The sequence below is a fragment of the Physcomitrium patens genome, chromosome 14 (assembly GCF_059467195.1).
Source record: "Physcomitrium patens ecotype Gransden chromosome 14, ASM5946719v1, whole genome shotgun sequence".
In the NCBI taxonomy this organism is placed as follows: domain Eukaryota; kingdom Viridiplantae; phylum Streptophyta; class Bryopsida; order Funariales; family Funariaceae; genus Physcomitrium; species Physcomitrium patens.
Window position 1 is genome coordinate 8,195,622 of NC_143423.1, and position 72,089 is coordinate 8,267,710.

The 72,089-nt window shown below is 32.1% G+C and overlaps 2 protein-coding genes, 1 long non-coding RNA gene and 1 pseudogene across 12 annotated transcripts in view; 1 reads left to right on the forward strand and 3 right to left on the reverse strand.

The window, feature by feature from the left end:
* The window catches only part of LOC112291828 (kinesin-like protein KIN-4A), an 8,111-nt pseudogene extending 1,042 nt beyond the window's left edge, over positions 1 to 7,069 (forward strand). Inside the window, exons 3-19 of the transcript XR_016506177.1 lie at positions 1,517 to 1,597; positions 1,932 to 1,982; positions 2,209 to 2,298; positions 2,523 to 2,631; positions 2,782 to 2,818; positions 2,911 to 3,002; positions 3,194 to 3,307; positions 3,438 to 3,551; positions 3,884 to 4,082; positions 4,245 to 4,360; positions 4,541 to 4,639; positions 4,846 to 4,959; positions 5,073 to 5,168; positions 5,559 to 5,630; positions 6,171 to 6,199; positions 6,382 to 6,454; positions 6,751 to 7,069. The product of XR_016506177.1 is annotated as a kinesin-like protein KIN-4A (transcript). The remainder of the gene's footprint in view (positions 1 to 1,516; positions 1,598 to 1,931; positions 1,983 to 2,208; positions 2,299 to 2,522; positions 2,632 to 2,781; positions 2,819 to 2,910; positions 3,003 to 3,193; positions 3,308 to 3,437; positions 3,552 to 3,883; positions 4,083 to 4,244; positions 4,361 to 4,540; positions 4,640 to 4,845; positions 4,960 to 5,072; positions 5,169 to 5,558; positions 5,631 to 6,170; positions 6,200 to 6,381; positions 6,455 to 6,750) is intronic.
* Positions 7,070 to 23,879: 16,810 nt separating this feature from the next.
* LOC112291066 (cyclin-dependent kinase B1-1) lies at positions 23,880 to 28,820 on the reverse strand. Its single transcript, XM_024538028.3, has 8 exons — positions 27,019 to 28,820; positions 26,408 to 26,549; positions 26,077 to 26,138; positions 25,864 to 25,975; positions 25,613 to 25,706; positions 25,434 to 25,503; positions 25,059 to 25,197; positions 23,880 to 24,910 (listed from the first exon to the last, which is right to left on the reverse strand). The coding sequence occupies exons 1-8, from the start codon at positions 27,213 to 27,215 to the stop codon at positions 24,818 to 24,820; spliced, it is 909 nt and encodes a 302-aa protein (XP_024393796.1). The 5' UTR covers positions 27,216 to 28,820; the 3' UTR covers positions 23,880 to 24,817.
* Positions 28,821 to 30,585: 1,765 nt separating this feature from the next.
* LOC149987834 (uncharacterized) lies at positions 30,586 to 31,591 on the reverse strand. Its single transcript, XR_016506313.1, has 3 exons — positions 31,462 to 31,591; positions 31,060 to 31,183; positions 30,586 to 30,707 (listed from the first exon to the last, which is right to left on the reverse strand). It is a non-coding gene; the product is annotated as an uncharacterized LOC149987834 (long non-coding RNA).
* Positions 31,592 to 31,727: 136 nt separating this feature from the next.
* LOC112291065 (uncharacterized) lies at positions 31,728 to 37,453 on the reverse strand. 9 transcript variants are annotated; one of them, XR_012218857.2, is made up of 13 exons: positions 37,271 to 37,453; positions 36,125 to 36,250; positions 35,838 to 35,903; positions 35,315 to 35,632; positions 34,965 to 35,081; positions 34,643 to 34,714; positions 34,302 to 34,385; positions 33,861 to 33,961; positions 33,622 to 33,703; positions 32,844 to 33,181; positions 32,660 to 32,700; positions 32,342 to 32,423; positions 31,728 to 31,895 (listed from the first exon to the last, which is right to left on the reverse strand). XR_012218857.2 is itself a non-coding variant. In XM_090255788.1 (11 exons), exons 1-10 carry the CDS (start codon positions 37,346 to 37,348, stop codon positions 32,861 to 32,863), a joined length of 1,362 nt encoding a protein of 453 aa, XP_090111914.1. In that variant the 5' UTR covers positions 37,349 to 37,453; the 3' UTR covers positions 31,728 to 32,423; positions 32,844 to 32,860. The 9 variants fall into 9 exon arrangements, 5 of the variants coding, with proteins under 5 accessions (XP_090111914.1, XP_024393791.1, XP_024393793.1 ...); XR_016506312.1 differs by having other exon boundaries at positions 31,728 to 32,423; positions 34,965 to 35,078; XR_002972333.3 differs by lacking the exon at positions 32,660 to 32,700.
* Positions 37,454 to 72,089: the final 34,636 nt, after the last annotated feature.

Sequence of the window (72,089 nt, forward strand, 5' to 3'; positions counted from 1 at the left end):
TGAGTATTAGTTTTGGATGATTTGGATTTGTGTTGACTTTGTAAGAGCTTTGCATAGTCAAGGTTTATTTTGGATGATTCTAAATTTGTAAAATAAAATGAAAGTTACTTTTTGAAAAATTTCGTAAGTTTAACGATAGATCTATAAGTGAAATTTTGAGAGTTTGTGGATTTATATGTGTTTAATATATTTTGTGAATTTGAGCTGGATCAAAAGGTTGGATTGAGGGTTATTAAGGTTTAAGTGGGTGGGGATCTCGAAAAGTAGAGTTTTAGGCTTAGTGAGGGTTTTTAAGATTTCTTGGAATCTATCAGTTGGATTAGAATAAAAATTATGAATATGGATAGTAGACTTATTTTTCTATATGTATGAGAAATTTGAGATCAATTAAACGGTTTGATAAGGAGATATTACTACTAAAAATTCAACATTTAGATTAGAGAAGGAGGTTGGCCAACATCTAAGTAAATATTAGGATCGATCTTCTTTTTAGTGAGTTCGATCTTCTTCAAAAAAATTGTACTTATTTTCAACTTAATTGTTAAGAGATATGTAAATTTTGAGTTAAAATCAATAGTTCATTCATTAGTTATTGAGGTTTAAATTCATTGTAAGAATTATTTGGGATTATTTAAGATTTGGTTAGGGTATGGTTACAATTTGGTTAGGATTTATTTAGGATTTGTTTTAGATTTGTTTAGGATTTGGTTAAGATTTGGTTAAGATTTGTTTATGGTTTGTTTAAGGTTTGGTTAAGATTTGTTTAAGATTTATTTAGAATTTGATTATGATTTATTTAGGATTTGTTTAGAATTTGATTATTATTTTTTTAGGATTTGTTTAGGATTTTTTTAGGGTCTGTTTAGGATTTATTTAGGATTTATTTAGGATTTGATTAAGATTTATTAAGGATTTAGTTAAGATTTGTCTAGGATTTGCCTAGGATTTATTTATGGTTTGATTAGAATTTGACTAGGATTTGATTAGATTTTGATTAGGATTTAATTAAGATTTCTATTTTAATATTTTATTAAGGTTTCTATTTTAATATATTTTTTAATTTCTATGTTATTTTTTTATGATTCTTTAAAGGATCTCTATGAATACTTTGTGTTTCTTACATAATTCCTTTGAAATTTTGATTAAATTTGATTGATGTTTGATTATATTTGTTAATCTTTAATTGTAATTTTTTTAAGAATCTATTAGAGTTGTTAGGACTTGTTGCAATTTTCTTTTTATCTTCCACACAGACAGGTACTCAGTGCATTCTCAAGCCAAACGCCAAGTAATATGATACCATATGCACAGATTTTCAAAGAAGAAATCCACAATCTTCTGAACCCAAATCCTCCATCAACAGAGTACATTTTTGAAGGAGGATAAAAGGCATTAGCTCGGACAAGCCACCTATTCAAATTCGAGAGACTACCACTAGGGAAATTACCTTAATGAGGGAAATTACCTTAATGAGGGAAATTACCTTAATGGGTGTTACGAAGGCTGGTGTAAATAGTCTAGAGGAAATGGCGACTTACTTGGAACATGGTTATCTTTCTAATACAACTGGAAGCACCAACATGAATTCTCACTCTAGGTTATCACTTGCTATTTTAGTTGTGTAAAGAAGAGTCGTCTATTGCATGGTGTTTTTCTCTGTCATTGTCTAGTAGTCTCTTCGTACCAACAATCCAAGGTTTTGAGCTGCACTATGAAAATACGAAGTGCCTTAATGTTGAGTTATTGTGCATAATAAATATGCTGTCCTTCTTGTCCTGTTGTGCCGCTTTCAAACTCGTGACAAAGAGAGCTGGGAGCTGTGCGGGTTTCTCGATTCTGAGGATCTTGTTTATTTGGATGGCATGTTAACACACTTGGAACTGACCTTTAGAAAATTACGTTCAAAGATGGATATCACATATTTCGTGCAGGTGTAAGGCTTGTGAGCGGGAGAGAGAGAGAGAGAGAGAGAGAAAGTCCAAGTGATGGTTATCACTTCTAAAGCTGTAATGGCCAGTTTTAACACTTGTAGCTGGACCAGGCAGATTTAATGGCATTTATTAATTTTTGGCCTCGCTTCACTTTGCTTTTCTCATTACTTGATGTGCAGTCGATCACATGCAATATTCACCATTACACTTGAGCAGCGTCGCAAATGGGATCCAATTCCTGATAGTGGAAGCCCCTTGTCTGAGGACTGTAGTGAAGACTATTTGTGTGCGAAGTTGCATCTTGTGGATTTAGCTGGATCAGAAAGGGCAAAGCGAACAGGAGCTGGTGGTCTCCGATTCAAAGAAGGTCCTTACAAACGTTTTCCCAGCCGATGTCGGCTTCGTTTGATGTCCCTGTAGTGTCTTTCGGTATCCTCTGCAAAGTGTGTGATGGCTATCAAACCAGTGACATTTAACTTAAGAATCATGTACTGAGTGTTTTTGAGACGAATGCGTCCTTGTATTAATGCATGAGATTCTGAAGATGCCGTATATTGTGGGATAACCTTGTTCACGTGTGCACATAAATAGAGGCCTACTAGCACTTGGAAATGTGATCAGTGCACTAGGTGATGAAAAGAAGCGTAAAGAAGGAGGTCACGTTCCTTACCGAGACAGCAAGTTAACACGATTACTACAAGTGAGTTTGCCTACCTTTGGTTAGGATGGTACGCTTCAGAACCTCTGTTGTACTGAGTTGGTTTTGAATTTTTAACTTCATCTTACCTCCTCCTCTCCTTCTTTTCCTTCTTCCAACCAAGGTAATCTTATTTGTTTATATCGGTTGCAGGATTCTCTTGGAGGCAATAGCAGAACAGTTATGATTGGTAAGTGTGCAATGTATCTGACTTGTGTTGATACTCCTGTTGATTTAGTACGCTTTAAACCAAATCTTACTTGTGGTTTTTGTGGCTTTCAGCTTGTGTGAGTCCAGCTGATGTAAACGTTGAAGAATCCATCAATAACCTCAAGTATGCTAATAGGGCTCGCAACATTAGAAATAAGCCTACAGTGAGTACCTTTGTTATATGACTTGCTAATTTTTCGAAACTTGTATGATTGTCAGTAATATCAATTGCCTTAGTATTGATAAATCAACAAATAGCAAATCTGGTCTTTATCTTTTCATTAAACGGCTTCATTCAGAATAATGCTTTTGTGTGAGGATCTTCTAACAAAGAGCGTGTTTTTTATATGAATAGGACAATCGTGATCCACTTGCAGCAGAAATGCAGCGAATGAAACAGCAAATTGAGCTTATGCAGGCAGAGATTTTATGCGCAAGGGCAGGAGGTCCTTCAAATAATGAACTTCAGGTGTTCTAAACTTGCCTGCTCCTAAATTGAAGCTCTTTGTGTGCTTCGCTTCTTAGTACCAGTTGGTTTTCTGCACCAAGTCTTTGTGGACTGAAAGAGTGGCGTTGTCGAATGTCTCTAAATTTTACAGGCGTTAAAGCAAAGGATTTCCTGGCTTGAAGCTAGCAACATGGACTTGCGTCGTGAACTGGATGAGGCGCGTGATCGTATTGAAGCAGTTTCTCAATGTGCTTTAGAAGCACAGGTATGCTATTTGTTGATTTATCAGATTATTGACCAGTCGTGAGAGGTCTTGTACCATTAGTTTTTTGAAGCTATATTTGATGAGTTAGCATGGCAATAAGACTTGCTATTTTGATGCATAGGTGGAGCGTGATAAGCTGAGAATAAAGCTTGATGAATTTCGAAGTGGGAAAACTTTTGAGGAGCTTGGTAATGGACTTGATATTTAGGTATAACATTTTTCATTTAAGTTTGTGTGGTTGAAGGCACTGTAAAGTTTGTAGTTTAGTTTGATTCAATTTCAGTATTTTCATGTGGGTTGTCTTACCAATCGACTTTGATTCATTGATGCAGGTGGATAATATGCTAAAAAAGTATGTAATTTGGATTCAGGAGTTAGAATACGAACTACAGCTCATGCAGCACGTTAGAATCCCATTAGATACTCCTCCAGGGTCTTCCTCCTCTTCATCATCCCGAAACATTGGGGAGAGCATAGTTGGACCTGGCTTTGGTGTTGCAGGCATTGATGGAGATATTTATTTACGCACTGGTACGAGATTCCAAGTCTGTCGTGATGCTGATGGTCAAAGAATTCTTTCATGCTGAAGTTATATGTGCTTCCTTTGATGCCGGTGCTTTAGATACGCAAGGCTATGTTCAAAATCATTTTACTTACTGGTACCGTCTATTCAACGTATATTGTAATGCGTAGGTGAATTTTCTAGAGTTGATTCTGAATCGCTGTTGAGTGAGTTCAAACGCACATCGTTGCCAGAAATTCTTGACGAAGAGTTATGGGAGATAGATAAATGTCTTGAGCGGAAAGAGGTGATGCTACTGCCTACTGATAGAGTTACTCTTTGTCACTACGCCTCTTGAGATTGCAACTCTTCGCTACCGTATAATCTTCGCGGAGAATGCATATCTAACTGCTACAGATGTCCTGGTTAGGATGGAGTCTTGAAGCATCGAATTCTCTAATTTTTTCCGTACTTGTTGGTTTTGCAGGCAGAGATCAAGTTGTTTGTGCGGCCTGATGGAATACTTTCGAAGTAACTTGTTGAAAAGAAACAGATAGAACTAGAAGACGATAAGAGGTATCTGCAGGTGTGAATCGGTTTCTAATCCTGTGAGATTTTGTGCATTAAGTGCAAAGGATGGACATCGTGCGGTGAAGAGTAATTGCCAATTAAATGGTTCATTTGTATTATTTATTTTTGGTTCACATATCATTAGTTATGTGGAGCCGAAAATTGAGGGAAAACAACAAACGTAAACATTTATTCGGCTGAATGCAATCTTTGATATTGTAGATGGAGAGGAATAATTTGATGTCGGAGCTTGAAAGTAATGTGCATGCCCCCGACAAGAATATACAGAAATTTCAAGAGACTCGTTTGCAGAATTTGAAATTGCTCAAGGCTCAGGTACGACGTGACCCCACAAAATCCTTTTGTCGAGGCGCCCCTGCAGGTCTTTTTTTCGGCATGGCCACATGTTTCAGTTGCATTGAGTTCAGCTTTGTTGCTGGTGGGAGCAGATTGCAGCCTTGAAAACTAAGCAGGGAGTCTGTTCTCAGTACCTTCATCAACAGCAATGCAGTGATGGGGGTGACAAGATGAAATCAGAAGAGGTAGTAGTATTGAATATCATATAATTTTCTGTACAAGAAAGTTCATTACACTATTTGTTGGTAGTTTTGTTCCTATTTGGAACACTCAAACCTAGTTCAATTGATTAAGAACGTCTTTTTCAACTACTTAACTGAAATCACCGTTTGCGGTCTTGACAACAATACTCGTGCTACCTATTGGTGACTAAATGAACTGCTGCAACCATGTTATTGAGCTTAATTCGATAGTAGGATGAACTTTTAGCAATGGCCAGGCATCTCCTGTGACTTTTCACTCACATAAATTTATTTTGACAAATATGGTATTTTTTTTTTCTCTTTTGTGCAGTTGCATTTGCATGTGCACAGTCCTCGTATTTAACTCCCAAACCTGTTAATTTGTATCATGCGTAGGTGGACATGGAGGATAAACCTCAGGAGTTGCAAATGTGGAGGCTAACCACTGGACTGAAGGACTTTTTCCAGGTCAGTGTTGTAACCTGCACAACTATGATGTTTATGGAAGTTGGACCTTTCTTTGTAGTGTACGCTTTGGAGACACACGGGAAGCATAAGATGAACTCAGTAGAATGTGTAAGATAAGTATTCAGCGCAGAAGCAACCTATTTACAAGCTATGCTTTCTTTCCGATGGTCCTACCTCTCGCTTAGCTTGTTTTGTTCAAGCCGCTATAATGACTTGAGAACTGAACCGTAAGACAAACCTGTTCTGCTTCCGAAAACAATAGAGAGGCCGGGAGTGAACTGATCAATTTGAAATTAGGTTTGATTCTTCAGCGATTATGTTATTTATGTAGTAAATATGTGAAGTGGTTATGTGGAATTCTGTACCCATCTTCGATTCGATGATCACTTTTGGTGTATCATGTATACATCACGTTGCAGAATTTTTCTTTTCAGCTATTACTTGACTTACATGGTCACTTTTTATAGATATGCTCCTATATCTCTGTACTTCTTCACTTCATGTGATTACTAAGCGTGTTAATACCTGTTGCATGTGCAGGAATTCATGCCTAGGAATCTTCTGTATAGGTACTTCTTACTTCACTGTCAAATCTATTTCCAATTTAGTTGGATGCACTTTTTTGAAAGCGAAATATGAGCTGATTGTGGGATGTTATATAGCTGTTTAGGCGGTCAGCTTGTATTGATTTGACTTTCGAGCATTTCCGCTTAAAGTCTACTTAAGCTGTTTGAGCTTATTTATAATCCAGCAGGTAATTATGACAGACAGTAGGTGCGGCTTTGCAGACCAGCTGAACGCATTAGCTGAATCAGAGATTGAAGGTACCAAGTGGTTTCTTGTGTTCAGTCTCCTGTAAGATAGATCATGCGAGTGTAAGCTCCAGATTCTAAAAGTTTTATTTGTGATGTGATACATATGATATGTTGTGGTTGTGACATCGTTCGATTAGCTCAGGTACTTCTATATTTCTTTTTAGGTTCACTTTCCATGCTCTGTTTTGTACAAGTCAGTGTGACTCTTGTACATACAGTTGTGAAATACCAAATAGTTACGACATTAAATGGAAAATTGTATTCTGGGCGTATTTCAAGTAAAATGACATGTTGAAATGGTGCAGGAAGAATCTCGCAGCTTGCGAAGGCGAGTCTTCATCAAGGCTGTATCTTCCTGATGCGGAATTCATACCATGTGGGCATTAGACTTGTTGTCTGCGTTTCGTCCCCAAGTTATGGTTGCTTCAAACATCTAGTATAATTTAGTTGAGTTCAATGCCATTCCTCCTTGGTCGTGATTTTCTGAAACTGTTTTCTTTTAAAAGATACTTGTTTTTCTTTGCAGCTAATTGGTTCTAGCATCATTTTGTTGGACAAGGGGAGTTCAATTCGGATGTTGAATTATGACCATTTTCTGGTAAATATTGATAAGACATTATTAAATTGTTGTCCAATCCAATGTACAATATCTTTCTGTCAGCAAGAAAAACTGCTTCTGGGAGTCGCATCTCCATGCCTCAGAAGGCTGCTAGTACGGTAGCGATCTAAGTATTAACATGTGTTCTACATGAGGAGATCTAGGTTGCCAGTTTACCAACCACTAGTAATGTGGCTTAGGGTTTTCAACTTTTGTTAGTAGTGTTACTGTATTGTGGTAGGAAGGCCATTCATGCTCTCCATGAAGGTGCCTCCTATGGTTGAATATAGGGTTTTTGATGGTTGAACAAAATTATTTTTATATTGGCTATAAATTCTAATTAAATTTTATTAATAAATATGTAATGGTATTAATAAATTTTATATTAATTATATCTATATAATAATTTTATTTATTATTCATGCAATTTTCTTGTAAGAGATGTCTTTTCTAAATAGAAAATTATTGGAAAATATTTCATACATATTATAAGAGGTAAGCAATTGTCTAAGTATATAGTAGGTAGAAGAGTTATTATTTACCTTTCTTCTTCAATAAATTTATAAGGATATCTATTAAAAGAAGATGTCTACTATGAAAGGATTTTAAGAAAGATCTTGCCTTACTTTTAAAAATAATACAAGTATCAATAAAAATCAATAACTTTCACAAATATAACCAATATCGTTACAAACAATCCTCCAACTAGTTCCCTATTTCCTAGTTGAAAAGGAAACTAAGCCATACTACTTTAGTATCTACTTACTTAGACTTGGTACCTAAGATTGTCTTGTCTTTTGATCCAAGGTAATTTTGTCTTCTTAAGACTTGAGGCGGAAGCAATTCCTCCTTCAATATTTAAATTTAAGATTGAAGTTGTTTCTTGGATGCTATATGAGGCCCTTATCACCTCTACTTGCTTAAGTTGCCTATTTTATTCTACCATATTCTCATCTTCTAACTCAACATTAGACGAGTATACAAACAAAAGATGGACTTTTGCAAACTGAAGTAAGTACTTGAATAGCCTCTTTTAATCTTCATTATAGGCCACAATCTCAACTAATAGCTCTTTTTTGAATGTGGCCATTAAGTGCTTGACCAATTCTCTATCTATTGTTGAAAAACTTCTCTATGCAATCTCCAGTCAATATCTCAAACTGTCATGGACATATACATTTACTTCAATAATTACTTATATGATTAGGTAGAAATAGATAAATATAGATTAATTTCATAAAATCTTTTAATATAGCTTCCTAGAAGCTTCATAGATATGATTTTGACTTTAGATGTGTTTGTAGGTTGGAAACTTAGCCAACAAGTTAACTCCGTATAATAGCTTGTAGAACAAACTAATCATGTGGTGTATACATAGATAACTTGCCTTACAAGTTAAAACATGTTGCTAATAAAGTCAACATGTTTTGAAGGTCTTGTAGGACATTACCACAAAGCTCCTAGTTAAGAGTATATATGGAGGCAAGAGGGAAGCCTTATCTACTCTTGTCAATGTCGTTCTAGTCCTTAGTCTTGTTTCAAGACTTTCAGGTCTTTTTATTTTTGGCAATAGTCATTCTAGTTAATATTACATTACCTTTGGAGTGACTTTCTAGTTCTTTTTAGTGACACAAGAGTGTATTAAGGATTTTCTTTCTTTGAGATTCATACCCTTGACAATTTGACAAGAATGCTAGCATATTATTTCTATCTTATTTTAGAAGTGAGTGGATTATCCCACTTCTATTATTGTATTTTAAAAGTTGTTGACTATCCACCTTTTAAACAAAAAAAATCTTTTTTTTTAACATTGATCTTTCTTTACAGAGAGTAGAGTTTCCCTCTTTGTGGAAATTTTTATTAAAGGTTGTGGATTACCCTACTCTAATTTAATTTTTTTGGATTTTTTTGAGTTGCCTATGGATGGAAAGTTTATGGATGCTACTCCTAGTAGAAGTGAAAATAGATTTGCAACTATTACAGATCTTCATGAGCTTGTAAATACTCTTAGAGTGGAAATCTCATGTATTTCTAATGTGAATCATGGAGGTACTATGCATATGCCTATGGAAGAAGTTCAAAGTCTGCAATAAGAAGTTGTGTAATTAAAAGAAGCAAGTATATCAACATGATAACCAAATCTAAGGAATTTTGCTTCTACAAGTATGATGGGAGTAAGGATTAGTATGCCTAAGAAGTTTGATGGAACAAGATCAAAATTTCAAGGATTTTTGTAATAAATTAAGCTCTATCTAAACTTGCATCATTTCTAATATCATAATGGATTTATTCAAGTTGAATTCATAAGCATTTTTCTATCAAAAAGTACTTTTTCTTCATTTGTACCTTTAATGAAAAAAGATTTTTGACTCCTTTATGATTTGAATTCATTTCTAAAAGTATTTACAGCCACATTTAGAGAAAGTGATCAAAAACGAATAGTAGAGACCAAACTCTTATCTTTACGACAAGGATTACAACCAGCCACCACATATGCTGTTGAATTCCAAAACCTAGCTTGCAATGTGGACTAGAATAAAAAAGCACTTATCAATCAATTTCAATATGGATTGAAGGATAATGTCAAAGATTTGTTATTAACAATGCCAAAAGTAAAATCTTTAGAATAATTTATCGTTCAATCCATTGTATGTGATAATTGATTATTTGAAAGGCATCAAGAACAAAGACTTGGTTCGAGAAGAACAAGTCAAGTAATGGTGGTAACCTCCAAGTTTTTTGAAATATATTCATCAAGACCAAAATCAATCCAAATTGTTACGATATATTTTAAACCTTTCATAGAGTAGGAAAAGATTCAATATTGTAAAGAGAATTTATATTTATATTATGGAGAAGTTAAGCACACTGCTCAAAATTATCCAAAGAAGCGACGCAATTACAAAATGAAGAGCACAATTACGAAAGAAGATAATGTGTTGAAAAATGAGTTTCTTCAGCTATAATAGGAACCATACGGCTAGAATCATGTGCAACACCTAGTAAAGGCCCTATTCTCTTCTTAGGCCCCTCACCTTATTTTATAATAGATGTGTATTTAGGACCTAAAAATCACAAAGTCTTGGCCTTATTAGATTCAAGAGCCTCAGCTTGTTTTATAGATGAAGATTTTTTTATAAATCAAAAAATACCTTTAGTTAAGAAAACTAAATTCGTATATATAGAAGTCATAGATAGTCGTTCATTGTCTTTTAGAAATGTTATCCATGAAACTATTCTTTTAGATGTGACAATTAAAGATCATAACATAGTAGTATTTAATATAATAAGATCTCCCTCTAATCTAATTATTTTAGGATTATTATGGCTAGGAAAATACAACCCTCAAATAGATTGGATTTCTCGTAATCTTAACTTTTTTGGTAGTATAATCTAAGATCAAGTTAGTAAAGTAGAAGTACAAAAATCTAGTACATCTAAACCGTTATTGGTATGTGCGAGAGCTTTTATGCATGGTGCAAAAGAAGGATCATCTTTTGCTATATATGCTACGTCTATTTTTAATGGTAAAAAAACATCAAGTGGTATTCTTAGCCAATATCAAGAATTTCAAGACATTTTTGAAAAGAAGAATACAGATGTTCTTCTAGAGCATCGACCTTATGATTGTTTAATTGATTTACAAGGAGCTCAACTAATATTCAAATCAATCTATAACTTATCGTAGAATGAATTGGTTGCATTAAAGGAGTACATTGATGATAACTTTGCAAAGAACTTCATACGCCACTCTAAATCTTCAGCCAAGACTCTTATCTTATTTGTGAAGAAGAAAGACAGATCTCTGCTGATGTATGTAGATTATCAAGAATTGAATATGATCACCATCAAAAATAGGTATCTCTTGCCTTTGATCAAGCAAAGATCTATACCAAAATAGATCTATGAGGAACATACAACTTAATTTGTATCAAAGAAAGAAATAAATGGAAGACTTCTTTTCGAACTAGGTATGAACATTTTGAATATAATGTCATATCTTTTAGACTCACGAATGCATCAATCGCTTTTCAATATCTTATGAATAATATTTTTTGTGAGTTCTTAGATGATTTCATTGTTTGTTATTTAGATGATATTCTAATCTACTCTAAGAATACAGAAGAATATAAACTTCATGTTTGTCTTGTATTACAGAAACTTAGAGATGCAAGATTATATGCCAAGTTGAAAAAGTGTGTATTCTACACTACTCAAGTTGACTTTTTAGGATACATCATTTCCAACCAAGGTCTTATGATGGATCCCAAGAAGGTCCAAACTATAATAGATTAGAAGATTCTAAGAACAGTACGAGATGTATAATGCTTTTTAGGCTTTGTAATTACTACTGAATCTTTATCAAGAACTTTTTTCAAGTTGTAGCTCTACTTATATGTTTGACTTGTAAAGACAAACTCAAGCGGAATAGAGAAGCAGAAGCATCATTTGATGCTTTAAAAGAGGAATTTATTTTTGCACCAATTTTGTATTATATTGATTTTTCTATGACATTTTTTGTGGACACAAATGCATCAAACTTTGCTATGAGTGTCATGTTGTTAAAAATGGAAACAAATGAAAACTCTATTTAGTAGCTTTTCATTTCAAGAAATTTTTAGTAGCCGAGATTAATTATGAGATCTATGATAAAGAGCTCTTTGCAATTGTGGATTCATTTCAAGAATAGAATCATTATTTAGAAGGCAACTCAAGTCTAGTCATCATGTATATGAATCATAAGAACCTTGATAACTTCATGTCAGTACGTGTTTTGAATCATCATCAAGCTAATTGGAACATGTTTTTATCCAGATTCAATTTTAAGATCACTTATCAATCCAAAAAACAACAAGGTCTATCAGATGCCCTTTTTAGATGTTCTTATCTTGCACCAAAAGAAGGAGATGTATCTTTTGATCAATAAAGAATGATCCTCTTGAAGTTCGAGCATTTCATCTTCAAGCAATAAAATCAACATTGACTATTGATTCAACGTTTGTCAAGCAAATTCAATCAAAAATATCCTTTGATCCTCTTATTCATAATATCAAGAATATTTCATGTAAATCCTATAATATTTCAAAGTTTGAATTCAAGAATAAACTTCCAAAATTTCAAAGATCGCCTATATATTTTAGAAGGCGAGGTATGATTACATGTCTTTCAAGCTCATCATGATTTTTTAGTAACTAGACATTTTGGATACAATAAGACTTTGGAGCTAATATCAAAAGATTTTAGGTAACCTCAACTGTAGAGGGCAGTCAAAGACTTTGTACAATCATGCGATATTTGTTCAAGATCCAAAACTCCTCGCCATCAACCTTATGGACTGCTTCAACCATTACCTATTTCAGAACAACTATGGTCTTTTGTTTCTATGGATTTTATCATGGATCTTCCATTTTTTAAGTTCATATGATTCTATATTTGTAATTGTAGATCACTTCATCAAAATTTCACATTTTGTATCATGTACAAAATCTATTTCAAGTGAAGAAATAACTAAGTATTTTATCAATAATATCTATTGCTATCATAGATTGCCAAAAGATATTATATTAAATACAGGGACTCAATTTGTATCAATATTTTCAAGAACATTATTCAATATTTTAAAGATGGATATAAAGCTTTTTTTTACTTTTCATCTTCAAACTGATGGACAAATGGAACAAATGAATCAAATTTTCAAATAGTATTTGAGGTATACTATCAACTATCATCAAGATGATTAAACAATTTTTTTGCCATTAGTAGAATTTGCATACAATAAGTCAATACATTCTTCTACTCAACAAATATCTTTTTTTATTAATTATAGTTATTATCTATAATTTGATACTTTTGACTTTTCAAAAGTTGATAATTTTATAGCAAAAGATTTAGTAAATCATTTGTCACAGCTACATGCAACAATAAAGATACAATTAAGAGAAGCTCAAGGACAGCAAAAGATCAATGCGGATGCCTATCGCAAGGAGTAATCACAATTCAATGTAGGAGACAAGGTATCATTACTTTATCGTAATATCAAGACTACTTGTCCTTATGATAAGTTGGACTATTATAAGCTGGGACCTTTTTCTATTTATGAACAAATCAATCCTATTGCTTATTGATTACATCTACTAGAGTCTATGAAGATCCACACTATATTTCACCTATCCTTTCTTCAGCCATGTAAGACATTGAATATTTAAGGAAGATAAATGCCACCTCTTTCTATAGAAGTGAATAATAATCAAGAATTCAAGGTAGAAGAAGTCTTAGACTCAAGGTGGCATTTAAATAGGTTGGAATATCTTGTTCATTGGCACAAATATGATATTAGTGAATGTACATGGGAGCCATCAAAGAATCTTGTAAATGCAACAAAGAAAGTTAAAGCTTTTCATCAATAAAATCCTTCAAAATCAAGATGAAGAATAGCAAATCTTTGCTATAAAAGAGACAAGATCAAAGAAAGATAACATTCTACCTTCTAACTTTTTTTATAGCTTATATGTATTTGTGACACTAAGAAGATGGAGAATCAACAACCAACATATTCAATTCAAGAACTTTCATTTGTAGACTTATCATATGAGACATTGCGATTGTCACAACCTTCGAGAGAATGAAATTGAGATGAAGATCCTCAAGAATGACATATCCTTCCTCAATTAGATGGCGAGATACAATGTATTTGGTATCATGACCTTGGAAGAGGCTCTCACTATTTGGTAATTTTATTAGAAGTAGGAACAACTCCTAACGATGATCCAAATGTTTTATTTGAAGGAAGTTACGAAGGCCTCTACAATGATCAAATAACATAGTGGTCTTTTTATCCTGGTATGGAATACTATAGATGGCTGAAAAGACCTATCAACCATCTTCAAAGAAAGCAAAGATTGGAGTTTGTGGCAAATACAATTCATCGCATTTTGGACTTCTTCAACATATGAAGACTACTCTTCATGGAACTTGTTCCTAAAAGAGGAGGTAATATCATAGACATGTATATTTATTTCAATAATTATTTACATGATTAAGTAGAAGTAGGTAAGTATATATTAATTTCATGAAGTCTTTTAGTAAAGCTTTCTAGAAGCTTTATAGATGTAGTTTTGACTTTAGATGTATTTATAGGTTAAAAACTTGGCCAACAAGTTAAGCACATGTTAGTAGCTTGAAGAGCAAGTTAATTCCATATAATAGCTTGTGAAATAAGCTAATCATGTAGCACATATATAGATAACTTGCCTTGCAAGTTAAGACATGTGGCTAATAAAGTCAACATGTTTTCAAGGTCCTATAGAACATTGCCACGTAGCTCCTAGTTAAGACTATATATGGAGGTAAGAGTGAAGCCTTCTTCACTCTTGTCAATGCTATTCTAATTTTTAGTCTTATTTTAAGACTTTCTAGTTTTTTTATTTTTGGCAATAGCCATTCTAGTTAATATTATATTACTTTTGAAGTGACTTTCTAATTCTCTTTAGTGACACAAGAGCATATCGAAGATTTTCTTTCTTCGAGATTCATGTCTTTGATACAAATGCAGGTTCTCCGCTGCTGATCGATTAAAGTCTTTGAACTAAGTAATGGTCATGTTCTCTAATTCTATACATTAAATCTTTACTTCCTCCAGATTAGTCAATATTAAGAGTTAATTCTACTCCTTCAATTCTTGCTTAGTCTTAAATTGGTCCAAGGTATTGATTTAGACCTTCTTTACTCTCTCATGGTCATATAGCTAAATTTAGAATTGAGCCTTTAATCAATTAGCTTGGTCATCTAAATATTATTTCTCACAAGTCATTTCCTCTTAGTTAGATCAGTGGTCTTTTGTGAAAGTGCAATTTTATACTTTCTTATATTATAGTAACAACCACTTATTCATCAATCCTTTAAAAAAATGAAATATTGTCTTTGAACTTGACATTATTTTTTATTCTAAATCCTTAAAATTCAAATCTATGACTAGATCTAATTCATGTACTTAAATCTAATACAGATCTATATATACAATTACCTAATCAATAATATCCACATATAAGATTGATCTTAAACTACACATACAACAAAAGAACTAAAAAAATATGATTTTACTCCCTCAATATTAAAGTTCTCAATACTTATCATATAATGTTATAAAATTATGTACATTAGCTCAAAATTGGCTTCTTCAGTCGTCTTCTTAATCTTTTTAGTCTTACTTCTAATTTCCAATATCTTCCTATCATTTTCTAGCCACAATCATAATACAAACAATATCAACAATACATACTAGAGAGTGAGTAGAGAGTTGGCTAAAAGCTCTTACTACCTTTCAAATCCTAGTAGCTATTCTAATTCCAATCTTTGATTTAATTAGATTTCATCCATTATAATCTTCAACTATCTTATTCAAAAATCATCCTATTTTGGTCATCATTTGACTAATTAAAGATAATTATTGCAAATAAGATAGTAATTATCTAATATTTATTCAAAAATAATGAGACTTATTAGCCTAAATTATTAGTCTATTAAATATCTAGTTAATATTATCTCCCTTTTAATTTATATTTTAAAGTTATTTATGGATTTTGATGAATAATTTAAAGAATAAAAAAAGATTAAAAACTTTAAAAATCAAAAAATATATTGATATTTATTTGGCAAGTTCTATTCTAAATATAACTCTTATCTATTAGTTATTAAAGTAATTATGGTAGAAAGTTTGGATATTCCAATTACTCTACCATCTCTTCATCCTCCTTCTTTTTATTAGACTAATACACTGAAGAGAGATGGACTTCAATAAACCAAAGCAAGTACTTGAACTACCTCCTTTGATCCTCATTATAGGCCAAAATTTCACAACAGCTTTTTTTTTTTTTTTTTTTTTTTTTTTTGTGGCTAGTAGATACTTGTCACCTCCTATATTGGTAGCTAAAAAACTAGCCTCTACAATCTTCACTCAATGCCTTAAGTATTGATTCTCTTCTACTACTTGATCAAAAGCCTTAACTCAAGTGGTGGTCATGATTTCTAATTTTAAGTAAATAATTTCTACTTTTTAATCCACTCTAATTATTCTTATTCTTCTTGAGCCTTAATTTGGACCTTAATTTGGACCTTAATTTGGTCCAATGTATTGGCTCAGACCTTCTTCATCCTTTCATGCTCTTGCAATTCAATTTCAAGTTGAACTTCTAGCTTCATAATATGATCTTTCAAGTGCTCTTCTTCCTAAGTCATTTCTTCTTAGTTAGACTTATAATGTCATAAGGTAACATGATTATATGGTGAAGAATAAAAAAATATGGATGTTATTATAGAAGAGCCTAATAAAAATATGTAGTAGAAAAATAATAACAAATTATAGAAAGATAATAAAAAATTTAATCTTAATACTATTTTAAAAGAAAGAACTTCTATTTACTTTATAGAGGCATAAATATACCAAAATTAAAATAAATGAGATAATAAATTAATATAGGCATATTTAAGAAATAATTGATAATAGATTAATACAAAACTTATGTCAAATTACTAAAAAATAATATTCGGAGAGGACCAATTATCAACTTGGATTGAAATCAGACCTCAGAGCACAAAACCATGCACCTATGGCGACTTTGAGATTCTTTTGCAAATCAAAAAGCAAGATTTGAGAAAAAACTTTAAAAAAGATTTTTGAGTATTTGTTTTATATCATTTGAATTCATAGAGATTTTGAAGGATTTTTAAAGCTAATGATGTACTTGGTGGATTTAGATTTTGAAAAATAAAAATAAGTTTATAAATTTCAATTTTTTGTGAATTTTGTAATATGTGTATAAATCAAAATTAGAAAGTTTATTTTTGTGCTTGTTATAAATATGTATGAGGAATTTGAGATCAATCAAGCAATTAATTTAAAGCATATGAAGATTTTGTGGTTTATGGTCTTAAAAATTGGTATTTAAAAGATTGGTGAGAATTTAGGATTTAAGATTTAGTTAGGATTTTATTAGGATTTAGGATTTTTTTTGGATTTGATTGTGGTTTGATTAGAATTTGATTAGACTTGTTCTAGAATTTAAGATTTCAGTAGGATTTTATTAAAATTTGATCTAGGATTTCAATAAGAATTAAATTAGGATTTATTTAGGATTTATTTAGAATTTATTTAAAGTTTTTATTTTTATTATTTCAAAGGATTTTTTAATTATTTTTAAAAAAAAATTATGATTAGTATTTTTTAAGATTATTATTTCTTTGAAATTATTATTTCTTTAAAGATTTATTTTTTATTTCTTTAAGATTTCTTTGTTGTTTTTTTTTAAATTAATTTATGACTTCTTTGTGTTTTTTTTTTAATTTCTTTTAAATTTACTTGGATTAATTAAAGTTTGATTAAAATTGATAAAGATTACTTAAAGTTTATTTAAGCTTCTATTAGACTTGTTAGGATTATTATTGCATTTCTACTTACCTTCTATACCTAGGTGCCAAGTGCATTCTTTAGCAAGAATACATGAAATAAATCAATAGTCCTCTATTTTTTTAGTATAATTACTATATTTAGGTAATTTATTTCAATATGGCCTTGAAGTGGTGAACTAATTATTTTAATTTCCTACTTACTACTATTGTTATTTTTTTTATCTTCTAAAATGACCCTCCTAGATTCTAAGATTTAAGGTCGCCAAATTAATTGAAGTAGATGGTAATATTTATTCCACTATTTACAACAAGGATCGAAGATGCATCTAAAGAGCCAACTATCCCAAGTTATATTGCCCAGTCTAATCTTCACCAATCATAAGGTTGTACATCCATCAAATTTCTTCTAAATATCTTAAAAGAACTTCATATTAATATGGATGACTATTACAAGGAATAACAAAAATTCAACATGAGTGATAAGGTATGGTTATTTTGTCACAATATTAAGTCTAGATTTGGATAACATCCATCAAAAAAAAAAAAAAAAAAAAAAAAAAAAAAAAAAAAATCTATAAAAGATGATGACCACTCTTTCTGAAACTCATTTCTAGAAGGGAGGTAATATCACAAACATATATATTTACTTCAATAATTACCTATATGTTTAGATAGAAGTAGATAAATGTAGATTAATTTCATAATATCTTCTAAAAAAGCTTCTTAAAAGCTTCATAGACACAAGTTTGTAGTTAATTGACAAGTTAAAAAACTTAGTTAAGAAATTAATCACATGCTACACATGCTAGTAGCTTGTAGAACAAGCTAATTATATAGCACACATATAAAAAAAACTTACCTTGCAAATTAAGACATATGTCTACCAAAGTCAATATATGTTCGAGGTCTTATAGAACATTGTTATATAGCTCTGAGTTAGATAGTATATATAGAAGCAAGAATGAAGTCTTCTTCACTTTTATCAATATCTTTTAAGTCTTTAATCTTCTTTTAAAACTTTCTAATCTTCTTATCTTTTACAATAGCCATTCTAGTTCAATATAGTACCATCTTTAAGTGACTTTTTAATCTTTTGAGAGACACAAGAATATATTGAATTTTCTTTCATTGAAATTGAAATCTTTAATACTATACCATTATTTGGAATCCTCTATCATCATCTATAAGAATTATTCTTATGTCATTATATCTTATAATTAGTCTCCATCCACTTTTTTTATCTAACTTTCTTTTTTATATATATATTTTATTTTTTATCTTCTTTTTTTTTGTATTTTTTTTTTAACATCTAATTAGAATCTATTCTAATTCTCTTAGTCTTCAAGATCTACTTGGTTTCTTTGGCCACTATCCTTATTTTACTTTTTAAATAATTCTTTGATCAACTTCTTAACTATGATTATTATAAGTCAGTCCAACAACAAAAGTCATACTCTTAGAGCAATATTAAATATCTAAAAATCCAACTAGACATTTGGAATTTATTGATTAAATAGACTTATGCTATGTGATCAATATAAAAAACAAACTTAATACTCAATAAATAATATCTATATTTATTCAAAGCATTCATCATTATAAGAGTTTTTTAGTAGTATAATTTTTTTCATAGAATTCAAAAGAATGGAGGCATAAGAAATTGATTGGTCACATTTCTTTCTTAGATTTTGAGCCAGAGTAAGCTCTAATACTATATTTGAAGTATTAGTATGTATGTAGAATTTCATGTCTCTCCTACAAGAAATAAAAATGAAAGCATTATGATATTGCTCTTTAATCTCCTTTCAAGCTATTGCACATTTCTTTAATCAAGTGAATTTTTTAGCCTTCTTCATTAAGATGGTGATTAATTCTATACCATTTGCATTAAATTAGATGTAGCACTTATTAAATTAGGAAAACATATTATACATTTAAACATCATTTAACTTTTTAGGCTTAGGCATTTTTTCTATTACCTTGATCTTTTTTGGATCAAAAACTTATCCTCTTTAGATACCACATGGCCTAATATCATAATTAAATAAATCAATAATAAATATTTTTTTAATTTAGGCTTTTATCATGCTCTTGATACTTTTCAAATTATAACTATATCACTATAGATATTAAAATAATTTTAGAATAGTTTCATTAAATTACCAATAAAATCACAAAAATTCTAAATAGTTGCTCTTTGGTAGGTTGATAGAATATTCTTTAGTCCAAATGACATGACTACCTAAACAAATGTATCCTAGCCTACTACAAAATCAATCTTGTATCAATCTTTTAGTACAATATAGATTTGGTAATATTCAAAATACATGTTGTAGAAAGAATATATCTCATGCTCTATCATTATATCTAATATGTTTTTTTATAAATGGCAATAAATATAGGGTTTTTTTGTAGCAACATTTAATAATTGAAAATTAATGAAAATATGCTATTTTTTATTTTTTTAAGATACTATGACAATAGGTGAGAGCCAAGTGGCATCTTCTACTAATATTATGAACTTGACTTGTAATTGTTTTTCCAAGTCATACTTCACAATATTGGCATAATTTGGATTTATCAAATATTAGGTCTGATGTGTTAGTATTATATCTTTCTCGAACTCGATCCAATGTTATGCAACTATAGAGAGAATCTCCTTAACATCTATATATATATATATATATATGCAAATACATCTTTATACTCCCAAAAGAATAGTTATACTTCCTTTGTCAACTCTTTATTAATTTTAGCATTGATCTTCAAGTATTAAGAATCTTTATCCATCTCCAAGTTCATCTTCCTAAATTGCTCTTATTTTCATAAGAATTAGGTAGCATTCTTGAATTTCTCTACTTTTATTTAAATAAGAGTCTTCTCTACTTCAATGTTGTTTTTTATAAAAGTATAGAATTGGTCTACAAAGGCTTGGTCTACTTTCACCATCAACTCTTGGTCTCCATCCATCTGGGGCAATGTCACTATTTCAATGATAAGTACATCCTACTTAATGGCCAGCCAACATTCCTCATTTTTATCTGTAAATCCTTCAACAAAGTTTGTAGCAAACTACTATCTTTAAGAATATTAAATTAAGACTAGAATATAAAAAATATATTATTAAGACCAATTATTGCATTCTTCTTGTTTCTACAAATATTAGTTGATAAGAATATCATGTGAAAAATTCTTAAAGACAACAAGGTTTATATGTCAAATTTTGAAGTTGTAGGATACTTCTATAATAGTATTTTAGGAACAAAAAATGTCTAATATATATATATATATATATATATATAGCTACATTACATACATCTAGATTTTATTCACATTTAAGAAAAAAAATTTCTTTAATTTATATTTGATCATTTAAAAAGATATCATCTATATTATAAATTCTAAGTTTCTATTACTTAAGTACTACAAGTATTTATAACACAAGTTAAAAATCAATCCTAATTTTCTAATAGTATAATATAGAATCTTATTCAAATCTGATTAATTTAACCTTAAGATTGATGTATACTGAAAAGTGATTATTAAAAGACAAGAAAATAATTCCTAAGAAAAGTGATTATCAAAAGATCTTCCTTGTCTCTTTGATAGAACTGTCTTACTTTCAAGTTTATATCTCATTCTTCTTTAATCTTATCTTTGATTCTTTTTATTTTCATGCAAAATAGTAAAATTTTAAAAAATCACTATTATATAGTAAATCTTAAAATTTTATTTTTTTTATTGATATGGATTAAAAATATATATATATATAGAATCAATTTCAAAAATATACTATTAAAAATAAATATAAAAAATATATAATTTATTTATTTATATATTTACTTAATAAAATAAAATTTAAATAAAATAATTTTTAACATGATGATACTCAATTAATTTTATTTTGAATTTTTAAAGTTCTAAAATTAAACAAAAATAATAAATCATAACAACTAACTAATGATATATATATATATATATATATAGATATAAACGAAATTACAATCTTATATTATGTTTCAAGACTAAATTATTGTGAATATATGAAAGAAATTTTATAAGTATAAAAATAAATATAATGGCATTAATATTACAGATTATGCTAAAAAAATTACAAATTTTAAGTAATAAATTTTTTACTAATAAGAAATGCTAACACAAAGCTTTAAAATTTATTTATTATTTTAATATTGATAATATATAAAAAAATCATTAAAAAATTAATATTATTTGATATAAAAAATATTTTATTTTTGTACATATTTCTTATATTTGATAATCATATTAATATGGAAATGTATAATATCTAAATAGAATTTAGAATCATGCTTATATATATATATATATATATATATATATACACATACACACAAATCCACACAATTTCTATACAAAAAAAACATTAACATCAATTATGTAGAAATTTTTTATTTTCTACATATTTTTTATTCTACATATTTAATGTTTCAATATATTTTACTATCCTTGAAGAAAATTTTATTTTTATTTTATTTCAAAAAATAATTTAGTATGCATATAAAATATCTTCTTTAGAACTAAACTATGATTGTAGATTTAAGTTTATATTTATTAAAACTCAAATACATTTATTTGAAGATATTATGTTATACATGATTAATCAAAGAAAATTCAGAAAATATATTTTTAGCTCATTTCCATAAATTTATAACAAAATTTTATGAAAATTATTTTTTATTCTTTAAAATAAAAATTTAAAAATAAAATAAATAAAAATAACTTTTTTTGTTTTAATCCTTACCATGAAATCTACATCATAAGTAGTACAATAAATAAATAAATACATACATATATATATATATATATATATATATGTATATCAAAAAAATTAAAGATACTTTTGATGTTTTAGAAATTAAATTACCATTTTTGTATCATTACATAAAAAGCAGATACCTCCACGTGAAAATATTTTGATGTTTAGAGGATGTCAAACCTTTCAATGTCTAATGAATATGAATAACAAATTCATTAAACTATAATAGAGGATTAAATATATACATATATATATATATATATATATATAGGGTTCTTCTACAACTTATATTTGCAATTGACTCAAATATCTTTGAAGATGTAACTAAACATGGTCCTTCATTGCTTACAAATTCGTCCAACAACATTCTAGTTTTCTATTGAAGTTTAAGTCCTCAAACTTTACAATTCTAATTCTTCAAGTTGTTGGACCTCCCTTCAAGATCCCTTTGCCATACAACCACTCCAGATTTCTCTCAAAATCTTTACACATGTGGCTCATCTTATCAGATGATAATGCTGCAGTTTCCTTAACATTCTAGGTGCTATCTGAATCTTTTTTAAATTTCTGTTGAATTGGGCGAACACCATGACGTAGCTTGTCCCAGAAAGGTGCTTATCAAAATGACTTAAAGATCAAGACTTTAGTTATGAAGTTTTGAAACCGTATGGCACCTTTTAGGGTTGTTTCGACCATCACCTTGAAGTCTGAGTTACATTTTTTCAAGATATGATTAGGTATGATGGAACATTTCAGGATAGAATCAGGGTTGCTCCGTTACGAAGAAGAGAGGTGAGTATTTGCCAAACTTGCATTTGACGGTGCTCGCAAGCAATTTTCTGCAAGTTAATCATGCTTTTGGTGGGGAAGATTGCTGATCTTGCATAGTGTTCAATTCTTGTCGCTCCTTGCAGACCCTGTGCTGTTCCTTTGCAAAGCTTGTGTCCCTGTACATACAGAGCTGCAGGCATTGCAAAAGGTTACTCATGGAAGCCATCCATTTGGTCCACTACCGCATTCAAAATTGACCTGACTGGAGTCTAGACTGGTCCCTATTCAAACGTCATTCGGACCAGACAGGCATGGTCTCTGCGCGTTTGATACTTGCTTCCAACGCATGCCTGCCACACTGCCGTTTTAAACAAGTTTGCCAGAGGTTTTGCAGCCAGAGTATTCCAGCAAAATTGATCAGTCAGACTAAACTTGCACATATATTTTTCATTTACCAGCACATCTAAAGCAACTCAATTCCTCCATTACAATTTATCTAGATAGTTCTTGGCCAAGTATTCCTCATCAGAGAACATTGTGTGCCATTTGATCCAGATTCTCTTACGCAGACAAAAACTATCTAAATGGCGTTCAGCTGATGTTTCACACTGTCTACCAATCCTCGTAAATCCCTTTCAGAGGTGATAAACAAGGCGAGCACATGTCATCTAGTGAATGATACGAGGGCCTCTCTTGTACGAACCACAGAATGAAGTTGAGATGCCAACTGGAGGAGGACACGGTCAGCTGCAGAAACAGGCAAGATTGTTTAATTTTGACACCTTACAGTCTTAATAAGTCTTCTTGAAGTCTTTTGAATGAAACACGAACATGCAATTGTAAACAATATGGCCACTACACCAGAATTTATGTCGAAAACAACTTTTAAACCCATAACATACTAATAATTTTTTGTGAGCATCGATTAGATGCTTTTGCAACATTCTCATGAGATCACTCCAGAAAATGTACCAGGAATGCCATACACCAGGTTCTCAAAATCCAACTCCTAATTCGTCCTGTAAACCTCGGGATCTAGGAATTAAACGGAAGAAATCTAACATACTCATAGCATGGTCAGTAGCATTCTTGTTGGGCAGTGAGTCTGCCTTCCAAAAGACTCCTGCTTGAGTTCAACAGGCCAGATAGAAATGTCCACTACGCTGGAGGAGCGGCTACTATGTGGCGGAAACATAATTTGGGTAAACGCACCCCTCACGACCCACATTGACTTATCACAATGTTCTATGCTACTTTTTTTCATTTTTCCTTTTCAGGGGTCTAAGAACAGCACTGGCGTTTGGTTTCAACAGCACGCCTCACTGTTCAGGGATAAATATTGAGCTAAACCAGGAAATGTAGCTTCGAGTGGGCTGACTACACACCTTGGAGCCTACTAGCAATCAAGGAGTCAGCTCAATCTTTGGAAGGGTACACATGTCTAAGTTCAACACTTTGCCGTCTTGTCCAATCATAGTTGGTTCAGTCAAAGATGCTCGGTTGAGAACAGCCGCGCTTGCCCCAGGTCTTTTTATAAAAAAAAGACTTGGACACATAAAGGATCAAATTTGGGATGAGAACTGATTGAATACACTCTGCTTATAGACATGCAAATTGCGTGGTGAATGCCACCCTCGCTTTGAGAAGGGAAACGGTAATTTCAACATGTGCCACATATGTACCTATGTTTTTGGGGATAACCATAGCAAAGGACACCTGTACCCGCTCGGATCGATGCATTGAATAAGGCTACGCTTGTACTGCCAACGGGAAGGTGTTTCCAAAGGTTGCTAGCGTCTACAGATCAAAATTGAGACTTGTCCAGATCATCAAAGAAAGGATGGTTCAAGGCTGCCTTGGCTGAGACACGCTTTGCAGGATCGAACATCAACATTCTCTGCAAGGACCCAACCACATGGAAGATTCCTTAACTTCAAACCAAAGGGAACTTAGGTCTAACGAACTCAGAAACATGTTCACAAGCAACTCAACCGCCAACGAAAACAAGAACATTTGCAGAGGAAAGTTTACACAACACTGCTTACAGTTAGAAGGTCTAGAGCTTCAGGGCCCATATCCGGCACAGCTCGTGACAGGTTTTGAGGTTGCCATTGAGGATACTCATGCCAGTCCCGCAGCTTTTTCACACCAGGCCATGATTCCTCCGTTGGAGTACCAAGCAGCCTGCACCAAAACTCATGATGAATATGTCATCTGGAAGACTTGATCTGCATAAGTAAAGTTTCTATAAGAAGATAACACTAAACGCAGGAGTAATTAGCCATTATTTTGATTTCAGTTTTGAGATATTGATGAGCAGGACGGGACCTCAATTCAATAGACACAAGTTTTCAACAGTAGTAGTACTAATTCTTAAGGTTGATTACAGGCTGTCATCAAAAATAAATAGAACAGCGCACCTGAATATATGCAGGAGTTGCTGTAATTCCGAATCCCCTGGGAAGAGAGGAGCTTTGCGAGATAGTTCAGCTAGACACAACATAAAACAGCATTGCAAGAGCTTAAGTAATCGATACAATCTTCTGTATCAGAAACACAGTATTTTTCTTAAATTACAGGGCCATCGACAGGAACATACCAAATATGCACCCCACAGACCACATATCCACGGATGTGGAGTACTGACTGGAACCAAGCAAAACCTCCGGAGCACGGTACCAGAGAGTAACAATCTGCTCAACAGGACGACAAAACAGATGGAATCAGATATTAGAAGAAAAAAAAAAAAAAAAAAAAAAAATGATATTGACAGGTGCTATGAAAATTTGTAAACATCACTCAGTTGACAGTTATGGGCAACAATGGAAAGAATCGTTGACGGTTATAAACCTCGTGAGTGTAGCTCTTTAAAGGAATAGTGAACGCTCTTCCCAGACCCAAATCAGCAATTTTAAGCAAACCCTTTTCTTTGTCCACAAGCAAGTTCTGTGGCTTCAGATCCCTGATAATGAATCCAACAATGGCAACTTAGATATTAAACATTAAACAGGAGGGTATGAGATGAAGTGAATAAGATGAACTAGAAGAGTTTAGTGGAAGTACCGATGCATAACACCATGACCATGGCAGTGCGCAACGCCTTTCAGAAGTTGATACATAAAGCTCTAAATTAAACAAACAAAAATTTGGTTGAGGAAAGCTTCCATTTTGAGCGTCACGGGCAGAAGATAGTTAGACAGAATCAATTCTCTGCTTTAAAAACCACTCCAGAGAGGAGACACAATAATCGTTCTACGCTCAATTACATTGGACTATCCACAACAAAATCAACACCTCATCAGCGGAACAATATAAACAGTCTGAAACCCCGCAGAGAAGAACCGACACTTGCTGGCTAAAATGAGAGGATTTCATCCTGATCAGTGTAGGGTACCTGAATAGTTTTCGCGGGAATAGGATTGCCACTACCTCGGCCGTACGAATCGATGAATTTCTTGAGATCACTGTCAAGGTACTCAAAAACCAAATACAGTTGAGGTTTCCCATTCTCATCTACGCTTTCCACAGATAACAACCTGCAAGCGGAGAGAAAATGTCAGATTTCGTTCAAGAACGTGATGATACCCGTTGCAAGAGCAAGTGGGACGTAAATCTCGAACAGGTGACGATACTGCATGGCAAAAATTATCCAAAGTTTAGGGCAGAGAGATTTAATTTTCAAATTTTAGATTCAAAAATTAATAAAATGAGGTAGCCCGCACTGCTTTCTCTGTAATAAGAAAAGTAATTCTATATCATTCCGGCTGGTAGGTTATCTTAAAAGAATCGTTCAGCTGCTACATGGCATAATGTAAGGACTCCGGCGAAGGTCATTTCAGATGGTGTGGCTTCAAGAAGAAAAGTTGTCACAGCTAGGCGGAATCGTTGTCATCTCCGATACTGTGGAAAACCATGGCAATCACCTTGCATGTCCGCAGCGACTTGATTGCTGTTAGGATAATTCAGATGAAGCGCATGTTGGGTCTGAATTGCTCTCTCAGGTACCTGACAATGTAGATGCTATGTGAAAGCATCTGCAAGAGTGAAACCTCTCGAAGAGCAGTTGATGGTACTCCTTCATCCTCCATTTCAAGCCTGGTTTTCTTGAGCGCCACTAGGCGACCTGTGCTCTTGTTCCTCGCTTTGTACACTTTCCCGTAGGTACCCTCCCCGATCTTCTCCAGCTTCTCGTATTCGTCCATTGCTGGTGGGGAGAAATGTGTATCCGAGAAGCGAGTGAATTGGTACTTTAAGAACCAATCGAGGCAAAAGTAATACCCAGGCTCCTCGATATCTTCAGCTGTCTTTTGGCTATACCAAGCCCTGTCCAATTACGCCACTCAACTTATCTCCATCCGACAGTATAGTAGCTTATCAAGCAGATTGTGCGGTGCCGGTAAGAATAATCAAGCAGCAGCTGGGCGAATCACTCCACCATGTTTGTAAACACCACCAGCATTGCCATTTCAATGACAAAGCTTGACAGTGATTCAAGAGGACAAGCTGAACAGAATTTAACTCACACCTTTATTACGAGGAATTGTACGGAAGCTAAAACAGACATAGCGATATGACTTTTACTACTTCATAACGGAATCTTGGCAGCTGCCTGAGAAGAAACCCAAACAACCTTCACTCGCCACGGCAGTGAATTCAAGAGTGTCACATAGATAGACACAACTGTAACCAACAAGCTAGAAATACAGAAATGCCCCTAGCACATTATAAAGTGCACTCGTAAGGAAGAGTCTGAGATAATCGATATGTAGAGTGGTAGGAAGCCAATTCAAATGATGAAGTGCCACTATAAGATTAAATTGGTTGTGGAACGAAGCACGTTCAAAATGATTGCGGAACGAAGCACAGATATCGTGATGAAAGAATGTACAGGACAACCTCGCAAGAATATTTATTTATCGCTTGCTTGTTTTACAATGGCAATGCGATGTGACGGCGACAGAGGACAAGAACCTTAACGGAACGAAGTAAAGCGAGACAGGAACGAATAAAGAGAGACAGTGAGAGACTGATGAGACGACAAGGAGTGCAGTGTAGCCCGAGGGTTTGGAGCAAAGACACGGACCCACTCCAGGTAGTGCTTCCAAGTAGCTCTGCCAAGAGAGACGGAACGAAATCGGCAGAAAAAAGCTGAGCTCCAACAGGTATGTACCAATAGAACCGTAACTTAGTTCCTGGCTTAAATAACCTCCATCTGCCGATCACAAAGAGTAGTAAGAGAAGACAAACAAAGTCTCTGACACACGAGGCAGCAGAGAAGGAAGCAAGGAATGCACATGCGCGTGCTGCTTTTGATATTGACAGACATAATAAGAACCAGACCCGCACTCAAAGTTCAAACACAAAAAAAAATGGAACAGTGACAAAACCCAATTGCCTAACTTCACTTCACCCCAACCTCACAACCGACAAGAAAATGTCCCACGAGCACCTGCAAAGCACAACTCATGTAGTGTCGGGCGGCTAAACGAACTCGTACAAGCCACACTACGACTCACTATCACGAAGACCACTACACAAACTCTGCACACTCTTGCACAATCCCACGGATCCCCAAATTCAAAAATCCAAACACAACACTCAAGAAAAAACGAAGAGGACCGAATTGAGAGGCGAGCACACTTCACTAGACTCGAATCGCAATGGTAGTCATGCGTGCGACTCAACGGTTGTAAGGCCAACAACACGTAGTCCCGGCCGATGGTCTCATCACTAACAATCCGCAATGACTGACAATTCCTGCAACCTGAGTCGAGCAATTGAGCGACGACGACGATGACGCACTTTCAGTGAGGTCGATTGTCCTCTGGGTGTGCGAAGCCATTGCTGCCAAGCTGTCCCAAATTCAAATTGGCGAAAGCAGTGGCGAGGAAGAGCAGCGTTTTCCGCAGCGCAGGCCTGGGATCCATGGGGAGCCTAGATCCCAGAGCCTCACATGTCTGTCCTCGGCGAGAAACCTGGCGGAGACCCCAAAACCATTACGGGTCCTAAGGGAGGAGTTTGAATTCGGGGCTGGGTTCGGAGTGGACCCCAGGCGAGGCTTCCATTATTGAGCGCCGGGGCGAGGGCTGGATGAATGGGGTTATCTCATACGCCCGGCGGTTCTCAATAGTCCCCCTCCCCAAGGGAGCATTTGAATTTTGAGTTCGCCCCTGCCCTGCCGCTTGATGTTGTTGAGTAGGCATGGCACTTCGAGTGATGGCCACGTTTAATTATGATGATTTGTAAGTTGAGAGGACAATTCAATCAATGATGTCAAATTCAAAGTGCTGGAGTTCTTCAAATGGCGACAGGCTTCTTAGAATTCAACTGCAAGTCTTTTTCACTGGGGTCTCTTCTGCTTACAAGGAAAAAAAATAAAATACAATAAAATAAAACTGAGTACTTTGAAATTCCCTTGTTGAATTCAATCACAAGCATAATCTTTGAGGTTGATTCTCCTCCCCCAAAATCATCTTACCCAAGTGTTCAGTCCTTGAAGCTTTTGTAACAAAGTGGGGGAGTTACTATATAGCAAAATGAGTAAGGATTTGATGTTTTTGATTCTTGTACACGAAGGGAACTTGAGACCAAACCCTAACTTGCAAGGGCCCACAATGTGATAAAGGTGCTCATGGTGGTAGAGATGGCTGTGGTTGTCCACAACTGGAATTGGTTACAAGATAGTAGAGATCCCCACCTTTAAGAGGAGAGATTGATGCAAAGCCTGCTCCTTTTCGTTTTCAAACCATTGGAGAATGGATGGTTCACCAATTTGGGCTCCATTGGTCTTCTTGAACTCTTGGGAACGTTTGAATTTTTTCCTCAATGGAACATGCAGGACTGTTTCCAAACACATACTCGGACTTTCTTTTCTCATGTCCCCACCATTCTCACTAAAACACGTAGACAATGAACTTGGTCCTACCCAAAAGTAAGAAAATTAAAATTAAAATTAGGGTATAGCTCCACTATTGAGGGATACTCCCCTAGGCTTGCCAGCCTAATAAGATCAGCAACTTGGGGGCTTTGTCTGTTTACACGGGAATACCAATGTCAAAACTATGGCACTGCGTACACGTGTCATAGTGGAGAATCGAAATTGATTAAGTGGCAGCCCAAGGTTCAGGCCTGTTAACCTCCCCATATGGAGAATACAGGGAGCAAGTTTTTTTAAAAAAAAGATACGAACATTCAAACATAAAAAATAAAAAATAAACATAACAAAATGCCCAAGGGTAACACTAAAAGGAAAGAGCGGTTTCTTAATCAAGGCTAGCACAAAAGTTCACAGGAACTTCTCCACATCACTGCAACGAACAGCCATTAAAATGCTACAGAGAATTACCGTGCCAAGTCATTTAAGGAAATTTATGGCCAGTGAAGAATAACTACTGCCATTCAATGGCATATGAGGATGTTCAGAGAGATGGCCACCTTCAGTTTGCAGCCTTTGAATCTGACATTGTTGATGATAAGACAATTGCCTCAAAAACTACAGAGGCACCAGATGCATCTCATTGAGCGGGTCCCACCACTAGCAATCTTCAACTCTTCACACAACGACTTTGACCCCTCCATGGTAAAAACTAGGAAACGTGAAATTCATGTTGGTTTCAACCCATCTCAACACACTCAAGTTTTCTAGGTAGGCAGATTAATGTGGGCCAAGCTTCAGGATCCTTCACACTCAATGCCTGTACAATAGTGCATGATAATCACAATCCCCATTTCGGATTTTCAGTTTTTGAAAATTGGTTTTAATAGCTTTTCCATGCTCATTAATCTCCAGGCATTGAAGATCCAAGCACCATATAAGCAAGGTGAGAATGGGAATAGCAAGACTAAAAGAGCGAGAGAGAGAGAGAGCGTGAGAGAGGAGATGTGAAGAGAGCACAGACCACCAATTGGAGCAGATTCAGCCTACTGTGCAGAGTTGGTGGACGGTAGCGAATTCAAACAAGATTGCATAGAAATAACAGGAAGGAAGAAGAGCCTTGAGTGCAATAAAGGGGCAAAAATAGAAAGAGAAGGGGTATGGAACATTACGTAGCACGCCACGATAAACAAAAGCCAGAGTGGCACTGCTTTCTTAGAGGAGGAGCCATGTCAAAACTGGCCCTTGAATCATCTGATTCCTTCACACATGTCCCCGCAGCTGAGTTCGGCGACACTTGAGGAGACGGAAACAAGATTTGTGAGCTTTAGAGCTGGATAATTCATGGAAAAAGGGGAATTCAAAAGAGTATTTCAAATTTCGGGGTTCAGAACACATCCGTCGTTGCAGGACGCCACGGCGAAACGACATATTCTGTCGTTAACGTGACAACGAACACCTTCACAATCCAAGTTGTTGTGATTGATAGAAAGTAACTATTTTCGTGATGTTTCAAATTCGCACATGGTTGACTGGAAGTCGAGCAAAACGAGAATTTGGGTGGAGAAATCTACATGTATTTGCAGGGGCCTGAGGCGAAGAATTGGTGAGGCAGCCGGCGTCGGTACTGCGATGGCACTTCGCTCGTGTGTCGTGAAGCGAGGGAATTTCGCAACGGCGGTGAGGGGCAATGAAAGTTCGCATTGAGGACGAACTCGACAGGCAGTTAATTTCTCAATTGAAATTACAGTTCTGAGCCATGATGAAGGATGTGCAGACACTGCGACTGTTTCAAATTCGACATGCCAAGTAAGTAATCCGTGCGGGCAAAGCAAGTGTGTGGAGTGGAGAAATAATTATTATATCGCAAGGCAGGTTTCTCTCACAAGGAGAACATACAAATGTCTACAGAATGCTAATTTTTTTGGCTAGACTGAGCCGGTGATAGTGCTATTATCAGAATGTAAATCGTTGGTACAATAGAACAATAGATGGGTTGCAAGTATGGCTGCACATTGCAAGCAACATAAATGAGTACGACCACGAAGATGAAGGTGCCCAGCAGTTGGACATCTAAAATACAAACTAAGTAGACATCGATTACTAAATTCATTTAAGACAACAGCTACATCCAAGTAGGCTGCGCTTGGTGCTCCAATGAAGAGATTAAACACAACCACACCACGCCGTCAGGAAGTGAGTATATTTATACCACTGAACGTTACTACTTTCACTCCCTAGAACGTTCAGAACTGCTACTTAACATGTTGGACATGGGCGTATGATAACACTCAGATGGTGAGAAGATAGGAAAGACAAATCCTACACAAGATGAAGGGCACCCCTTGAACGCACGCTTCATTAATCCTGCTGGCCCTGTCTGACACATTCTGGTCCAAATCGATGACATCAATAATTTACATAATCAGGGGAAAATCAGACGGAACAGTGTACCTCCAGAGTGCTCCAACCAGATGACGCCGCCGTACCGAGGTTTCTTCAGCAGCATAGCACAAGTAGAAACTTGGTGCTATCCCTGAACATTCCATTTCTCCGTCCACAATCAACACTTGGAGCCCCTCTAAAAGCCACTGATGAACTTCTATTGAAATAAATACATAACCAAAGTTGACAACTTGGACCGCAAGAGCACTAAGATTTCACAAAAGTTATCCCACTATACATGTTTAACACTGCAAAGTGACCTCTACATGGAACTTTCACAATCTATGACCGCATGAAAAATGTTCCTACTTGGGCATCTAATCTCACCCCAAAGGCCAGTAAAAACTCTTGCCGTTGTGCTCTTTGACCTACCCAACAATCACGGGCATGAGATAACCCAGGAGAAATAAGTTGCTAATTTATAATCGCATTACAAGGCGCAAAATCACCTATTTCTAAACACTTCACGCAACAATACCCCTGAAGTTGCAAAACGCCATCGACTTCTCACCTTCACTTGCTTCACATCTACACGCTGATCAATTTGTTAGTCTCCGCCTCCTCAGATATTACCCTTTCCTCATCTTCTATAACCATGGCACCAGTTTCGTCATCTTCGTCTTCAACAACATCGATTCCTTCTCCAGCTTGCTCGAGGACTTTGTCATCACCATCTCCAACTGTATTTGCCTCAGCAGTCAGTATGTCACTGGAGACTTTGGATCGCCCAGGAGGTCCATTTTTCCATCTCTCAATCTCAACATCCAAGTTCGCCATGTTAAGTTCAGAAATCTGCCTCTGACACTCAGACAGTTCTTCACGTGATCTGGTCTTCCATTCTGCCAGTTCCTGATTCATTGGTAAAATAAAACCAAAAGTTATTAGGGGAACTAAAAGAGAATTCCAACTGACCACGCAAGAAACTAACGAACTACTCTGAGGGCAGAGAATGTGATTAGAAGGAAACCAGCTCCACACAGCGTCATCACAGAGAGGTAATCAAACTCTGAATAATTTGGAGGACACTACCACTACATTGACTGCTAAAGATATAGTTGCCTACGTTTCCAATTGCTTTCTTTTGTATACTGGATTTAGTGGCAGAAAATGACAGTAAAATTCATAATAATTACAATATATGACTCGGAACCATAATCGTCTACACTCGTACTAATTTTATAAAGACAGATTACAGACAAAAGAACCTGTAAGGACACACCAGGAGAATAAGTACATATAGAACATAATAACATAAATCAATACGACTCAACTCCTGAGTACCATAATACCTGCTGAGCTTCCTGAAGCAGATTGTCCGTCTTTTCACAAGACTTAACTGGTAGATAATAAATTCCGGGCCCCGCTTTTGTTCTGCTCTCATAGCAAGATCACAAGTTAAGACACCAATATGAAGAACACTACCAAGTTCGAACATATAATAACGTGAATTTTACAAAACATTCACACCTCTAATGCAGGCGTGCAAAGGAATGTTTTGAAAATCACTAAAAGAAATGAAAAGCCTCACCTGATGAAAGAGGCAAGCCGAGTATGATGTTCTGCCCACTGCAGAAAAAGGAGTTCTAGTTGCTTAACTTCAGCTTCAGCGGCCAATTTTGCACGTAAAGTCTACCACACAACATACAAAAATAGGTTAGTAACGTCCAAAAAAAAAAAAAAAAAAAAAAAGGAAAAAGAAAAAACGAACCACTTAGAGATTAGGGCTCAATAAAACGTCTTCTATCCACGATCGAAAGAACAACGTCGAATCTTCTACAGATAGAAATGCACAGCAGATCTGAACACAAAACTTTCTAGCGTTTCGAAGAACTCAAAAACAATTGAGGAAGCCAACTGACCATCCTGCAGCTTGGAAAAAATAAACTAGGTCGAAATAGTTTCCTTTCCAAATTACTAGCAAGACTGCCAGTTTAATCTCTCCAAGATGAGGGAAAAGATTGGACTATACCAGATCAGCTCTTCGTTTCTCTGCCAAAGCTTCTTTCTCTTGCTGACGTAAACGTTCACTTTCTTCTTGCGCCTTCTGCTCTGCCTGCATATACAGAAGTTAGAGATGGTGCAATGAGCATTAAACGTATCATCAGAAGTAGCATAACAGATCAAATTGCCAAATCAAGTTTTTCAAGGACAATACCGAACATTTAAGCACTTAAAATCAGAAACTAGGTCTTTGTCTCAGATTGAAGATTAAAAGGCACATGGAGGAACAAATAATACAAACTTACTGAGGGAGCATTAAACTATATTTATAAACGCATACATACATATACACACAGCCCAATAACTTACCTTCCTCAACTGCTCAGATCGACGTTGGAATGATTCGGATCCAGACAGCTTTTTATCCTCCTGCCTAAATTTCTGTCAACAAAACAAAAAAAAAAAAAAAAAAAAAAAAAAAAATCCGCCACTAGCGAACATGAGGAGAAGATATTTGGAAATTTGAATATTTTGAATGTGGCCACGTTTCCAAAAGTCTCATGCAGTAGACGAGAATGCATCATCAGCCAGAGCTTCAAATGCAAATTAACAAATACGTAACAATTAACTTAAAGACGCACGGCCGCTTTCAGCATTTCCAATGAAATTATGAAGGATTAGAAAGTAATACCTCCAGAGTACCTAAAAGAGCTCCAAACATCCGTCGGTTTCGCTTAGCAACATTGGGATCACTTGTCTTGGGCAGAACCCTCGGTACTGGCTCACCAGCTTGTGCATCTTCAATCTGCTACAATCTCGACACAGCAAACAAGTAGTTCAAACTGGATTCAACAATCAAATGTTTTTATGACAACTTCAAAGATGTATGGTGAAATCATGTAACCGCATAGGTTAAGCCGACGATTTTTTATGAATTATTATACTGTAAATAAATCACCCAAGTAAATGAACAAGCTTGAAAAGGACATTGCAAGAGATATTGCAAGTGATTAATCAATTTGTGAGCGTGTGTACACGCACATGTTGGCCAACTGGATTGCTGACACGAACAAGGAAGCCCCTCTCTCTAGGTAACCTTCTTGGCCCTCCGGGACCTCCTGGTCCCCCTGAACGATGTCCGCCTGCACTAGGAGTGCGCGTGTTTGAGTCGGAGCGCCCCCTTCGCTGTGAATCGGTTGATGGAAGTGAATTGGAATCGTCTGCGTTGTAATTGCGTTGGAGCGTTGGCCGCCGATCAGCGACATCATTTTCTTCATCTGCATCATCTTTATCAGGATGAACCTCTTCATTTCCTTCTTTTTCCTTCTCATTTTCAGTAGACTCCACCTCTTCCGTAACCTGTGCAAACCAGACACAATCACCAGATCATAAATATTCAAGACATCATCCTCAAGAGAGAAAATAAAATAAAAATAAAAAAACAAAACAAAACAACATACAAGTACAAAGTACCATGTCTAGCAAAAAAACACATCTCTATAACATTGAATGCATGAATGCCGGGTGAAAAAACTTCAGTGCAGAGATTCGGCAAATGACAAACCTTCACCACAGCCGACAGTAGTCTTCTCTTTCTGGGACGTTGGTCTTCCCCACCAAAGCCTTCCACCTGAAATCACATCACTATATCAGCACCTCTATGATATGGAAAGAAAGGGAAAGCCTCATGAAAACAACAAAGTTCAGAAACATCGCGTAAATCTGTTATGCACCTATAAGATCCCAAAGAGACAAGTCATTGCCTCGACCGAACAAAAACATCGTTAAGGTAATTTAAAAGATATACGTGGCGCTCCTGAACAGCCAGACACCGCGATGAGCTCTCCTTACCCGCCTGATGACCCCTCGCGAGGCATTATTGCGCAGGTGTGGGCCGTTAGCATCAATGTTTCTCGCTGTGCCGCCTTGAGGACCATTTTTCCGTAGCCCTCTGGGATCTCGTAGTCGCTCATTAATCTGTTATCCATCCACAAGATCATAACAGATACAATAAATAAAAGTCCTTGACAAAAGGGAATAAGCGAATCAATACTCAATTTAGGAAAGCAATGCTCGGATGGACTGCAACAGATGAATTTGCTACCCTTGTACAACTGTTTCGTGTAACGACCTTAGTTTGTGAGGTTCAATCGTTATTGTTTAAGTAGTAATTTACCGATTCTCTTAAGAACCGCTGTTTCAAAGTAGGTATGGTTACAACATTCTACACTAAAGCGATCATTACTGCACGAACCTCGCTAGCAGCTTAAGAACTCTGCACGTGGAGATTGCAGGACCGAGAGCGGTTATACCAAGATCCGACGGTAGCAATAGATTGGACAAACTCCTACAGCTGCAAAATTGATCCAGCACTACAATCTCAAAGACTTCCTCATGTCGGAAGTTGTGCTCTTACAAATTCTTTTCAACAGCGAATGTATTCAAATGACAGAATAGCGGTTTGATCGTCTCACTTGGAAACACGCTCAGCGAGATGGTTATACTTTTACAAATAGAACACCACTTCCGATGAAATACAGATTTGGTCGAGGGTTTCCTTCGTGTGGAATAAGGTCGCTTAGCCAAATGCAATCCTACAAACCAAACTTACAAGGACCGAAAACCGATTACCCTTTCTCGAAATATTGCCAGCCTTTTTCACAGCTACCTACGCAGTAACGCACTTTTTTCGCAAAACAACGACACTATCCATCGCTGTGTACACCGAATCCGATTCCAAAACAATTGAAACAAAATCATGAAGCAAACCCTAACCATGATTAAAATTTTGGAAAAAAAAAAAAAAAACAAACAAAAACAAAAAAAAACAACACAAAACACGTTAAAAGGGCGGAAAAAAAGACCAACGGCAGGAAGTAGAAGAAGAAGGTGAACGACACCAACCGAATACGATAAACAATCCTCCAAAGATGCCAATTCACACAGATTTAAGAATTAGGGTTTTGAAGGTGGAGGCAGAAGGAGTAATGGCAGAACCTCTCGCTGTTGGCGCTGGAGTTCGTCGATCTCGCGGCGAAGGTCCTCGGCGGTCTTACCCGCCTCGAGTGTCGCCATGGACACGATGCAGGGCGCGTTAGGGGGAGGGAATTACAGAGGCATGGTAGTGGCATGCGGTGTGACGAGGAGGTGGTGGGTTAGGGCGAAGCAAGCAAGCAAGGAAGGGACTGACTGACTGCGTGGAGCAGTAGAGGAGTGAGATCACTCCATAGCCAGCCAGCCAAAGCGCGGTCAGCCACGTTGTTGTGCCGCAGAGAGCCCCTCAGAGAGCCCCTCCTCCTCCTCTCACCCGCCCAGGCCTGTCCACGCGATGACGGGGCTTCCACATTTGACCACCCATGTATGGCACTGGGTGGCCTACTTGCTTTCATCCTTCCTCTTTATTTTTATTGTTATTTGCATCCCCCATCTTATAATCCGCCTTGGCTACCATATCTATACAACAAGAGAAATTCATTCCTGGTTTGAAAGTGAGGAAATTATTTGTTGTACTGGTCTAAGTGTATGAAGATCCTTAGAATATTTACAGATTAAAGGGGATGTTTCTGAAAATTCTAACAATAGTATTGTTGCTGTTGTTAATTAAACGTGAGTAACATGTGAGTGTGTGTATGTTTGTAATTTATGTTGAAGTATTTAAATTTATTTTTTTAGATTCAATAAACAATCAAGACTGCTTTCATCAACATGGAACCAATACCAAGCTAAATCTTTGATGATTCTTGCTAATTGTTAAATGGGAATGTATTTTGTTTAATCTTTTGGAAAAAAAATGTTGTGAAAAAGAGAAAAAAAAATTATATTGTATAATACAATTCTGATTCAAAATTGAATATCCAATGATGAGAATTATGTATATTTACATATGTTTTTATTATGTCATTATCAGATATTTAAAGCATCATTTTGGATATAAATGTCAAGGGCCAAGAATCAAAGTCACAAAGATAAAAGATAAACTATTTGTTACATTATAAATAAAAATGATTATTTATTTATTTTTGCAACTATTATTAAAAATTATAATCTAAAAAATAAATAACCACTTAATTTATAGTCTATGATTTTCTTATTTTAAATATAAATTGATAATAATTTTAAAAATATATTTTCAAAAAATTAAAAATAAATTGATATATATTACAATATTTTATATATATATTTAATTATTATCCAAAAAAAAATTTAATAATATTTTTTCTTCACATAATAATTATATATAAAAACCTAATTGATATATTAGAAATTTTAATTCATCATTGCATATAAATATAAAGAAGTTTTAATACCAATATTGGTTCAATTCCATCCACTATTTATGGATAATGGATACAAAGCAAACATGACAAAACTAAGATTAATATAAATAATGTAAGATTGGACATTATTATTATCAAGTCAAAGAATTGATGCTATTAGTATGAAGGTAAATTTCTCCCTCTACTCAAATTACAAGATGGTTTCAATTAAGAATTGCTTGTAATTGGTGGTGTGAAGTAGAAGTAGCAAGAACAAGAAGAAAACAAGAACAATACAAAACAAGTGAACAAGTATAATCAAGCAATTATATACTACAAAATTAGTTATAATCTGTTTATTAGATTTTCATCAAATATATATATATATATATATATATATATATATATATATATGTATAGATAATCTTTTAATCTTTTCAATGATATAAAAAATATTTAAATTGAAGTTATTATGATTAAGTTATGATAGATTAAAGATAGAAGATAAATAATAGAAAAGTTAAGTGAATAATTTTTACCTCAAGAATAACCTGCTTTAAAAGATCACAAGTAGTGTATATGGCTTGTTCAGAGAGGACACAAGGCCTTAGTCTTATCTTCTTACCTATATCGAAGGTGCTATAATCTATATAGAACTTATATACCTTCATTCCTATAAGGATTAGAGTAGCTGCTAGCCCTCCTATTTTCTAATAGTAAAATTCTTTTTTTTATATTTTTTATTTTTCCATGGTGTTTAAAAATATGCAACTAGTCTAAGAACCTTACATGGCCTTCAAATCTTGCTTCATTTCTTCATAATGGCTCCCAAGGTGGTAAAATTTAATTTTTACCAAGGTCTTAAAATTTTATATAAAAATTCCTAAAAAATTTTAAATAAAATTTAAAAAATTATGTAATACTTTTATAATAATAATACCTATTTAAGGCTATATTTTAATATCTTTTAAAAATTTTATAATAATAAAATCAATTTATATCTACTAAAAATCCTATTTTTTATATAATTAATTAAAAAGACATGAAGTTTTTTTCATGCTTCTTTTAACTACTAACTAATCATTGATAGGATTTTTATAAGTAATAAATATAGATAAGAGATCAATGAAGATATTGGTCTCAATAAATAATCTTTAATACTTAAAAATAAGTAAAAATATTAAAATAACAAAGACAATTGCTTCCAAGACTTACTAAGATTTTTATGATTTTTATGATTTTTCTTTCAATAAGACTTTTATAACTTATAAATATTTCTAAATTCTATTAAATTATTAAATAATCAAAAAAATCTTTAATCTTAATATTTATATAATAAAATAACTTAAAACTATACTTTTAATCAATCTACTAATTAAGATGCACTGTGCGGCTCACAAATGGCGATAGATTATAGTCGCAATAGCCTCTAATGATTGAACTTGTATTATAAAATATTCCAATTACTTGCTTAAAAGACTATTTGAGTAGATATTTTATTTTAGTTCTTTTCCATATTGCTTAATTGCTCCTTTATAATTCTTTATTTTAATCTTCTTCTAACTTTTGCAAAGAATATTACCTATTATGGATATATATATTTATGTCAATAGTTACTTAAATAATATGAAGAGATAGAAGTAGATAAATTTTATAATATCTTATACATAAGCTTCTTATAAGCTTCATAAATATAGATTTATTTTTATACATATTTAAATGTGATTGGTAGGTTGAATATTTGGTCAACAAGTTATCTACATGTTGTATGTATTGATAGTTTGTGATACAAGCTAATTATGTAGCATATGTATTAAAAACTTGCCTTGCAAGTTAAAACATATGTCTTGCAAATTGGACATGTATTGGAGGTCCTATAGAATGTTGTCATATAGCTTTTAATTACATAGTATATATAGAAGCAATAGTAAAGCCTTTCTTATTCTTGTCAATTCCTTCCTTATTTCTAATCTAGCTTTAAAAATCTTTAGATTCCTAGTCTTTGACAGTAGCCATTCTAATTTTTTTTGAATATACATATTTTTTTTATTATCATATTGTTATCTTTCTTTGATACTTATTTCACTTGTTTATATATCTTCTATGAGTTCTTATCCTTGAAAAATTGACAAAAATATACTTACAATTTCAAATCTTTGTCTTTTCTTGATTAAAAAAAGATTACTCTTTTTTCTTGATAAGACATAAGTATATTAAAAGTTACGGATTATTTTCTTCTAAATTAATATTATTTTTAGATTTTTTTTCTTCAATCTTTTTTTCTATTTATCTTGAGAGATATTAGACATTTTTTTTATTATATAATCATAGCAAAGCTTATTAAAATAAAGAGTGAAATGATACAAATACAAGAGCACTTGAAAGAATTAATGTTTGATATATATCAATTTAATTTGCTACTACAAGGACCAACAAGATTGCCAAGAAGTGAAGATACAGAGATGATTGGAGTTACTTCAACATCTATACCAAATCATGTTATTTCTTCTAAAGTGGAACATTGTTTAAGAATTAAAGAATAAAAAATTATCTTGATCAAAAAATTTGATGGCACAATATTAAAATTTCAAAGATTCATCAATCAAGTATAACTGGTGATTGAACTTCAATCTTAAAGCTATCTAACTCTAGGATCATAAGTTAAGTTTATTAAAACTTTATTTTTAGATTTTATATTATTATAATTTTTATCTTTATTTGAAAAATATAATCCAATATCAAATAATTTTGATGCTTTTTTGGTAGAATTTTGATCTATATATAGAAAATATAATGTAATTTATATTATGATTAATAAAATTTATATTTTACGTCAAAAAAATTGATTTATTATATTATATATTCTATAATTTTGATAACTTGCAATTAATATTAAGTAAGATGATGCTGCATTTGTTAACCAATTTTTTTATAGATTATAATATAAAATAAAGAAATTGATGTTCAACCTACCTAATCTTCAAAAATTGAGTTAAGCAATTGATTTTGATGTAAAGTATAACAACTTTTTTTTTGAATTTCAATTTGATAGTTGTATAAAGCGGTCTCAATATTATTATAATTCAATAGCAATACTGAATGTCTTCTCAACACATACATTCAAAAGTAGAAGATATGCATATTGATGTAATATGTTTCAAACTTCTTATTGAGCAAAAAAAGACCTGTTATTATCAAAAGAGAATATGCTTATATTATAGAGAACTTAAATATAGTACTCAATATCGCCTAAAAAAGTGACGCAACTACAAAATGAAGAGTATGGCTATCAAAGAAGATAATATGTTGAAAAATAAGTTTGCCTAACTACAATAGGAACTATGCATTTGGAATCTTATACAATACCTAATAAAGTTCCTATTCTCTCTTCAAAATTGTCTCTTTGTTTTACAATAGATGTTAATTTATAACCTAATTATTATAAAGAGCCTTAATTTACTTTATTAGATTTAAGATCCTTAATTTTATCCTTGTATGAAAATTTTATTAAAAGATATAACATATTATTAATAAAGAAAATTAAACTTGTTCATATAAAAATCAAAGATGGTTGTTTGTTTTTTTTAAAAAATATTATTCATAAAATATTTTTTATAAAAATAGCAATTAGTAGTCATAATAGTTTTATAATATTTAATATCATTAAATCACCTCTAATCTAGTTGTTTTAAATTTATCATAGCTAAAAAGTATAATCTTCAAATAAATTGAATTTCTTGTAGTCTTTATTTTTCAAAGAGTATAATTGAGAGTGTTATTAATTAAGTAAAAAGTCATAAGTCTAATATAATCAAACATATATTTGTAGTTACAAGAGTTATCTTGTATACTACAAACAAAGATTATCTTAGATTATTTATATCACATATATTTCTAATAATAAAAAGACTTCAAATGGTATTTTAAGCCAATATTAAGATTATGAAAATATCTTTGAAAAAAAAATATGGATATTCTTTCAAAATATTGTACTTATAGTTCCTCAATTGACCTTCAAGATAGAGTTCAATTTCCATTTTGACCAATTTATGGTTTGTCACAAATTGAATTAGCTATATTCAAGAAATTTATTAAAAAAACTTGAAAAAGAATTTTATATATTATTCCAAATCTCCAACATGAGCTCTTATCTTTTTTTTTGAAGAAAGATGGATCATTCTAGATGTATGTGGATTATTGAAGATTTAACAAGATTTCACAAACATACATATTTATTCTAATAATTACCTATATGATTAGATAGAAGTAGATAAAAGTAGATTAATTAGATAATATCTCTTGGAGTAGCTTTTTAAAAGCTTCATTGATGCAGCTTTGACTTTGTATGTGTTTGTAGTTAATTGAGAGGTTAGAAACTTGGTCAACAAGTTAGTCACATATTGCATTTAGGGACATAATCCTTAGAACCTTCTAGAGACAAGTTTCTAGAATGTTCTAGAAGCAAGTCTCTGGAACCTTCTAGAAGCTTCTTAGTTGGCAGAAGATATTAGAGACATAGTCCTTAGAACCTTTTAGGATCAAGTCTCCGGAACCTTCTAGAAGCTTCTTAGTTGATAGAAGTTGCTTGAGAAGCTTCCTAAATAGAAGTATATATTGGAATCAAGGTTGAAGAGTTCTTCAGTCTCGACAACACATCTCTTGGAGCTCTAGCTCACCTCTCTGGTGTTGTTCTCATCTGATTAATCTAATTCTTGCCAGTTCTTCTTGAACTTCTTGTTAGATCTCGAGTTTGTATTTCTGTGTCCGTGACAGTTTGTCGAGACTACACTCACCTCAGATATCAGAGCTAGTTTCTTCTTTGTTAGAGTGTGGATTACCCCTCTACTTGGAAGTGTACTAGCACTTTAGAGGTTGCGGATTACCCTCCTCTAAACTGATACTTCTTTTGTTAGAATATTGGAGTCTTATTCTTCTTGGAGAGAATGGATTACCCCTTTTCTTGAAGCTCTTAAGGCATTTTAGAGGTTGCGGAGTACCCTCCTCTAAACCAATATTGTCTTATTGTAGAGTCATTTCTGTCCTTCTCTTAGAATGACTGGGGGCCAAGACATTAGTATGATGAAAAGTTCGGAGTCCAAGTTAGATGCTATCATGAATGCCCTCTCTACGTTATCGCAAAGAACTATAGAGATTGAAAGAGTCGTGGCAAGGCTTCATAATGTTGGAGCATCTGGGATGGCACAATCTAGGTTGCACCAGCCTCAAACTTTTGTACTTGGAGAAGCAACTTTGCCTCAGGTTCGACAAGCATTGCTGATTCTACAACATAAAGAGCCCCGAGTTAGCCTTCTGGATAAGTTCGATGGTACGTGTTCCAAGTTTCGAGGATTCGTCAACCAAATCAGGTTGATAACAGTTTTACAGCCCAAACGCTATCCATCAGAGGAGTCACGTGTTGGGCTTGTTGGAACCTTACATACAGAACAAGCTCTATCATGGTTTGCTCCTTTGTTTGAGAAACGATCGTCCATACTAAACAACTTTGAAACCTTTTTGGAGGCATTTGTGGAAGCATTTGGTGAACATGACAAGGTTCGATGGGCTACAACAAAGATCCGGTCACTACGACAAGGGATGCGTTCTACATCAGTCTATACATCGGACTTCAGGCAATTAGCATGCGACATCAATTGGGACGAAGAAGCATTGATGAGTCAATTCTATTCGGGTTTAAGGGATGATGTGAAGGATTTGCTGTTAACTCTTCCTGATCCACAAACGCTCAACGAAGCTATTAGCCAAGCTGTGAAGTGTGATAACTGCCTATTCCAACGCCGCCAAGACCAACGTTCAAGACAACATACGGTTCGCCATACCCCAACTATGTCGCCAAGCAGTGTGAATTCACATTCAGAGGTAGAAGACATGCAAATTGATGCGGTACGTGTCAAATCCCTTACTCTAGAAGAAAAAAAGCGATGTATAGAGGAAGGTCTATGCTTGTATTGCGGTGAAGAAGGCCACAAAGTTAAAAACTATCCCAAGAAGCAAAATTGACATATTGTCAAGACTAGGGGTGCGTTTATTCAGGAAAACGAGGATGCCCAGCCACAATAGGAACCGTGCAACTGGATAGTGAAATATCGCAACAACAACTAGGTTCCTTTCTTTCCACTCAACCTGCCCTTTGTTTTACAATCTCTTTGCTTATTGGCCCTCAAAAACTAAGAACCTTTGCATTATTAGATTCAGGAGCATCTGCTTGTTTCTTAGACGAAGAATTTGCAAAGCATCATAAGATCCCTTTAGTACAAAAATCCAAACCTGTTCACGTTGAGGTCATAGATGGACGACCTTTATTGTCTGGTAGTGTCACCCATGAATCAGAACCTATAGAAGTGACATTTAAGGGCCATAGTAGTCATATTATTTTCAATATTATTAGAACTCCATCAAATCCTGTTATTCTTGGTCTTTCCTGGTTAGAAAAGCATAACCCATCCATAGATTGGAAGTTGCCGAAGATGACCTTTCCCACAAAACCATCCAAGAGCAAGCCTAGTAGAAAACCCCAAATAGAGAAATCCTTATTTATTGGAGCAAGAGCGTTTATAAGATCATCCAAGGAAGGCACACCGTTTGTCATTTATGCGGCTCCAACTACCGAGGAGAAGATCTCGACAACAACTATACCGGAGCAATATAAGGATTTTAAAGACGTGTTTCAAAAGAAAAATGCCGATATGCTACCTAAACACAGATCATATGATTGCGCCATAGACTTATAGGAAGGAGCACAACCACCTTTTGGCCCAATCTACAATCTATCACAGACAGAGTTGGCAGAGTTGCGGAAGTACATCGACGAGAATCTAGCCAAGAACTTCATCCGTCATTCAAAATCGTCAATTGGAGCACCCATCTTATTTGTGAAGAAGGAAGATGGCTCATTGCAGATGTGCGTAGACTATCGAGGCTTCAACAAGGTAATAAAGAAGAATCGTTACCCGTTACCCTTGATTTTTGATCTCTTAGAACAACTTGGACGTGCAAGGATTTTTACAAAAATTGATCTAAGGAGAGCTTACAACCTCGTACGAATCAAGAAAGGAGATGAGTGGAAGACAGCGTTTCGTACAAGGTATGGCCATTTTGAATATAATGTCATGTCCTTTGGTCTTACTAATGTTCCAGCGGTCTTTCAACATATGATGAATGACATTTTTCGAGAGTACCTTGACGATTTTTTTATCATCTATTTGGATGATATTATGATATTCTCCAAAAATGAGGAAGAGCATAAAAAGTACTTTCATTTGGTCTTGGAGAAACTACTCGAGCGAGGACTATATGCCAAGTTGGAAAAGTGTTTATTTCACTAAATAGAGATGGAGTTTTTGGGATTCGTTATGACTACGGAAGGCTTGAAGATGGACCCCAAGAAGGTGGAAGCAATTGTATCCTGGGAGGTTCCAAAGATAGTGAGAGACGTACAATGCTTTCTTGGCTTTGCCATCTTCTATTGAATCTTCATCAAGAATTATTCTCAAGTTGCTGCTCCTCTCACTCGGTTGACATGCAAGGATAAGCTGGAATGGAGACATCTAGCGGAGAAGGAATTTCAAGACCTAAAAATTGCATTTACTACGGCTCCAATCTTGATACACCTAGACTTTACAAAGGCCTTTTATTTAGAAACTGATGCTTTGGATTTTACTTTGAGAGTTGTACTTTCACAAATGGGAGAAGACAAGAAGCTCCATCCGGTTGCATTCTATTTTCGAAAGTTCTTTGCTGCTGAAATCAATTTTGAGATCCACAATAAGGAACTTCTTGCTATAGTGGATTCTTTCCAAGAATGGCATCACTTTCTTGAAGGAGCTGCACACCCAGTGACTATATACACAGATCACAAGAATTTGGAATATTTCATGTCGGCTCGAGTTCTAAATCGACGTCAAGCTCGGTGGAGTATGTTGCTATCTAGGTTCGATTTTGTTATCACTTATCGACCTAGAAAGCAGCAAGGACTATCTGATGCCTTATCGAGGAGATCGTATCTTGTACCAAAGGCTGGAGAAGTAGCGTTTGATCAACAATGTATGACGTTGTTGAAGCCAGAGCAATTTCGGCTTTGCGCTACTATTGTGCCAATTGATGCTGACTTCTTGAATCAGGTACATGCCGCGACCATTAAAGATTTAGTAGCCATTGATATCAAGCAGCGTGCCAATGACGACAAATTCAAGGTGGAGGGAGATCTTTTATACTTTGAGGAGCGGTTGTATATCCCAAAAGGACCAGCATGACTCTGAGTTCTTCAATCTCGCCACGATTTTTCAACTGCGGGATATTTTGGATTCAACAAGACCTTGAAGCTTATTTCTCGAGATTTTTGGTGGCTCCAAATGTGGAAGGATGTGAAAGATTTTGTCCTCTCCTGCGACATTTGTTCAAGATCCAAGAATCCTTGACATCGCCCTTATGGACTCTTACAGCCATTGCCAATTCCACGTCGACCATGGTCTTCAGTTTCCATGGACTTCATCATGGACCTTCCATCATCGAACTCATTTGACAGCATCTTTGTCGTGATAGATCAGCTTACAAAGATGACGCACTTTGTTCCTTGCAAGAAGACATCGTCCAGTGAAGTCACAACAAGGCTCTTTCTCAATAATATGTATCGATATCATAGACTACCAGATGATATCATATCAGATCGAGGAACCCAGTTCATATCAAAGTTTTGGAGATCTCTCTTTGAGATACTGAAGGTGGATATCAAGCTTTCTTCGGCTTTTCATCCTCAAACTGATGGCCAAACGGAACAGGTGAACCAAGTCTTGGAACAATACTTACGATACAGCATCAACTATCAATAAGACGATTGGACCATATATCTGCCACTAGCTGAGTTTGCATATAACAACACCCTCCATGCGTCGACTCAATACACACCATTCTTTTTCAACTATGGGTATCATCCAAAGCTTGATTTATTGAGTCCATCAACAAATAACAATCCAGCAGCTGAAGGATTTGTGAAACAACTATCAGAGCTTCAAAATACGTTGAAGCTTCAATTACAATCCGCTCAAGAATCCTACAAGGCGTCTGCAGATAGATTTCGGAATCAAGCACCTACTTTCAAAATTGGAGATAAAGCATGGCTTCTTCGATGGAACATCAAGACCAAGCGACCATGTGATAAGTTGGACTATCGAAGATTGGGACCATTTATCATCCAAAAGTAAATCAATCCAATGGCGTACCGTCTGGAATTATCGGCTTCTATGAAGGTACATCTAGTCTTTCATGTTTCTCTGTTAGAGCCTTATCGAGAGTCATCTTTTCCTGGAAGAGTACAATGTCCACCACCTAGTATTGAGATCGAGAACCATGAGGAATACAAGGTTGAAAAGGTACTGGATTCACGACGAAGGTGGGGCAAGTTGGAGTATCTTGTTCATTGGTGCGGCTATGACATTAATGAGCGAACGTGGGAGCCAGCTGAAAATCTTGCCAATGCGCTGTGAAAGGTACAGGAGTTTCATCAACAACATCCTCATAAACCTAAGCCGGTTCGACGATAGCTTCCTTCTGAAGCTTGCTCACCCAAGAATATAAGAAAGGGAGAGAGCACCACCAAAATTCTTAGTTGATGTAGTTATTTTCTCCAAGATAAAATAGAATTTTTTTAGTAGCCATAGTTTGGTCTTCTGATATGGATAGCCAAGAAATAGATACTATGCCAGTCAGATTATCTCAACTGACTAGCTCACGAAGGCGACCCCAAGATGAAGAATTGCCTACACCACGACGAGGACGGAGGATACCAAGTAACCGATCACTGGTGATTGTATTTGAGTCCGAGCCTGCTTACGATGGTCAGCCAAAAGGCGTGTTTGCTAGATAATTTCATAATGAGGACACAGAAGTTCACGTTTGGTCAGAAGTTGAAGGAGTGGGCCACTACCACTGGCTTCAAAGGTCGATGAACCACTTGCCTCATGAACAACAGTTGGAGTTCATAGCAGACGTTATGCGACAGATCTTAATTTTCTTACGTTGGTATTGATCAACAACATTGCTTCTCAGAGACCTCAAAGCTAAAGGAGGCGGTGATGTTAGGGACATAATCCCTAGAACCTTCTAGAGACAAGTTTCTAGAACCTTCTAGAAGCAAGTCTCTGGAACCTTCTAGAAGCTTCTTAGTTGGCAGAAGATATTAGAGACATAGTCCTTAGAACCTTCTAGAGATAAGTTTCTAAAACCTTCTAGAAGCAAGTCTTTGGAACCTTCTAGAAGCAAATCTTTGGAACCTTCTAGAAGCTTCCTAGTTAGTAGAAGTTGCTTGAGAAGCTTCCTAAATAGAAGTATATATTGGAATCGAGGCTGAAGAGTTCTTTAGTCTTGACAATACATCTCTTGGAGCTCTAGCTCACCTCTCTGGTGTTGTTCTCATCTAATTAATCTAGTTCTTGCCAGTTCTTTTTAAACTTCTTATTAGATCTCGAGTTTATATTTCTGTGTTCGTAACAATTACATATGTTAGTAGATTAAAGGAATAAGCTAACTATGTGGTACACATATAGAAAACTTATCTTACAAATTAAGGCATTTGTCTTACAATTTGGATATATGTTGGAGATCCTACAAAACATTACCACATATCTTTTAATTAAATACTATACATAGAGGCAAAAATGAAGCCTTCTTCATTCTCACAAACATCTTTTTAATCATTAGTCTTGTTTTAAGACTTTTTAATCTTCTAATCTTTAGCAATAGCTATTTTAATTTAATATTATACCATATTTGAGTGATTATCTAGTCTTTTTGAATGATACAAGAGTGTATTGATATTTTAGTTCTTCAAGACTCATATTCTTGATTTAAGATCACTATTCAAAATAAGTACCTTTTATCATTGATATCCAAAATTCTTGATTAATTGAATTAATCTAAGATCAATATAAAAATACATCTACATGAAGTATATAATCTAATATACATAGAAGAAAGAGATGAATAATTGATTATATTTTGAATAAGATATAGATATTTTGAATACAATGTAATGCCTTTTGGACTTATAAATATACTAATAGATTATTAATATCTAATGAATGATGTCTTTTGAGAGTTTTTAAATAATTTAGTTATTAATTATCTAAACAACATCTTAATCTACTCTAAGAACATAGAAGAATATGAACTTCATATTTTTTATGTATTACAAAAATTTAGAGATGCAAGATTTAATTCCAAGATAAAAAAAGTGTAAATTTTTTGGATTTATTAGGATATATTATTTCAAATGATGGACTTATGATAGATCCTAAGAAAGTTCAAATTTTTATGGATTAGAAGATTCCAAAAATAGTAAAAGATCTTTAATATTATTTTTAATTTATTAATTATTATTAGATATTTATCAAGGAATTTTTTCGAATTATAGCTCTATTTATATATTTCACTTTTAAAGTCAAATTTGAGTGAAATCAAGAAGTGAAAATAACATTTAGAGCTTTTTAGTCAACTTTTTTTTTTAAAGCAATCTTGTGTTGTATCAACTTTTTAAAGGCATTTTTTTAACAAAAATAACTCCATTGAATTTTTTTGGGTATCATATTATTACAAATAGAAGAAAATGATAAACTTAATTCAATAGCTTTTCATTTAAAAAAATATTTAGTAGCCAAGATTAATTATAAGATCTATAACAAAAAAAAACTTTGGATAATTATATATTAATTTAAAAAATTGCATCATTACCTAGGTACTATATATACAAATTACAAAAATATTCAGTATTTTATATTAAGATGTATTTTAAATTATTATTAATCTTATTAGAGCATGTTCTTATCAAGTTTTGAATTCAAGATTACTTATCTACTAGAAAATCAATAAAATTCATCAAATGTCCTTTCTAGACAAACTTATCTAGTACTAAAAGAAAAAGATATAATTTTTTTATCAACAATAGACCATTTTTTAAAGCCAAAGCAATTTCACCTATGAGCAATAAAATCAATAATAATTGTTGATTCAACTTTCTTAAGCAAATTCAATCAAGTATGTCCTATGATCTTCTTACTCATGATATTAAAGAAAATTCTTCAAAATCTCATGATATTTCTAAGTTTGAATTTAAAAATAATCTATTCTATTTTAAGAGGTACTTACATATTTCAAATGGTGAAGCACGATTATGTATTCTTAAAGCACATCATAACTTTTTAAGAATAAGATATTTTGGATACAATAAGATTTCGGAATTAATATTTAGAGATTTTTAGTAGATTTAAATGTAGAAGGCAATCAAAGACTTTGTATAATCATGACATTTTTTTAAGATAAAAAACTCCTCATCATTGACCTTTTGAACTTTTTGTCATTATTATAGACATCCAATAAGAAGATTTTAGTAATATTCTTAGATTATTTCATTATATTTTTAGAAGATTCTTAAAAGGTTTTAAAAATAATCTAATAGATATTAAAAAATTCTAGGAAAATTAAAGAAGTTGTTTGAAAAGCTTCCTGAGGTTGTTTCTTCTTTAAGCAATATGAAAACTTCTTGAGAAGCTTCATAAAGTTGCTTCATCTTTAAACAATATAAAAATTTTTCAAAAAGCTTCTCAAGGTTGTTTCATCTTCAAGCAACATGAGAACTTCTTGAGAAGCTTCTTAATACCTAATATATATTAGAGTCGAGGTTGAAGGAATCCTCAATCTTAATAACATATCTCTTGAAGTTTTAGCTCATCTTTCTTAGTGTTGATCTTGTATTCATCAAGTTTAATCAAGTTTTTGTTAATTTTCTTGTTAAAACTCTTTTGTTCAACTTCTTATTTGGTCTCTTATACAATATATATGTGATTTTTTATCAAAACTACTCTCTTATCAATACTAGAGCTTGATTATTCTTAATAGAGAGTGGATTATTCTTCTTCTTGAAGACATTTCAATGCTGTAGAGGTTGCAAATTATCCTCCTTTAAACTTGTATTTTTTTAGAAACTCTATTTTTTTTTAAGATGGCTAGAAGCAAAGATGTTAATATAGTTGAGTCTCTTGAATCCAAGTTAGATGTTATTATAAATACACTAAATACTTTAGTTCATAAAACTATTGAAATTGAAGAATTTTTTGCAAGATTTTATAGTGATGCAAGACTTGAAGTAGGTCAGTCTATGATCCAACTACTTTTTCAAGCTTCTACATCCAATGAGGTAGTAGAACCTATATTTCAACAAGAAAATCCACCTATTCAATAATATAAGGAGCATTAGATTAATCTTCTAAAAAAATTTAATTATACATGCTTAAAGTATAAAAGATTTATTAATCAAATTTGATTGATAACTTTTCTACAACTTGAGTGTTATCCAACAAAAGAATCGTGAATTGATTAAATTAGAATCTTACTTATAAGACAAGCTTAATCTTAGTTTGTTCATTTATTTTAAAAAAATCTCCAATCTTAAGCAACTTTGAAGCTTTATTAGAAGCATTTGCAGAGGCATTTGAAAAACATGATAAAGTCCAATGAATGACAACAAAAATTTATTCATTATATGAAGGATTATATTCTATATTAATTTATGTATCTAATTTTAGATAATTGGCTTATGACATCAATAGAGATAAACAAGTTTTTATGAGTTAATTCTATTAGAGACTAAGGGATGATATAAAAGATCTATTGCTATCATTATTTGATCTTTAAACACTCAATGAAACTATTAGCTAAGTTGTGAAGTACAATCATTTAAAAAAATGAGGAGGTCTAGCTACAATAGGAATCATGCAGTTAGACATTCCAATACATCAAATTTATCAAGGTCTTTCTTTCTGCATAAGCTGCTTGTTGTTTACTAAATCTTTATTTTTTGGCCCTCAAAGACTTTAAATAAATGTCTTATTAGATTCAAAAATATATGTTTGCTTTTTAAATGAATTTTTTTTTAAACCTTATAAAATTCTTCTAATACAAAAGTTAAAATTTTTATATGTAGAAATAATAAATGATTAACTTTTATCTTTAGATAATATTAGTTATAAGAACATATGACTAGAAGTATCATTTGAAAGCCATGATAGCAAAATAATATTTAATATTATTAAAATCTTATCCAATTTTATTATTCTAGGACTTTTGTGGTTAAAAAGATATAATCTATCTATAGATTATATATTTCATAAGTTTGAATTTACTATAGAACTCTTTTGAGTAAAATCTATCAAAAAATCATCAATTACAAAGTCTTTATTTCTAGAAGCAAAGACTTTTATAAAGACGACAAAGAAAGAAATGCCATTTTTTATTTATGCAATTCCATTTTGTAAAGAAATAAGCTTTATATTAGCTATTCTATAATAATATAAAGAATTTCAAGATGTCTTCAAAAAAAATTCTAATATATTGCTAAAACATTGATTATATGATTGAGCCATTGATCTTCATAAAAAAGTTCAACTACTATTTGGCCCAATCTAAAATCTATCACAAAAAGAGCTTTTGGCATTGAAAGATTATATTAATGAAAACCTTGTAAAGAATTTTATTTGTAATACTTTTTGTAAACAAAAAAGATGGATCTTTACAAATGTATGTTCATTATTGCTGCCTCAACAAAATAATGATGAAGAATTGTTACCCATTATTATTGATATCAAGGCTTTTGAAGCAACTTGGTCAAGCTAAGATCTACACCAAAATAAAACTTTGTATATAATTTGATACAGATTAAAAAATAAGAAGAATAGAAGATATCATTTTAGATAAGGTACAAGTATTTTAAATATAATATCATGCCTTTTGCATTGAAAAATGTTCTAGCTATATTATAGCATTTGATGAATAATGTTTTAGAAGAATTCTTGGATAAGTTTGTTATTTGTTATTTTAATGATATCTTAATCTACTGCAAGACTCTTGAAGAATATGAAGAGTATAAAAAACATATAAGATGAGTTTTGTAAAAATTACAAAATATAAGGTTATATGCCAAATTAGAAAGATATATATTCTATTAATCAAAAATAGAATTTTTTAGATATATTATATTCAATGAGGGTTTGTTGATGGATCCAAAGAAAATCCAAGTTGTAATAGAGTGAGCAACTTCAAAGATAGTATGAGATGTATAATATTTCTTTAGATTAGCTAATTTTTATTGAATATTTATCAAGAATTAATCCTTTCATTTAGTTGACATTCAAAGATAAATTAAAATGGGGACTTCAAATACAAAAGGCTTTTTAAGATTTGAAGATAATTTTTATTATAGCTCCAATCTTATTACATCTGAACTTCTCAATGGCCTTTTATTTGGAGGTTGATGCTTTTAACTTTGTATTAAGAGTTGTACTATCATAGATAGGAAAGAATATGAAGCTTCACCCAATTATGTTCTATTCTAAAAGGTTTTCAGTTGTAAAAAATAATTATAAGATTTACAATAAAAAAACTTCTTGCAATTGTAGACTTTTTTTAAGAATGATGTCACTTACTGAAAGGTGTTGTATGTTATAATCTTGTTTTGATTTTGTAATTATATATTGATCAAAAAAGTAGTAAGGACTATTAGGTACTTTATTAAGGAGATTATATTTTGCTCTAAAGACTAGAGAAGTAGTATTTGATTAACAATATACTATTCTTTTGAAGCTAGAATAATTTTGTCTTTGTGCTACTTTTATAGTTATACTTTTTATTTCAAGTTTTTTTAAATAAATTTATATAGCTTTAATTAAAGACTTATTAATTTAAAATATCAAGCAATGCCTTAATAATGACAAGTTCTAGATTGTGGAAGATCTTTTGTATTTTAATGATTTTTTATGTATTCTAAAATGATTGATGCAACTTTTTATTCTTCAATCTTGTTATGATTTTCTAATTGTATGATATTTTGAGTTCAATAATATATTAGAGCTTATTTCTCAATATTTTTGATGGTCACAAATATAAAGGATCATGAAGGACTTTGTTTTTTCATAAAACATTTGTTTAAGATCCAAGAATTTTCAACATTGTGCTATAGATTTCTACAGCTACTACTAATTCCAAAACATCTAAGATCTTTAATATCAATGGATTTCATTATTAATTTGTTACCATAAATTATATTTGATACTATTTATATTATTATAGATTGGCTTATAAAAATAGTATATTTTTATCTTATTAAAAAAATAAATAAGTAACAAGGCTTTTTTATGATAATAAATATTAATATCATGGCCTATGTGATGACATTATTTTTTTATTGAGGACCTCAACTTATATCAAAGTTTTGGAAATCTTTTTTTTGAGATATTGAAGGTAGATATCAAAATTTCTTCTACTTTCAATCCTCAAATAAATGATAAAAAAAAGTTAATTTAGTTTTGGAGTAGTATTTGCAATGTACCATCAATTATCACTAAGATGATTGGACTTCATATTTATCTTTAGTAAAATTTGTTTATAATAATATTTTTTATGCTTTAATTTAAAAAATATCATTTTATTTTAATTATGATTATCATCTAAAGCTTGATTTGTTAAATATATCAAAAGATAAAAATTCAACAGTTAAAGATCTTACAAAATAATTATTATAATTCTAAATAACTTTGAAGCTCCATTTAAAAGCGGCTCAAGATTCTTATAAAACATCTTTAGATTAATTTAGAATAAAATCCTTTATTTTTTAAGTTCAAAATAAAGTATGGCTTTTTTGATAAAATATCAAGATCAATGAATCTTCCAATAAGTTGGACTATTGAAGACTGGGGCCATTTTGTATTCAAAAAGAAATCAATCTATTGGCTTATTAATTAGAACTACCTACATCTATGAAGGTATATCTAGTCTTTCATGTTTCTCTCTTAGAGGCTTATTAAAAATCAACTAAACTAAGAAATACACAACCATCACTACCTTACATTGAAATAAATAATCTTGTGGAATATGAGATGGAAAAGATCCTTAATTCTTGACAAAAAAGAAGAAAATTAAAATATTTTATTTCTTAGTGTAGCTATAATATCAATGAGTGTATGAAAGAACCAGCAAAAAATTTAATTAATACGTTACAAAAGATAGAAGAATTTCATTGATACTATCTTTAAAAATCTAAATCTATTTTAAGATGAATTTTCTATTGAGCTATTATTAAGATGTTGTACATAATAAAGAAAGCAGATATGAAATTGATGCTCCTCATGGAACTTGGAATTAGAAGAGGAGGTGATATTATGAACATCTAACAAGAATATTTTAAGAATATTATATTAAAATTTTAAATATTCAAAAAGATTTCTAAAATATTCTTAAAATATTTTTTTAAATAGTTTAATAGATTCTAAAAAGTTTTAGGAGAATTAAAGAAGTTGTCTAAGAAACTTTTTGAAGTTGCTATATCTTTATGCAATATGAAAACTTCTCAAGAAGCTTCTTAAAGTTGCTTCATCTTTAAGCAATATGAAAACTTTTTAAAAAACTTCTTAATACCTAGTATATATTGGAGTTAAGGCTAAGGAAATCTTTAGTCTTAATAATACACTTCTTAGAGTTATAATTCATCTCTCTTGGTATTAATCATCTACTTATGAAGTTTAATTAATTTTTTATTAATTTTCTTGTTGAAACTCTTTTGTTCAACTTTTTCTTTGGTCTATGGTATAATGTATCCATAATAGCCATTATCTATTTCAAAACAAATATGGACTTTTATTTCTATAGATTTTATCATGGATCTTTTAGTTTAAAGTTTTTATGACTCTATATTTTGATAGTAGATTGTTTCACAAAGATGGTATATTTTATATTATATACAAAATCTATCATTGATGAAGAAACAACTAAGCTTTTCTTTGATAACATCTATTACTATCATGGATTGTCTAAGGATATAATATCAAAAAAAAGAATTCAATTTGTATCAAGGTTTTTAGAAATTCATATCAAGATTCTAAAAGTAGACATAAAACTAACTTCAACTTTTCATCTTCAAATTGATAGACAAAAAAACTCCTAAATCAAGTTTTGAAATAATATTTGAAGTATATCATCTATTATTAATAAGATTAATAAAAAAAAACTTTTATTATTGGAAAATTTTATTTATTATACTACAGTACATTTTTCTATTTAATAAATATTTTTTTTACTAATTATGATTATCATCTATCACTTGATGTTTTTGAAATTTTAAAAGTTGACAATCTTACAACAAAAGATTTGGTAAATTATTTATATAAACTACATATAATAATAAAGGCACATAAAAAAAAACTCAAGAATAACAAAAGATCAACATAGATGTCTATTGCAAAAAACAACCTCAATAACACATTGGCAATAAGATATGGTTACTTTGTTGTAATATCAAGACTACTTATTTTTATAATAAGTTGGATTATTATAGACTTTGACTATTTTTTACATGTAAACAAGTCAATTGCTTATTGATTACATCTACTAGAGTCTATGAAGATACATCCTATATTTTATATACTTCTTCTTGATCCATATTAAATAATAAATATATAAAAAAAAAAGACAAATACCACCGCCTCCTATAAAAATAGATAGTAATTAAGAATTTGAAATAGAAGAAGTTTTAAACTCAAGGTGGCCCTAATTTTGGTTAAAATAGATTATTTTTTGATACAAATATAATATTAGTAAATACAAATAGGAACTAATAAAAAATCTTATAAATGCATTATAGAAGATCAAAGCTTTTATTAACAACATCCATCAAAATTATTAAAAGAGAAGTGATAATATCATAGACATATATGTTTATACCAATAATTACTTAAATAATATGAATAAATAGAAATAAATGAAAGTAGATAAATATGATAATACCCTCTTATATAAATGCTTCTTACAAGCTTCATAGATTTGATTTCATCTTTATACATATCTAAAAGTGATTGATAGGTTTAATACTTGATTAATAAATTAGTGTCATATATATATATATATATTCTTATAAATACCAATATAATTAAGTAAAAGTAGGTAAAAATAGATAAAAATAAATTAATTTCAAAACATCTCGTAAAAAAGCTTTTTAAAAGCGTTATAAATACTGCTTTGACTTTATATGTATTTGTACTTGATTAGAAGGTTAGAAACTTGATCAACTAATTAATTATATGTTGGTAGCTTACAAAAGAAGCTAACTATGTGGTGCACATATAAAAAACTTGTCTTGTAAGTTAAGATTTGCATCTTACAAAGTCAACATGTTTTAGAAGTTCTATAGGACATCGCCACATAGCTCCTAGTTGAAAGTATATATAGAGGCAAAAATGAAGCTTTTGTCACTCTTCTCAATGCTTATCTAGTCCTTAGTATTGTTTCAAGAGTTTTTAATTTTCTTGTTTTTGGCAATAGCCATTCTAGTTCAATATTATATCAACTTTGAGTGATTTTTTAGATCTTTTCAATGATACAAGAATATGTTGAGGATTTTATTTTTTATTTTTTTTAAGATTCATATCTTTGACAATTTAAGAAGAGTACTAATATACTATTTCTATATTATTTTAGAAATTAGTAGATTATCTCACTTCTATTATTAAGTTTTAAAGGTTGCGGACTACTCATCTTTATACAAACAATCTTGTTTTCTAAGACTGATCTTTTCTTTAAAGAAGGTAGATTATCCTTCTTTATATAATTTATTATTTAATATTAGAAATTGTGGATTATCTTCTACTAATTTAATTTTTTGAATTTGTTTGAATTGTCTATGGAAAGAAAGATTATAGATGCTACTCTCAACAAAAGTGAAAATAGATTTGCAACTATTGTAAATCTTCATGAGCTTGTCAATACTTTAAAGATAAAAATTTCATGTATTTCCAATGTAAATCATGGAGGTACTATGCCTGTGCCTATGCCAATAAAAGAAATTCAAAGCTTACGCAAGTAGTTGTACAGTTGAAGAAAATAAATAGATTGACTTCACAACCAAATCCAAGGAGTTTTGCTCCTACAGGTATGATGGAGATAAGGATTACTATGCCTAAGAAGTTTGATGGAACAAGATTAAAATTTCAAGGATTTCTATAATAAATCAGGTTCTATTTAAGGTTGTATCTTTTCCAATATCTCAATGGATTAACTCAAGCTAGATTCATAGATATACTTTTATTAAAAAGTGCTCAGTCTTGCTTTGTACCTTTAATAGAAAAGAATTTGCAACTCCATTATGATTTGAATTCATTCTTATATGTATTTATGATCATATTTGGACAAAATAATTGAGAAAGAATATTGAAGATTAAGTTCTTATCTTTATAATAAAGATCACGGTCAACCACCATATATGTTGTTGAATTTCAAAACCTTAATTGCAACATAGACTAGAATGACAAAACCTTTATCAATCAATTTTGATATGAGTTGAAAGATAATGTGAAAGATTTGTCATTGATAATACAAAAAGCAAAATCTTTGAAATAATTTAATAATCAAGCTATTGTATGCAATAAATGATTATTTGAAAGATAACAAGAATAAAGATTTGACTAAAGAGGAATATATCAAATAATGACGGCAACTTCTAAATTTTCATAAACTTATTTATATAGGTCAAAACCATGTAAAATAATATGATACGTTTTAAATCCCTCACAAAGTAAGAAAAGTTTCTATGACATCAAGAAGGTTTATGCTTATATTTTAGAGAAGCATAGTTTCCAAAAAAGATGATGTATCTAAAAACAAGTTTTTCTAAATACAATAGAGATTGTACACTTAGAATCTTACATAGCTCTTAATAAAGGTCCTATTCTCTTATCAAACCTCTTACCTTATTTTACGATAGAAATTTATTTAGGACCAAAAAATCACAAAGTCTTAGCTTTATTAGATTCAAGAACCTTAGCTTGTTTTATAGACAAAGATTTTGTCAAAAAATAAGAGATATTATTAGTCAAGAAAAATAAATTTGTACATGTAGAAGTCATAGATGGTCGTTTGCTATCTTATAGATATGTTATCCATGAAATTATTCCTTTGGATATAGCAATTGAAGACCATAATAGTATAGTAATATTTAATGTAATAAGATCTCCATGAAATCCAATTATTTTAAGATTATCTTGGTTGAAAAAATATAATCCTCAAATAGATTAGATTTCTTATAATTATTATTTTTTTGATAGTTTAACCTAAAATTCCATTAGTTAAATAGAAATACATAAGTCTAGTACATCCAAATCCTTAGTAGTAGGTACAAGAACTTTTATGTATGCCACAAAAGAAAGGTTGTCCTTTGCTTTATATGCCATGTCCATTTTTGATCGTGAAAAGATGTCAAGTAGTATTTTTAGCTAATATTAAGATTTCTAAGACATTTTTGAAAAGAAGAATGCAAATATTCTTTCATAGCATCATCTTTATGATTGTTCCATAAATCTTTATGAAAGAGATCAACCACCATTTTGACCAATCTATAGACTATTACAAAATAAGTTGATTGCATTCTAGAAATACATTAATGAAAACTTGACTAACAATATTATACATCATTTTAAATCTCTATTCGAGGCTCTTATCTTATTTGTGAAGAAAAAGATGGATCTCTATAGATGTGTGTAGACTATCGAGGACTCAACAAGATCATCGTCAAAAATAAGTGTCTTCTACCTTTGATTTCCGCACTTCTTAATGAATTGAATCAAGTAAAGATCTATACAAAAATAGATCTACAAAGAGCATGTAATTTGGTATGCATTAAAAAAAAAAAGATGAAATGAAAACTATGTTTTAAACTAGGTATAAGTATTTTGAATATAATGTCATGCCGTTTGGACTCACAAATGCATTAGTTACTTTTCAATATCTAATGAATGATATCTTTTGAGAGTTTTTTCTTGATTTTATTGTCTATTATTTGAAAAACATCTTAATTTATTCTAAGAACACAGAAGAGTATGAAGTTTATGTTCATTATGTATTACAAAAATTTAGAGATGCAAGATTAGATGCCAAGTTAAAAAATATGTATTCCACACTACTCAAGTTGAATTTCTAGGATACATCATTCTCAACAAAGGACTAATGATGGATCCAAAGAAAGTTCAGACTATCATGGATTAAAAGTTTCTAAGAATAATAAGAGACGTACAATATTTTTTGGGCTTTGTCAATTGCTATTAGATATTAATTAAGAATTTTTCTCAAGTTATAGCTCCACTTATATGTTTGACTTATAAAGACAAACTTAAATGGAATAAAGAAACTAAAGCATTATTTGATGCTTTAAAAAAAGAATCTACTTTTGCACCAATTTTATATTGTATTGACTTTTCTAAGGCATTTTTCATGAAAATGGATGCATCAAACTTTGCCTTAGATGTAGTATTATTACAAATGAAAGAAGATGACAAACTCCATCTACTAGCTTTTTATTCTAGAAAAATTTTAGCAATCAAGATTAATTATTAAATCCACGATAAAGAATTGCTTGTAATTGTGGATTCATTTCAAAATGGCATTATTATTTAGAAGACACCTTAAGTCTAGTCACTATGTATATAGATCACAAGAACCTTGAGTAGTTTATGTCAACACATATTTTGAATTGTTGTCAAACTCATTAGAGCATGTTTTTATTAAGATTTGATTTCAAGTTCATTTATCAACTCAAGAAACAACAAGGTTTATCGGACGTCCTTTCTAGACATTCTTATCTTATATCAAATAAAAGAGATGCATCTTTTGATCAATAAAGAATGATTTTCTTGAAGCCAGAGCATTCTCATCTTTGAGCAATAAAATCAACATTAATTGTTGATTCAATTTTTGTCAAGAAAATTCAATTAAGTATATTCTATGATCTCTTTATCCGTAATATTAAAAATAATTCTTCTAAGTCTCATGATACTTCCAAGTTTGAGTTCAAAAATAATCTATTCTATTTTAAAGAATAATTATACATTCCAAAAAGTGAGGCATGATTACGTATTTTTTAAACTTGTCATGACTTTCTAATAGTTTATTAAAGAAAAGAAGTCTAAAAGCTACAAACACTTAGCATCAATAAGGATTGTAGTCTAAGAGAAGTATGGAGAAAGATGATTCTTACTTCCAACACTCTTTACTTATAGGTGGTGGTTTCCTCACCACCGAGGCAACTTCCATCCATTTGATATTACATCCATTTCTACCTCATCCAACTAAACCCTTGGTGCCACCACAATAACTTATTTTAACTCTTTGCTACCTTTTTATTATTAGCAACATATTATGCTTAAATTCTATGTGATTGTAACTAAGCAAGTACTTGCTGATCTTCAATACTCCTACTTTGCTAATATTCAAAAGGCTTTTAATCCTAATCTCTGAATCAAGTCATGATATCTATCCTTCACTAATGTCTTTGTAAGCACATCAACAAGCATGTCATTTATAGCACAATACTTCATACCTATTATTCCATCTTCAATCTTCTCTCATATGAAATAATGTTGAACATCAATGTGCTTGGTCCTTGAGTGGTGTTTTGGATTCTTGGCAAATAAAAAACATCCTTGATTGTTACACATAATGAGAGTTGCTTCTAATTACATTAGACCAATGTCTTCTAAGAGTTGCCTTATCCAACACGCTTCCATTGCACAATGACTTGCTGCCATATACTCTACCTCCATCGTTGATCTTGCAATGGTAGGTTGTTTCTTGCAATTCCATGAAATGGCTCCTACTCCAATGGAAAACACATATCCTATTGTGGATCTTCTATCATTTCCATCTCTAGCCCAATCCGCATCACAATAACCTTGTAAGTCAATGTTCTTACCACCAAAGCATAATTTGAAGTCTTTTATACCTTTTAAGTACCTCAATATCTTCTTTACCATTTTCCAATGCATTGATCCATCCTTAGACATGTGTTGGCTTACAACACTCACTGCATATGCAAGATCCACTCTTGTAGCCACCATTACATACATAAGTAAGCCTACTGCTGTTTTGTATGGAACACTTTGCATCTCACCTTCAACTTGTGCAAACTCCTAATCCGTGAGCTTTATCAACTTCAAATTTGCCTCCAAGGGTGTTCCAATAGGCTTGCACTCCTCCATGTTGAATCGTTTCAATAATTCTTCAATGTACTTAGTTTGGCTCATTGTAATGGTCTTGTTATCACTATCTCTTACAAATTCCACTCCCAAGCAATAGTGCAACTCTTCCAAATCACTCATCTCATAGTCCTTCTCTAATTTGGCCTTCATCCAATCTATCTTTTTCATAATGTTAGCCAAGATGATCAAATCATCAATATAAAAGATTACAATCAGCAAGAATTCTCTAGATTGCATCACATATAATGAATGATCAACTTCACTCCTCACAAATCCTTTATTGACAAAGAAGGTGTCAATTCATTGGTACCATGTCCTTGGTGATTGTTATAATCCATACAAGGATTTCTTCAAATTGCACAAAAGATGTTCTTTGCCTTGTTGTACAAATCCTTGAGGTTGGTCCATGTAGATGTCTTATTGCAATTCTCCATTCAAAAAGGCCGTCTTTACATCCATTTGGTGTATTTTCAAATCCATTCCTGTCCTAATTGCTATAATAGTTCTAATGGTGGTGAATTTGACAACTGATGCATAAGTCTCATTGAAATCAATTCTAGAAACTTGTGAATATTCTTTGGCAACTAATCTTGACTTGTACCTCACCACCACACCCATTGCATCTCTTTTAGTCCTAAATACCCACTTACAACTAATATTAGATCGATTTGCTGCGAAAAGTATCAATTCCCATGTACCATTGTCCATAAGAGATTGATACTCTTCTTCCATAGCCTTCTCCCACTTAATTGCATCTTCACACTTCATAGTATCACACAAAGATAATAGATCACCAAGAAGAGTAACATTTGCATGTTCTTCACTTACTTGAGGGAAGATGTGATCCTTCCACCATTTGCCACGTTACCTTCTTTCTCTCAAAAGATATCTGCTTACAGTTGTACAAGAACATTCACCTTGTTCTACTCTTTGTTCTTTTCCAACCTTCTTCTCTCTTAAACCTTGTCGTTTCTCACTCAATGGTTGATACTCTTCATCATTATCATCATCTCAATCTTCAACATCTTCATTTCTTTCATTATTGGTGCTATCAATTATAAGAGCCTTCATCTTTTCAACCTTCTTTGGCTTTTCATCTTCATCATCTTCATTATCTTCATCTTCTTATTTCTTTGTTGAATTCAAAGATATGTCTAAAAACACACCATTACTCCCACTTGGACACATCTCCAAGTGCTCACAAGTACTCTTGTGCTTCAAAAACTCAACATCACGACTTTTGATGATCTTCTTGGTTTCCAAGCACATTAGTCTATATGCCTTAGTATCTTCACAATAACCAAGAAACACACACTTTGTACCTTTTGCATCAAGTTTGGACCTCATACAATCTGGTGTTTTTGCATATGCAATGCAACCAAAGGTCCTCATTTGAAAAATGCAAGGTTGTCTCTCACTCCAAGCTTCTTGTGGTGTCATTGATGTAAGAGCACTTTTTAGACACCTATTTCTTGTATATACTGCATTCACCATAGCTTCCGTCTAAAACTCATACTCAAGATTTTGAGCATGAAGTATGCTCCTTGCCATCTCTACAATGGTTCGATTTGTCCTTTCAGCAACACCATTTTGTTGTGGAGTGTATGGAGTTGTCGTTTGTCTAGCAATTCCTTCATTCTTCAAATAAACATCAAATTGCTTAGACATGTACTCACTTCCATTGTCTGTATGCATGACCTTGATCTTGCATTCACTTTATTTCTCAACAAGTGCTTTAAACTCCTTAAACCTCTACAAGCATTTACTCTTGGCTTTAAGAATGTAGATCCAAATCTTTCTTGAATAATCATCAATGAAAGTGAGAAAATATCTTGATCTTCTAATACTTAAGTTCTTTATAGGTTCACATACATCCAAATGGACAATCTCCAACAACTTGGTAGCATGTATTGCTACACTCTTTGGAAATGAGGCCCTTTATTTCTTGCCTTGTATGCATCCTTCACATGCAAGTTGTTTTATATTTTGGCTTATATTTCCAAGATTTAGGCCACTTACCATAGTCTTGAGCTCTCTCATGCTCTTCACATTCAAATGGCCAAGGCGACGATGCCATATATTCAACTTATCTTGGTTTGATGTAAACTCAGTAAATGTGGCTACATCCACTCCATTCACCTTCTTACAAATGAGGTAGTATAAATTTCCTTCTTTCAAGCCTTTGAAGACCTTGTCTACACTCAATGTTCTTATAAAACATCCATTCATGTCAAATTGACTTTAAAACCTTCCATTACAAGTTTACTCACTGAAAGTAGGTTTTGCTTCATCTTAGGCATATGAAAGATGTTTTTGAATCTGATCCTATTGGTTTGTCCATTCACAACCACCTCTACCATAATAGAGCCAATTCCAATGGCTTCACATGTACCACTATCTACCAATACCATGTTTGATGCTAGAATAGCTTCATAAGTGTCAAATGAACACTTATAAGATGTTATATGCTTGGAACAACCTGAATCTACAATCCATCTTAACATGGCAGCCATAGAGGTCCCATTTATTGCCGTGAATGCATAATCTTGTCCTCCAAACTCATCTTACATACTATTTGCATTCTCCTTCTTCATCTTTTTGCCTTTGTAATAATATCGAGCAAAATGGCTTACTTTGCAACAAATGAAGTAAGATTTGATATTACCTCGTTGATTTGAATAGTTGTCCTTATTTTGACATGAATAGAGTGGTGAATCTTCACTTTGAGGCTTCTTTTCTTTCTTCTTGGTTACTTCATGGACAAGTCTTACCGTCACATAATCCATTGTAAGCTCTTTTAGCTTGATGGATTCCAATGCCACAATAAGGTAGTTGTAGGATTTGAAAAGGCTCATTAGCAAGGTCATGATAATATCACTTTCTTCTAAAGGCTTGTCTATAATTGCTAGTTGATTTGCAAGAGCCTTTACCTTATTGACATGAGCCATGAGATCTTCACCTTCTTCCATCATGCAAGTAAAGAACTTCTTCCTTGTATAGATGATGTTGGATAAGTTTTTGCTCTCATAGATGTTGCTAAGAGTCTTCTATGTTTCCGCTAGTCCTTTGTAAGAGATAATGTGGGAGAAGTTGGCTTCATCCTCATTGGTTGAAATCAATCCAAAAGCCTTCTTTTCACGATGGTTGAACTCCTTGTTCTCCTTCATATCAGCATCTTTGCTTAGAGCCTCTTCACATTCATCTACAATATCCCAAAGATTCAATGATGCAAACAAAAGCTCCATTTTTACCTTCCAATGGTAGAAATTGTCACCTCTAAACTTTTCAATAACTCTCAATCCTTCACCCTCACTTGAAGCCATGTCTTAGGAAGAGTTGTATCAAAAAAAATTGTATGAAGAAGTCTTAATACTCTTAAAAATCAGCAAGAAGGTTTTGCTGCCTTAGAATCCCAGAATACTTCTTTGGGAACAAACTAGTGTTTTAACTCTCAAAAACACTCTCAACTTCACTTTTAAGACTTCTCACAAGTTTGATGACTTATCTAAGTGTCTCAGATCTGACCTTCCACTTTAATATCTCTCTTATGCTCACAAATCACCTCTATACATTATAAGAGGTCTTTTAAGTACAATCAGCAACTTTAGGACATGAAATCGTATAGTTAGATTACTAAGGACCTATCTCAGCAAAAACACAATGTAAACTTTGTCTATAGGTGAAAAACAAGACACTAACACCAAAATGCCCTTAACCACAAGTAAGAGCAAACCATGATCTAGATCTAGATCTAAATCTGAAAGTTAGGTTCTTCCAAAGCCTAACATTACCAACAACAACTTGATCTATTCCACACTTACAAAACCACTTCAAAGAACTTCAAAAAAACACTCAAGCAAATGTGAGTGGATCCATAACCTATTGAAGAAAAGAAGTCTAAAAGCTACAAACACTTAGCATCAATAAGGATTGTAGTCTAAGAGAAGTGTGGAGAAAGATGATTCTTACTTCCAACACTCTTTACTTATAAGTGGTGGTTTCCTCACCAACGAGGCAACTTCCATCCATTTGATATTACATCCATTTCTACCTCATCCAACTAAACCCTTGGTGCCACCACAATAACTTACTTTAACTCTTTGTTGTCTTTTTACTATTAGCATCATACTATGCTTAAATTCTATGTGGTTGTAACTAAGTAAGTACTTGCTGATCTTCAACACAATTGGATATTTTAAATACAAGAAGACTTTGGAGCTAATATCGATAGATTTTTGGTGGCTTCAAATGTGGAAGGCAATCAAAGACTTTGTACAATCATATTATATTTGTTTAAAATCCAAAATTCCTTGGTATCAATTTTATGGACTTTTTCAGCCATTACCTATTCCAAAACAACTATAGTCTTCCATTTTTATGGATTTTATCAAGGATCTTTCAATCTTAAGTTCATATGTTTTTACATTCATGATAGTAGATTATTTTACTAAGATGGCATATTTTTTACCGTGTATAAAATCTATCACAAATGAAAAAATAGCTAAGTATTTTTTTAACAATATCTATTGCTATCATTGATTGCCTAAAGATAATATATTAGATAGGGGGCCTCTATTCATATCAAGATTTTGAAGAATCCTTTTTAAGATTTTAAAGGTAGATATAAAGCTTTCTTCAGCTTCTCATCTTCAAACTGATGGGCAAATAGAACGGTGTCGTGATGTAATATGATTAATAAGTGAAAGAGTGTAGAAATTATTATTTTATAAAGAATCATAGTTCAAATTATTATAGCAAATTATCTTAGAAATATAGATCAATAATAAAAGAATAGTAAAATTTTAAAAAATTAATATTGCTTTTTACAAAATAAACTTCTATTTACTTTGTAGGGCATAAATATGGTAAAATAAAGTAAATTAGAACTACACACCTTTAACAACTCAGGGGTTCTTTTGGAGATCAAAGAGTGGAATTTGATAGCAAACTTGGTAGGATTTTTATGAGCATTGGTTTTGTATGATTTGAATTTGTAATGACTTTGTAAGAGCTTTACAAAATTAAAATTATATTTGATGATTTGGATTTTTGTGAAATAAAATAAGTTTGATATTTTGGGCAATTTCGAGAGTTTTGTAGGAGATCTACAAGTGAAATTTTGTGAGATAATGTTTATAGGTTTTTTTAATATGTGTTGTAAATTTTAGCTTGATCTAATGGTTGAATTGAGGATTATTGAGGTTTAAGTGGATCAAGTTCTCAAAAAGTAGACTTTTAGATCTAATGAGGATTCTTAAGATTTCTTGAAATTTATTAGTTGGATTCAAGTGAAAGTTATGTGTGTGTATAGTTGACTTGTTTTCCTACATAAATAAGAATTTTCAGATCAATTGAATGGTGCAAAAGAGAGATGTTAGCATTGAAAGAACAATATTAAGGTTAAAAAGAAGGAGGCTAATATCTAAGCAGATTTTAGGATTTTTCTTCTATTTAGTAAGTACAATTGACTTCAAATTTATTGTACTTATTTTTAATTAAGAGATTTAGAGGTGTATAAAATTTTAAATAAAATAAAAAATTTAATCAAAAGATATTAAGATTTTAAAATATATTAGGATTTTATTAAGATTTACTTTAGGATTTAGGATTTGATTAGGATTTGATTTAAAATTTAGGATTTAAATTTTTTTAGGATTTGATTTAAGATTCAAGGTTTGGTTAGGATTTTATTTAAAATTTAGGATTTTATTTAGAATTTAGGATTTTTTTAGGATTTGATTTAAGATTTAAGATTTGAATAGGATTGGGTTTAGGATTTAGGATTTATCTAGGATTTTATTTAGATTTTAGGATTTGTCTAGGGTTTGGTTTAGGATTTAGGATTTATTTAGGATTTGATTGAAGTCCATTAGGATTATAACTAAGATTAAATTAGAATTTAATTGAAATTTATTTAAGATATATTGTGATTATTTTTATATTTTTTAGGACTTATTAAGGATTTTTTTTTAAGATTTATTGTCTATTATCTTTTAATTCTTTTAAGATTTCTTATTATTTTTTGTAGTTTCTTTAAGGTTTCTTTTGAATTCGATTAAAACTTGTTTAATATTATTAAGATTTAATTAGAATTTATTTAATATTCTATTAGAATTAAGATCTTTTTATTACAATTTCTATTCTATCTTCTACATCTAAGTACTCGATGCACTTTCAAGCAACACTTCACGTAATATGACAATGGGTGAATTAAGTTTTGGAATAGTATTTGAAGTATACCATCAACTATCATTAAAATGATTGGACAACTCTTTTACCATTAATAGAATTTATATATAATAATTTAGTACATTCTTCTATTCAACAAATACCTTTCTTCACCAACTATAGTTATCATCCATAACTTGATACTTTTGACTTTTTAAAAGTTAATAATCCTATTAGGAATGATTTGGCAAATCGTTTGTCAAAGCTACATGTAACAATGAAGGCATAGTTAAAATTAGTTCAATAATGACAAAACATGAATGTGGATGCCTATTGCAAGGAACAACCACAATTCAATGTAAGTAATAAGGTATGGTTACTTTGTGGCAATATCAAGACTACTTGTTCTTGTGACAAGTTGGACTATTATAGACTTGGATCTTTTTTTATTAGTGATAAGTCAATTTTGTTGCTTATCAATTATATCTATCGGAGTCTATAAAGATCCATTTTGTATTTCACATGTCTCTTCTAAAGCCATATAAGATAATGAATATTTTGAGAAGAAAAATACCATCTCTTCCTATAGAAATAAATAATAATTAAAAGGTTGAGGTAGAAGAAGTCTTAAATTCAAGGAAACATTGAAATAGGTTGAAATATCATGTTCATTGGCGTAGATATGATATTAGCAAATGCACATGGAAGTTAGCAAAGAATCTTGCAAATACAACAAAGAGTGTTAAAACTTTTCATAAACAACATCCATCAAAACCAAGATGAAGAATAACAAATCTTTGTCATAAAAGAAACAAGAGAAAAGGAAGATAACACTCTACTTTCTATCTTTTTTTTGTAGCTTCTATATATTTGTGATGCTAAAGAGATAGACAATCAACAACTAGTAGATTCAACTCAAGAACTTTTATTTCTTGACTTATCAAGTAAGACATTGTAATTGTCACAACCTTCAAGATGACATAATCGAGATGAAGATCCTCAAGAATGACATAAATTTCCTTGAATAGATGGTGAGACACAATGTATTTGATATCACAACTTTAGAAGAGACTACTGATGTTTGGTGATTTTATTAGATGTAGAAATAACTCCTGACGATGTTTCAAATATTTTATTAGATAAAAGTTATATAGGCCTCAACAAAAATCTAATAATAAGGTAGTCTTCTTGCCTTAGTATGGGATACTGTTGATGGTTGGAAGAACCTATCAACCATCTTCAAAGAGAACTAAAATAAAAATATATGGCAAATATAATTCATAGCGTTTTTGATTTCATCAAGACATGATGATCGCTCTTCATGGAACTTATTTTTAGAATAGAAGATAATATCATGGATATACATATGTATGCTTTTAAACACCTACATAATTAAGCAAAAGTATGTAAAAGTAGATAAAAATAAATTAATTTTAGAAGCTGTATAGATGCTGCTTTGATTTTATATGTATTTGCAATTCATTAGTAGGTTAGAAACTTTATGAAGAAATTAACCACATCTTGATAGCTTATATAGCAAGCTAATTTTATGGAACACATATAAAAATCTTGTCTTGCAAGTTAAGATACATATCTTTTAAAGTCAATACATTTTGAAGGTTTTATAGGACATTGCTATGTGGCTCTTAATAAAGAGTATATATGGAGGCAAGAATGAAGCCTTCTTCACTCTTGTCAATGCCTTTCTAGTCCTTAGTCTTCTTTTAAGACTTTCTAGTCTTCTTGTTTTTGACAGTAGTTATTCTAATTCAATACTATATCATCTTTGAGTGACTTTTTAGTTCTTTTCAGTGACACAAGAGTGAATTGAAGATTTTCTTTCTTTAAGATTTATATCTTTGACAATTAGTCTTATATCATATATTGTTGTATTACGTGTGTTCTTACTTGAGAATGCATCAAGTGTCTAGTTATTGAAGATAAGTAAAAATGTAAGAAATATCCTTCTAAGTTTAATAGAATCTTAAATAATCATAACTAGACCTTTATAATCTTGATCAAATTTTGACCAATAAAAAATAAATTTAAAAGAAGCTATAAAAGAAATACAAAGAAGTTCCAAATTAATCTTTAAAAAAAATAACAAAAAAAATTAAATATAAAAATGAATCTTTAAAGAAATGATAATAATCTTAAAAGAAATATTAGAAATAATAACCTTTAAAGAAACAATAAAGAACCTTAAAAAAATACTAAAAATATAAATTCTCATATACTTCTAATTAAAATCCTACTTAATTTTTAACCAAATTCTAAATCAAATCCTCGGTCAAATCCTAATTGAAATCCTAATAAAATCCTTAATCCTAAACAAATCCTAGACTAGTTCTAAACCAAATTCTAAGCAAATCTTAGACCAAATCCAAAACCAACTCTAATCAAATCCTAGATTTTAAACAAACTCTTAATAAACTCTATAGTAATTAAAACATCAACAACTAATAATCAAATTGTTGATGCCAACTCAAATTTTTTACACTTTTTAATGTCTTAATTAAGAAAAAGTACAAAAAGATGAAATCAATTGCAATTACAAATTAAAAGAAAATTAAGATAATTCAATTGGATGTTAGGTAGCTTCCTACTCCAATTTGAATGCTGAACTTCTACTACCAATATTTCCTTCTAGAACTCTTGAATTTCTCCTAAATTTTATCTAACATGTTTGAAATAAAGTCTAGTATCCACAAAAAAAAAAAAAAAAACAAAAAAAAAAAAAAACAAAAAAAAACAAACAAACAAACAAAAAAACAAAAACAAAAACAAAAACAAAAAAAATAAAAAAATAAATAAAAACAAAAATCACTTCAATCTAATTGATAGGTTGCTAGAGATCTTAAATATACTCACTGACCTTCAAATTCCAATTTTTGAGATCTCAATCTACAAAAACCTTCACACACTTTGATCTAACTATTCAATTGGCTTCAAAATTTGCATACATATTAATAAGTAGAATACCAACACATTTTCCAAAATTCACTTATACACATACCACAAAACTCAAGAAACCTTCAAATTTGTAAACAAATTTTTATTCCTCAAAAATCTTAACCAACCAAGAACATCACTAACTTTGAAAATTCCTCAAAAATCCAATATTCATTTGATTGATATAAAAACAATGCTAAAAAATCTTTCTTTAAGTTTGCTCTCAAATTCCACTCTTTAATATATCAAAGAACCTCAAAGTCACCATAAATGTGCATTTTTGTGCCTCATGGTCTGATTTCATTTCAAGTTGACAACCAATCCTCTTCGAATATCAATTTTTGGCTTTTTGAGGTAAATTTT

Excerpts from the sequence above, each read along its gene's own strand:
- LOC112291066 (XM_024538028.3), bottom strand. The coding sequence starts at position 27,215 with ATGGACGAATACGAGAAGCTGGAGAAGATCGGGGAGGGTACCTACGGG. Across the intron at positions 26,139-26,407 it reads TTCCCGCGAAAACTATTCAG|AGCTTTATGTATCAACTTCT; the intron begins GTACCCTACACT and ends TGTTTAATTTAG. Across the intron at positions 25,198-25,433 it reads CAACTCCTGCATATATTCAG|GCTGCTTGGTACTCCAACGG; the intron begins GTGCGCTGTTCT and ends GTTTTGGTGCAG.
- LOC112291065 (XM_024538023.3), bottom strand. The coding sequence starts at position 37,348 with ATGGCGACACTCGAGGCGGGTAAGACCGCCGAGGACCTTCGCCGCGAG. Across the intron at positions 35,904-36,124 it reads CGCGAGGGGTCATCAGGCGG|GTGGAAGGCTTTGGTGGGGA; the intron begins GTAAGGAGAGCT and ends ATGTGATTTCAG. Across the intron at positions 33,182-33,621 it reads TGCTTCAGGAAGCTCAGCAG|GAACTGGCAGAATGGAAGAC; the intron begins GTATTATGGTAC and ends CCAATGAATCAG.